The sequence below is a fragment of the Lytechinus variegatus genome, chromosome 17, assembly GCF_018143015.1.
Source record: "Lytechinus variegatus isolate NC3 chromosome 17, Lvar_3.0, whole genome shotgun sequence".
Taxonomy (NCBI): Eukaryota; Metazoa; Echinodermata; class Echinoidea; order Temnopleuroida; family Toxopneustidae; genus Lytechinus; species Lytechinus variegatus.
This window is the reverse complement of record NC_054756.1, coordinates 1,555,030-1,627,118: the sequence shown is the minus strand read 5'-3', so window position 1 is coordinate 1,627,118 and position 72,089 is coordinate 1,555,030. Positions and strand designations below refer to the sequence as shown.

General features: G+C 36.5%; 3 protein-coding genes across 3 annotated transcripts in view; 2 read left to right on the top strand and 1 right to left on the bottom strand.

The window, feature by feature from the left end:
- The window catches only part of LOC121430690 (Krueppel-like factor 10), an 8,609-nt gene extending 6,988 nt beyond the window's left edge, over window positions 1-1,621 (top strand). The window contains exon 4 of the mRNA XM_041628035.1: window positions 1-1,621. This exon is cut by the window's left edge and continues 535 nt beyond it. The gene's annotated coding sequence lies outside the window, so the exon portion shown is untranslated.
- Window positions 1,622-24,686: 23,065 nt separating this feature from the next.
- Window positions 24,687-32,464, top strand: LOC121431106 (ADP-ribosylation factor-related protein 1-like). The gene is made up of 8 exons (XM_041628604.1): window positions 24,687-24,771; window positions 25,725-25,841; window positions 26,656-26,743; window positions 27,143-27,225; window positions 28,076-28,157; window positions 29,186-29,256; window positions 29,907-30,007; window positions 32,125-32,464. The coding sequence occupies exons 2-8, from the start codon at window positions 25,749-25,751 to the stop codon at window positions 32,213-32,215; spliced, it is 609 nt and encodes a 202-aa protein (XP_041484538.1). The 5' UTR covers window positions 24,687-24,771; window positions 25,725-25,748; the 3' UTR covers window positions 32,216-32,464.
- A 6,187-nt stretch (window positions 32,465-38,651) lies between these two features.
- On the bottom strand, window positions 38,652-68,165 carry LOC121430542. The gene is made up of 7 exons (XM_041627845.1): window positions 67,949-68,165; window positions 46,486-46,940; window positions 45,599-45,743; window positions 43,390-43,584; window positions 42,847-42,992; window positions 42,302-42,500; window positions 38,652-41,646 (listed from the first exon to the last, which is right to left on the bottom strand). Exons 2-7 carry the CDS (start codon window positions 46,924-46,926, stop codon window positions 40,130-40,132), a joined length of 2,643 nt encoding a protein of 880 aa, XP_041483779.1. The 5' UTR covers window positions 46,927-46,940; window positions 67,949-68,165; the 3' UTR covers window positions 38,652-40,129.
- Between the last annotated feature and the right edge of the window lie 3,924 nt (window positions 68,166-72,089).

Sequence of the window (72,089 nt, the reverse complement as noted above, 5' to 3'; positions counted from 1 at the left end):
ATAGATGATAAAATTTGGTGTCTTATTCAAGTCATGAACTGTCTTTAGACCTACATAGAATTACCTTGTATTTGTCCTTGTGTGAATTAGATCATATCAAGTCGATCTGTAAACATCAAGTTTGATGGAGAAATATGGTATTTATTATACATATATGTACACTACGGAATGCCTCTTCAGACTTCTTAGGTATTTATATTTTTCGGGGTGCCAATCTTCTTTACCAGATGAGGGTTTGTGTGTAACATTTATCCACTATAGACAGTTGAGCTAACTCAACTTGGTAATTTCATGCTGCTTGTTTGATACCACGACTTTGAAATATTATTAAGTAAACTGTGCTCTTTTCTAATCCTTTTTTTTTCCTATTTCGTGCTGGAATCACGAACAAACACCGTGTTAGTAAATATTTATTTAAATGTATGTGAAAGATATTTGATGTCATAAAACTTACGGGAAACCTGGATTTTTGCCAAATTATCTCAGCGGCGGGTGTGTTATTCTTATTATTGATCAGATTGCATGTACCTACTTAGACGACATAAAAGTTTATTATAATTCATTATTGATTCAATTTGGAAAGAGGTTGGAGACTGAGATATAATTATTTTGATCCCAACAACCAAAGTGATGTGCGCCAAAGCATAAATAAATTTGGATATTTTTGTTCTGCTCTTTCATCCTAGATTTTGGAAAAATAATAACGTTTTTTTTTTATTTGTTTATTTTTACCTCTAAATTGTTGCCAAAATAAGTTGCTTGCTAAAAAAAAATAACGGGTAAAAATTGTGAATCGTGTAAGCTGGACTTGCATGTCAATACCCGTTTTTTTTTCTTGTGTGATCCCTCTGGATTATTGTTGTAGGGTATAATGTCATGACAGTTCAGATGGTAGATTATTTATGATTAATTTATAAATAAAATGTGTGTGTTTGTTACCAAAGACATTTGACCCGTCGTAAAAAGAATTGGGTTTCAATCGCAACTCTAAAAAAAAATAAAAGCGAAAGTCCAAAATGCGCTCCTTTGATTGGTTGACAGTCAAGATGCGTTTGATGTTTTCAGTTACGTTTAATTTCAACTCTTTATGCAACCGGCTTGTATCAGTTTTGATCAGAGTGAAGTCAGAGGCACGGAGAATGATACTAAGACTCAATATCCAAATTAAAGAATTATCCCTAAATTATGCAATCTTACACAAAGATGATACATGTATTGCAAATTTTGTTATTTTTTCGGATGCAAAATGACCCAATTTCCTTTTTTTTCTCTCTTTTTATTTGAAATTCGCCCAAGTTTCTTCAATTTTCTACTTAAATCTGATAATTTTTCTTAAAAAACAACTATGGTCACATTCGTATTACTTACATTTTATCTTCGCATTTCCTTTTTTTCCCCTACTTAGTTTTTTTTAAATTATTATTAGCAGTGTTGTCCTTACGTAATGTAGACCTACTACACAGGTCTTACATGTATATCCTTTTTTCTTTGAGTGTCGTATGTATTATGTTACCCTTTTTTCATCTTATTTATGACGTCATAAATGTTCACTTTCATTTTTAAAGTGAGATTCATGTTGTAGGGATGAATAAAACCATTTCCTTATTTGTCTTGTTTAAAACCAATTCCAAACTTTCCTTTTAATTTTGTCTATATCGTTAATGAGATGGAGGGAGGGAGGGGGTGAAGGATGGGGGGGGTGGGGTGAGAGAGAAGTAGAATATAAGAGACGAAGTGAAGGGAATGATGAGAAATGTTGGTGTTACAGGAGAGAGAGGCGATGAGGGGGGGGGGGGGGGGGATGATGAAGACCTTGCTTGTGAGTCAAAGGATAAGATGATGACGAGAAAAGCGAATGTATACACCTTTGTGAAAGAATTTTCATCATCCCTTAAGTTCAGTTTAATCACAATAGAGTAAACCGCGTTATAATGTAGGTTTCATTGATTCGATAATTCAGTTTCTTTCTATTCATTACCCCCCCCCCCCCCTTTCTTGTTAAGTCAGTGTGCAGAACATGCAGAAAGCCTGTTTCATAATATTTAAAGAAAAAAAAACCCTTATCGTGAAAGAAGAAATACTAAGAAATACCCCCCCCCCCCCGTTACCCTCTTCCTTACCCAACCCATGATCGGTTGCCCCCCCTCCCTCTATTGAATATTGTCTACCGATAAATCTTCCACCCGTGAAATCCATTTCATATCGATCTGATTATGAGTTGGGAACCCACGAACGGGAGGGATCACCCCAAGTTCACCAACGGACTGCCGATTTCCTGGACAATCTGCATGATCTGGAAGTTACAAGCATGTGTGTGTGAGATAATAGATAATAATAATCCCTAAATAAAAGATAACAAATCTAAAGTTCAACGACAACCTAACAAAAGCAATAGGTTGCGCGGATCGGGGGGGGGGGGGGGGCAGTGGCGGACAGTCAATGGCCCGGAGTAGACAATGATTAATTGGAGGGATACTGCATGTATGTGTTTGTTAACAATGCTGTGCCCCTCCAATGCTTTGTCTTCTCGGGTCACATGTCCGCTACGGGGGGGGGGGGGGTGTGTGATCTTCAGACGCCGAATTAAGCTGCAAGAAACGTCTTCTAAAATGACAGTGATGGGTTTTTTGTAAGGTACGTCAGCACCCTTCCGACCCCAACTTTCAATCCGTGGTCCTGTCGCCCGACCGATTGTCTTTATAGAGAACTATTAAAATGTCGTTGGATAGAATAAAAACAATTCCCATACGAGAGGGTGGTTTCCCATATTTTTCTTAAATCTGCCCCAAAAAATATTCTTTGCACCCGCCCCCTCCCCCAAGAATCCAGAGCATTTGAGTATAATCATGGACCTAATTTATACACAAAAGCCAGTCCCTCAAAAGAAAAGAGGACTTCATCGTTCGTTCTTACAAAGTCAATTAAGTTCTAGAATATTTTCATTTTTCTCCATGAATGATTTAGTGGTCCGCACTCAGCACGCATACGTCATTCAGTAAATGTCATTTGGCTGTACTATAAACCTGGGAAGTATTATCTATGAGAAATCGAATAGGTCATGGATACCAAAATGGAGTTTGAAAATAATCAGCTTCCGCAGAACGCTGACTGCCGTTTCCTTCCTTTAGCCATGCTAGCGGTCACCTTCACAATAATGTATACGCCCTTCATCTCTCCTTCTCCTCTCCACTTCTCACTCTCTCACTTCCTGGTATAACAGACCCATATTATATTTTCCCCCTAAAATTGGTTTTTGATGATGACAGTATGGAATGTAACAAAATCAATAAAAAAAGGCTATAATTATGAGGCGATTCCTTCTTCTTTTTCTATTTATTTTTCTTCTTCTTCTTCTCCTTCTCCTCTTCTTTTTTGCTATTTTTGATAGTTTTATCGGAGATCGGGGGCACCATGACAAGCAAGGGGGAAACGGGAATTAACCGTTACATGGCCCATTTTCTATTATTGAAACGCTTCTCGATATCCCCCTTTTCTTACACCGTGTAAGTTATATACTTTCCCCCTTTTCTTCACTCAGCTTGAAAATCATAACTGGCGATCGACCCCCGGGGGGGGGGGCACTCAGTATAATTTATAATGCATAGTGGGTATGTGCCGCGGAGGGGACCCCCATTTTCACACTCAAATTTCCGTTCCAAGGCATAGCATTTTTGCCTTGTTGAGAAAAAGAACAAAGAAAGCAGCTCCAAGGCATAGCATTTTCTTCTTATCGAGAAAAAAGAAGAGGGAAATCCGCTCCAAAGCTTCGCATATTTTTCGTTACGCCGCTCCGATCGCATTGAATGAGTCGAATTTTGGTGAAAAGCGGTCGCAGAGCTCCCCGGCGGGGGCCGCGCTAGCTGCATCATGCACGCATGACCGTTCCATAGGGATGCATACGCACTCACACGCTGGCGATCCGTTCCAAGGACCCCGTTTTCACAAACATTTGTCGTTCCGAAGCCCGTTCCGAGGACCCTCCTTTTTACAATAAGCCCGCTCCAAGGCCCCCGTTTTTTGTCTCGCCCGCGGCACACCCCCACCACATTTTTGGTCGAGTGCCCCCCCCGGGGATCGACCCTGTCCTATCGCAGTGCCCTTCTTTTATCCAACAATTTTTTTTTTCTCATATACACTAGAATGGTTTGATATCATATCCATTCTTTCTTTCACTGCGTCCCTCCGTCTCACAGTCCCCTATATAGCCTAGGTTTACTTGTGTTTTATATATGTATACTGTACTGACCCTTGTACAGAATTTTTAGATGAAATTAATTCTCATTATCATACAATGCTCTCAGCTCCGAATGCCAGTGGCGTAATGAGACAAAAAGATTGAGGGGGCCAGATTTAGCGTATCAGGCAAAATATATAAAAAAATTATTACAAAAATCCATTTTGAAGGTAGATTTGGATTAATATTATCATAAAATGATATCATATTTCATTCTCTATCTTTCCTTTTCTCCCTTTTCTCTTGTTTATTCATGGCCGTGATTGTTGTTGTTGTTTTTTTTTTGGGGGGGGGCGCCCCCATCTGTACGCCCCTGCTGAATGCGTTCTCCGTGTGCTCTCTCGCTTCTCTCGCTCGTATCACTTCCAACCCCCCCCCCTTTCTCTCTCTCTTACTTTCGGCCTGTTAAGGCCTATAATAATCGGCCTAATGAATTCTGGACCGACCTCCTGCATGATTTTCAATCAAAATCATAATACAGTATGTCTCTTTAAGAATCCCAGTCTAAACACCGCGATCACTATAGACTAAAAAAAATCTCTGACTTTGAAATGATCTTGAAGAGAAACGATAGTAAACACAGAATGATCACTTACTGAGCTCGTGGCCATCCCCTGACACACCCCCTCATTTACCTTCACATCTTCCTGTCAGTTTTCAGTCAACCATGATTCACATTGCATATACATTCATGTTTTGGCACATAGCAGTGGTGTAATGAGGCAAAACAAAAATGATAATAAAAAAATAAAATGCAGGGAGTGGGCGCAACATGGGATCGAGTATTGAGTGAGTAACGTTTAACCCTCAAATACAATTAAAAAGCAAATTTTGTGATAGATTTTTATAAAGACAATTTTTACCCCCTTTTCTTTCCTATTTGTTTCTCTTTCTAAGGCCAGTGGAACTATTTTTAGGGGGGGGGGTATGGCCCCCACTCCGGGCCTCTCTCCTTATACGCCAATCCGGGGGGGCCACTTACGTTGACGAGTGGATACCATGCGCGACCAAAAAAACACGTAAAAAGGATGTCTTTTTCACGATAGGGCACGTTACGTACGTAACGTGATAAGGGTGTCAAAAACACAAAAATAATGAAAAAAGGGTATCTATTTCACTAGGAAAATTACGTGTTTAGGGTCGAAATTGCGGGGATGATAAAACAAAATTAAAATGTTTTATAAAGGATGTCCTTTTTGCCCCAACACTTCGTGTTTAGAGTTCGATTTGCGCGAGGTGTAGAAGGTGGGGTCGTACTAAACCAAATAAGGTAAAGCCGACGACCGAAGGACCGGTATAACAATAAAACATTCCTGTACTTGTTTAGGGGTTCATTTCAGGGAATATTTGTTTCCAATACTTGTTAAGGGTAGGGTTTCACACGCCAATACTTGTTCAGGGGTGCATTTTCATAATATGGAAATTACGTGTTTAGGGTGCTTTTCCAGACCCCATGGTCGCGCATGGTATCCACTCGTGAATGGAAGTGGCCCCCCGGGACGCCAATGTACATAGGCCTTTAGTGCATGATGTATCCATGAATTCGAAATAGACTGAATGGACCGTGAGCAGTCGCCCTTGTATTACGCATGATTTTTTGTTTGTTGGCCGGAGGAGGGTATTATGAAAGGATAAAAATATTAATAGTAAAGAATGCGAGCGAATTAAGTGATCGAGTAGATCGCAAGGGGTTCAAATTTGATATCAAACTGAATGATTTCCAATTCATTGGATTTGTGAGTGAACTTTTGAAGGAAAGTAGTTATCATTTTGGACTCTTGTTCATCCCCTCAAATCTCTGTCTCACGCAACTATCACAGCCTATCCCCATATACATTGTACACAATGTCTGTGATCTCACTCAGATTGTAAAAATCTCACGCATAGCTGGTCTTTGAACTTGGCATCTCTGCTTCTTCGTTTTCTACCTCAATTTCGATTTTGAATAGCCCATACCCATCGATTCACCACATCAAGCATGGCTTGCGCGGTTTCCTAGCAATGTTGCAGACGACGTACGCCCCCTTAAAAAAAGAAGTGAGGTCATCAAAACTAATTTTCTTCGAAAGATACAGACATGTTCCTGGTCACGTAGGCCATAGAGTTAGAGAAAAAAAAATCAAATCAGTCGTCAATCATTATATAGACATATAACTAAAATCGTTTATGAGCGATTATTTTATTCCCATAGTAATGAAATAACGCTATTTTGTAAATCCATGTTGTTAATTATTTTGCTGTGGTCTCGTGGTGGCATGATTAAATTTTGTTGAATATCAAGTTGGTTTTGTTGTCTACTTTCATTTCATTTTCTTTGATTCCAATAATCTCAACACCCATGCGCAAAATAAAATGCGGAATAGTCAGATTAGTTATAAAATTACAATATGTGTGTTTTCTCTTGTAAATGACAAAGAAAAAAAAGAATGATCAAGAAAATTATAACGTGAACAAAATAATGATATGATTTAAACAAATATTATTGTAAATAGCAATGTAGCATCTTCAGTGATTATAAAAGCAATGTATTATCTAGTTGGGACTTATTATTATTATTATTATCATTATTCCTCTAAACAGGATCAAAGTCCGAATTTTTTCTTGAATAACTTTGCTCTAACAAAAAGCACCAAGTAATTTCAAGTGCAACTAGGAACTTTACACTACTAATATTATTATTATTATCATTATTATTATTATTATCATTATCGTTATTATCATCATCATTATCATTTTTATAATTATTATCGGGGCGCTGATGAAAGCCGCATTCAAGTGAGCTAGGTGCCAAAACCAGAGCTTTTCTGACTTTGTAACCCCCCCCCCCCCGACCACCTCATGCCTGACAAAATTGATAATCGGAAAGGCTTTGGTTACTTCCAGTGAAAATGAAAGCTTTTTTTAAAACAAAATAACCATACACATTATTGCACCCTTAGGACACTGAGTAAAGTTTTAACCAATATTGGAACGAGAACATGCATTTTTCGGCTGGCAGGTATTTTTTACCTCATCATTATAGCTGTATTTCAACGCAACATTGCGTAAAATTTACAAAATATTGCGTATCGTTTTACCCAAAGACCTTATATACCGTGTTTACACAGGGACACGGCTCGGGGGTTCGACACGCGAGCCGTGTCGAACACGGCAATTTTATGCTGTGTAAACGCGATCACTGTGATCCGCGAGCCGTGTCGAACACGGCTTTTTTGATCCGCCAAAATCGTAGGTTTCAACCCGCGAGCCGAGTCAGACTCGGCAATTTTTTCGTGTGTAAACAGAAAGCCGTGTCGAACCCTCTTGACCTAGGTCACTGCGCGCGCTTTCACTTTTGGCATTGTTGTTCGCACGGACAAGATTCGATTCCGGCGGTGAATTTCCCGCGTTTAATTTGCGACGTCATAATTCTTCTTCCGTTCGAGATCCGCGAGCCGTGTTGAACTCGCCTTTTTGTACGTATAAACGCGATCACAGCATGCCCTCTTCGCAGCGTTCGACCCTGCTTGAGGATTCAACACTCGAGCCGAGTCATATGTAAACACGGTAATAATATATTACTAGACCGAAAGCTGCGCGCGCGTTCAGCACAAAACAAATGAGATTAGACTCCGCCTACCGCGATCATTTGAAGACAAAAAATAAGCCCCATTGACATTCATGAGCGTAAATATATTCATATTCCGGCCTTGTCATTGGCTAAGAGCGTCATTAATACGCGATTTCCCCGATTCTTTGTCATCGATACTAGTGGTATCGTGTTACAGAAGTAATTATTCATTTGACCTCATTACGTCATCTAATTTATTCATTCTGAAACTTTTCTTTCCACACAAAAATGGACTTACGAACACTCCGGTGAGTACGTATAAATTGATATAACCACATGAATTCAGTGGACTATTTACAAATTTCACACTGTATTTTGTGATCTTAGGTTATTTCTCTACCAAATTAGAGAGTTTACTATCATTCTTCTGTTAAAGGAAAGCAGAATTTGGTCTTTGAAATTGAAGTTAGATTGTCATCGTCGCCCAGTGCAGCCTGTATGTTGCTTGCAGTGTTGTGGTTATGCCGCTGTGTTAACCACATGTATTTTGTACGGGCTCGCGCTCCTAGCCGATTGGGCATCGAGAGAATTTCGGGCCGGTTTGGTTCACCTCCAATTAACAAGGACCAACCCACGATTGATTAAAGCAAGAAGAATGAAGCTTCTTTTTGTACACTATAACGTTAGATCTAGAGGGAGATCTGCATCTATCTTCAGTAGATCGAAACCCAGTCAGGAATAAACTGTGAAGTGGAGTGTGGATGAAGATATATTGAAAGGGGTAGAATACCTGAACAAGAACCAGACTTCAGACAGGATAGTTTTAGAGTCACACAACATTAAAAGGCTTTATTCTATAGATAACTCATAACCAAGACCATAGCTTTAGCAGCTTTCCCAAAAGTCGCACTCCCCTCCCTTACATGTATCAAGCAGTCCTCAGTAATATATATGAAAGCTTCTAGTGCAAACAATACTGTGTATGTCTGTAAACCCTTACACTCCCCCCCACTAAAATAACCCTATGGGTTTTTATTAACCACAATGAATCAAATGTAATACATACAATATCATGTCTTGTCATTAGTACATGCAACGATACTCCACTTATAAGTTCAATAAAACATTCATATACGAACTTGACGCTAGCAATTTAACAGACATTTTTACCCTTTGTTTCATCAGCGTAAAATACTCATTTGACTGAATAAACAAAGGACTAAATGCGATACATTAACATTTCTTATCAATAATTCATGTGACAAGATTCCCCCAATAAATCAGATATAACATGCATGGAAATGTACAGTAAGAAACTGCAAATAGCAATTTAACAAGTCTGGAGGTGTCATATCCTTATCCTTTTCACCGTCCAAAAGCTAACAAACATTAATAGGCAATAAAACACCTTAAAACATCCCAGCGCAGCTGAAGGATAAGAACAGCAAAAGCAAAAGAACCAATCAAAATTTATCCAAACTGGAAAATGTTGGCTGATAACAAAATATCAAGAACAAACAGTATCAATATAATTTTGTACATGGTAATATGTAGCTTCGCAGTGACACATTTGCATACTCAATTTTCAAAACTTTAGTATCTAAATTGTAATGAGGCATGCAGTTGGAAATATTTAAAGAGGTTTCAATGAAGTATTTTCGACTTAAAACAAATGATGTTCAGATGCTTACAATCACACTTTAGTTTCAACACATTTCTTTTGGTTGTTTGATGTTTTGATTTGTTGTATACATGTAACTGAGTATTCAAGAACGATATGGTTGGTACATGATGTAATCATACAGTTATATATGCATGCAAGTTTCAGTTAGTAAATTAGATCTAGTTCACATCAGATTTTGTTGGTTTATATACTGCCTTTGTTACATAACTGAGTTCTCAGGAATTACTCGACCAATAGTTTTCACAATGTTCATAGTCCATTGCCGATGAAATCATGGGCAGAGTTTTAGCTGGTCGACATGGACAATGCGAATTTTTTTCTTGTTCTTTTCATTCACAATCTCAAAGTTTACAGGAGTCAGTTGCTTGGTCACTACATACATTTCCGACCAACGGGGAGCAAGCTTTGCAGTGAAGCACTTCTTTGCATCGGATATCGGGTAGGTCTTGACCCGCACATGATCTCCCTCCTTAATATTGTTCTCTCTTCTCCGTTTGTCATAGTGTTGCTTGGCTTTACCCTTCGCTAGTCCACTACGCTGTACAATGTCCTCCACACTGGGTTGGCTAACACCATCAGAAGGGTTAGTTTCAAGCTTGTTGCTGAGGGGAGTGTTTAGCCTTCTCCCAAACATGAGGAGTGCTGGTTCTGTCCCAAGGGTATCATGAGTAGAAGTGTTCAAAGCGAAGCCAAATTCTGCTAGGTGTACATCCCATGAGCGATGATCCCCTGACACATAGGACTGAACCATGGCCTTCAGGTTTCTGTTGACTCTCTCCACCCAGTTAGTCTGTGGGTGGTAAGGGGTAATGAAGACCTGTTCCACTCCCCACTCCTTACACACTGCTGCTAATGCCCTTGCCCGAAACTGTGGACCATTGTCGGACAGTAGTTTCTTGGGGGGTCCATACCGACAGAACACTTGACGGACCAATGTGCACGATACCACCTGGCTGCTTGAAGACTTTAGGGGGATCACTTCCGTGTACTTGCTGTAGTGATCCACTACAACCAGTATATGTTCATGTCCACCATAGCTCTTGGGAAAGGGTCCCATCAAGTCTACTCCAACAATCTCCCAAGGCTTAGATGACGATGTGGAGAGCATCATACCTGCTTTCTTCTGGTAGACAGGTTTGGTCTGCTGACAAACTTTGCAAGCTCGGACGAAACTGCGGACTTTTTGAGACATTCCCCTCCAGCACAAGTTGTTACTTTTTAGTCGAGCGAGAGTTTTCCGCCGTCCCAAGTGCCCGGCGGCAGGTTTCCTGTGGCACTCATTCATCACAGCGCTTTGTAGTTCACTGGGAACTACTAAACGACCGTCCTTCTTCCACAGAAGCCCATTCTTCATTTCATATGAATGGGCAGGTTTGAAGTCAAGGTCACCCCTCTCCAAGTTCAAGATAAGGGGTAGGAGTTGAATGTCGCGCCTCTGGGCCTCGCGGCATAGTGTTGCATCGAGTTCTGGGATCAGAATCGGATTGTCCACATTCTCAGGTCCTGGATCTTCATCTGGTAGGCACGAAGGGCAAATGTAGAGATCCATCATCTCTGCCTCCTCCCGAGTGATACCAACACAGCTTTGGTGGTACCAACGTCTACATTGATCGCAGAACACCCAGTCTAATACATCATCCTCTGGGTAAATGCAGTTAGGATCAGCACATTTCTCGTCATTATCACTTGAAGAGTTAGCATGGATTTCCTCGACTGCTCCAACTACTGCAGATTCTCCACTACATCTTGAAAGAGCATCTGGGACATGGTGTTGGGATCCCGGGCGATACACCACCTGGAAGTTGTAGTCCTGCAAGCGTAGTACCCATCGAGCAAGTCTACCCCCTTGCTTCCTTTTTCTGAAGAGCCAACACAGGGCTTGATGGTCTGTCACAACTTTACATGGTCTGCCTTCTAGGTAAGGCCTCCATTTTTCTAGGGCCCAGATTATTGCCAGACATTCCTTCTCGGTAGTACTGTAATTCCGTTCCGCACTTGACAAGGTCCGGCTTGCATAAGCTATGGTCTTGGTCAGGGAGTCTTGTTTCTGAATTAGAATAGCCCCTAAACCTACATTACTGGCATCCGTGTGAACAACAAACGGCAAAGACTTGTCGGGGTATCCTAACACTGGTTCCGACATGAGCGCCTCTTTCAACCTGTGAAACACTATGGTGCATTCGTCCGTCCACTCCCACATGGCATTCTTTTTCTTCAAGGCATATAGTGGGGCAGCCTTATCTGCAAACCCAGGGACAAATTTCTGATACCATCCAATCATGCCCAGGAATCTCTCTAGTTCCTTGACAGAGGTAGGCACCGGATAATCTCTGATAGCAGACACCTTATCTGGGTCAGGCTTTAGGCCATCAGCTCCAATGAAATGTCCAAGATACCTCATCTCCCTATGTAAGAACTGACATTTCTCAACATTAGCAGTAAGACCAGCAGCTCTTAATCTGGTCAATACCTCCCTCAGGTCTCTGTAATGTTCTTGTGGGCTACCAGAAAAACATACAATATCATCTAGGTAGACATAGCAACACCTCCCAATGAGATCCCCAAGGACCTTATACATCAATCTCTGAAAGCTAGCTGGCCCATTGACAACCCCAAAGGGCAGGACTTTAAACTGGAACAAACCATTTTCACAAATGAAGGCAGTCTTCTCCCGGTCTTCAGGAGCCATTCCCATTTGCCAATAACCACTTTTCAGGTCTAACGAAGAAAACACCTGAGCTCCATGCAAAGACTGGAGGATGTCATCGACTGACGGCATGGGATACGCATCAATCTTTGTAACAGAGTTCAACTTGCGGTAGTCTACACACATGCGATAAGTGCCTCCCTTCTTCGGCACCATGACAACAGGGGAAGCCCAGGGAGATGATGAGGGCTCTATCTTCCCACATTCTAAGAGTTTCGATATTTCTTCATCTAGGGCTCTTTTCCGCTCAGGACCAATCCGATAAGGATGTGAACGAGAAGGTGTAGCGTCACCCACATCAATGTGATGGCAATCAACATCTGTGAAACCTGGAATGTCACAAAGAACATCCTTGAAATCACCCAGGAGTGACTCAAGCTCTGCCTGCTCAGTAGCTGAAACATCTAACTTGGTTCCACAAGATACAGGGATAGTATCCCTGCCCTCGTCGAGTTCATAATCTGGGTACTCTGGCTCTCCAGACTGCATTCCTAGCATAGGAAACTTTACAGGTTTTTCAACCCCGAAACTGGTTCCAAAGCATCCTTCGCCAAAATCCAATACCAATTTTACTGCATGAGCAAAATCCACTCCCAAAAGAACTGGAGCTGGCAACGTCTTCACTACCTGAAATTTAACCTGCAAGGTACTAACTCCGAACTCTACTTCTGCACTTGTTACCCCATGTGGAGTCACGGTCATTTCTCCGAGAATTTTCAGAGTGGTACCCTCACTGCAAGGGGTCACAGGTAAAGACAACTTGTCACAGAGATCTGATGGCAGGAGCGAAACCGTAGACCCAGAGTCTACTAGCCCATATGTCTTAACATGTGCTTCTGTCTCTCCTCTCAGAACAAGTTCCATCATGGGTAGTCCTTTCTTTGGGACATCTGACAAGTTAGGAGTTATTAACTCTTCTGGAGCTACAAAGTTACAGTTGCCTGTTTCTGAACTATGTTGTATTGTGTTTGGTGCAGGTGTTTGTGTGTTGGGTGTGAAGGTGTATTTGGCAGACCTTACTGGGGGTGGCATGGGGCAATCCACAATCCTATGTCCCAGCTGGCCACAGCGGTAACAATTCTGATTAAATGTCCCTCTGCGGTTAGGATTTGAGTTAGTATGACCTTGGGAATAACTAGCAGTGTTTGGACGACTATCAGTCGTTCCACCATGCTTCTTCCTGAAATTTGCCTCATCTCTGCGAGCTACTGAATTAGCTCGCCTATGCAAGAGCAACTCATCTGCTGTGCGGGCTAAGGCAATGAGTGAGCATTCATTGCGCTCTCTAAGTTTCAGCCGTAATGTTTCATCAACCACAGTGCTCAAAAACTGATCAATCATGATCAGATCAAAGCACCGTCTGACTTCAGGGTTGTGAAACGTAGAAGGCGTTACTTCCAGCCACCTGCAGAAGTTGTCCTGGAGACGGTTTGCATATTCCTCAAAGGTTTCTTCACCTTGTTTACTATCGGTTTTGAATTTAACTCTATAGGCTTCTGGGGTTAGCTGATACCTCCGTAGGATAACCTGTACAGCAGCATCATAATTTTCCTTTTCTGAATAGCTCAAGGAGTGAAAAGCCTGTTGGGCCTTCCCTGTCAAGTACGGTTCCAGCAGTTTAGCCCATTCATGTCTAGGCCTCTCTTCCGCTGTTGCCATACGTTCAAAAGTGTTGAGATAACATGATATATCATCATCTCCTGTTAGTCTGTGGAGCCCTGGTAACCTATATTCTACCTTAGCCTGTGGACTTACAGTCATCTTCATCAGAGACTCGCATAGCTGCTTGGTCTCTTGGTAACGAGACACCTCCATCTCCTTCATCAAGCGAGCCAAATCTTCAGCACTCATACCTGTCTGACTGGGCTGAGCACTAGATGGAGTAGTCTCTTCAATCATCTGTGGTAACTGACTTAAGCAATTGATTCTTTCTTCTTTTGTTTTTACTTTAATCACATCAATATGATTCAACTCACACAACCTCCCAATGTATTCTGCAGTAAAGTGATTCAAATATGTACTTCGATCCATGGTAAGAATGTAGCAAAACCCAATATTCAATGTTAAATTGAATAATATTTTTTATTTTTTATTTATTTTTTTTTTATTTTATTTTGTTGTTGGTTATGTCTCAAATAAATCTTTTACTGTTTATACATTACTCCATGTGTTTAAATTTAAGATTATCTATAAGATCCAGAGTGAAGAGTTTGTTGGTGTGTCTTTATTTACCTGTATTTATTTATTATTATTTTATTTTTTTTTTTATTTATTTATTCTTATTTTTTTTTTTATTTGTTTACTTATTCATGTGTTCGATTTGACTGATTAGTCTTATTTATTTAGTTTAATTTATGCGTAAGTCTCAAGTATTAGTAATAAATGTTTATATTTCAAAATCTTTTGTACTAAAAGTCTGTTTCTTTCCTTATTCAATTCTTTTAACCTGTTTATTTTCCCTATCCATTAATTGTGTAATAGATGTTAGATCTGTTACTAGGCCCTATAACCCAGGATTTGCTTGATTTGTATATCCAGAGCAAGTTACACTTGTTATTTACTTTCTTTACTCACTTCAGTTTTCACTCACTGAATTATATTCTAATTAACATAAAACATAACAAATTATTGACCGTCTAACAACAGACCTATCGTTCAGTCACCTAATTTGGCGGCGCAGAAAAACAAAGGGGAAAGAACAAAAGGGAAGAAAGAATAAGAAAAGGTCAAAGGTCTGGAGAACTTTCAACAAGAAGTGAGGAGCTAGAAAAATGAGAGTGAATGATTGAGATCATACTTTGCTAATTTATTTTACTTTATGTAACTAGGTTGGTTGACTTAACTTAAGATCTAGATTCAGATTCTAGAATGACTGGCACAATTTCAAACTTAATTTCACACTCATGAGTCAATTGGAAATAGCACAGCAAAGACTGAATAGAGTAATGATATGATCATTCATAGACAACACTAACCTTGAGTGTGTATGGCTATACACACATGTATGTGCATGAATAGTAGTGATACAGTCACATATATCTGCACACACACTACTGTACTGTGTACTGTCAGTGCAGCACCAGGGACTACACAAATCACAATGCAATGAACCATCAAACAATCAAAAAACAATCCATAAAAATCTTCCTTGTCCAGTAACATCCAATCCTGCTGACAACGCCAAATGAAAGGGGTAGAATACCTGAACAAGAACCAGACTTCAGACAGGATAGTTTTAGAGTCACACAACATTAAAAGGCTTTATTCTATAGATAACTCATAACCAAGACCATAGCTTTAGCAGCTTTCCCAAAAGTCGCACTCCCCTCCCTTACATGTATCAAGCAGTCCTCAGTGATATATATGAAAGCTTCTAGTGCAAACAATACTGTGTATGTCTGTAAACCCTTACAATATTGCCTGTCATTGTGTCAATCCTCACTTTCAGTTTCAGATATCAAATTTATTTTGCATAACTTCAGGCTTCTTCATTTAGCCCCCACCCATTTTAACTTATTGTTATTTCTAAATAGGGTCTATAGTTAGACTCCTAGACCAAAAGCTTCAGTCTCTCTATTTTGGTTGTTCCGCTGAACTGTGTTGGCTCACTCAAAAAAATGTCAGAAATTGTTGAATAAATCCCCAGAAACGACGGTTATTCCTGTACCGTATACGAAATAATATGCTGCTCTGCATGCATGTTTGTCTTATTATCATAGGCTAGATCTAGATAGGCCTAACGTTAGATCTAATTTCTAACTTGGTTAACAGAGGATCTAGGCCTAGTGTTACTGTTGCTTCTTATTATATTATTTTAGACTTAGATCTAGGCCTACGGTACTTCACTTTTATTCATCGATGCTTTCTAATTCTAGGCCAACCTAATTCAAATCGAGTCATCTAAATTATACTTTCCCAACCCGCGACACTTACCCCAGGCCAGGGCTTATGATCTAGGTCTGTAATTTAGGCCTAGATCTAGGTCTGGGCCTAAACGACTCCATTTACATGTACGAGTATGCCTGTCAGTGTCAGTGGACCAAGGACTAGATCTAATCTTGGTCAATAATGGCAATGAAGTTTAAACTTTTAGCCAGGAATAAAAGACATCAAATCCATATAGGCCTAGATCTCAGTTTAGAACCAAAGCTTTACTTTCTAGGTCTAGATAGATCGAGAGTCCATCGTTACTATATAATCTAGATCTAGACCTACGAGTAATTTAGATACGCGAATGCTGTTGCACAGCTCTGAGTCTTGGACTAGATCTATACTTTCTTACAAATAGATCTAGACCTAGTGCATGAGATGAAATTATGTTAAAGTCAAATGAAATAAGATTCGGAAATAAAAAGATGCAGATGTTTCTTTGGGGGGGGGAGGGCAGACATTTGAAAAAATTTAGAGAAACCTAAAATTCAGAAAGCGAGGGCCAGAAGTAACCAATATTACCTATGGCCGTTTTGTGCATTTTCTAAAATAAAATTGAAGGATGTCATGCAATTCTTTTTTTGATGAAGGTTTTTACATTTCATCTCTTACCCAAATCCCTCCCATATACATACGGTCATGAAAAATATCACTTCTTATTATTGTACTCTCTTTTCTTTCACAAACAGGTTGAGTTTGAAGAACAAGAAAAACAGGTTGAGTTTGAAGGACAAGAAAAACAGTATAGAGGTCTACCTATATGGTTCAAGATGATGATCATAAGTGCATGCATCATTTTGCAGATTCTCATCCAGGTATAAAAGTTAAACTAACCCATTCAAAATTACAAATACATTACATGCATTGAATGTTAACCATGTTTACATTAAATAAAAATAACCTGAGCCACAAAGAGGTAGGATCTGTACTGAACATACACTTCTTAAATATATAGGCTCTCGAGTCTAAAGTAGAACCAATGTCAAAAGTTATGTACTTTGGGCAAATTTATAAAATTAAGACATGTCCTTGATCTACTAGTAATTAAATTGCCCTTTTATTTCCTATTTCTTTATAAACAAAGCAATATTTATTTTTCATGAGTTATATTTTATAAAATTCATTTTATTCATTCTTTAGTGTGATATTCATATTTCATATTTGTAGATTTACGATTTTTTTTGGTTTTACATTTTGTCTAATAGGATGATGCAATTTGACAATTTCCATGGAGGTGATTGATGATGATAAATAATTGGTGAAGTAGGCCTAATAGAACAGTGCCTGGACCACAGAGAGAAATACAAACTACAGCAGTTTTATGAGTGAGTGAGTGAGTGAGTTAGTTAGTGATTATTTTTGATAATGGAGGTTGTTCACATTTTTTTGGCAACAAATAGACCTGCCTTTGAAAAACCCATTTCAATTTTGTTTCTAGATTATAGTTAGTGTCGTTTTTAATTACAGATCAAAATATTCTGTGCAACAAAACATATCAACTTTAATTCTGACTATTCATATAATTTACATATGTTTATTTATATATTCATATTTACAAGAAATCTCTGTCATTTTTTCGAAGAGTACATGTAGTTAGAATGGAGAGTGGTATGTAAACTGCAGAGAACATGTTTAAGTGATATGCTTTATAGAAGTACAACTTTATAATTAGAAGTAAGATTTCCAATGGTATGTGTTGAAGAAACATATACCTATGCATAGTCTCACTTTTCTTAAAACATTTGTTTTATAAATCATGACAATTTAATTGATTTTCTTTCTCTATTTTTTCAATCTGCAGGACTGGTGTAACAGATGTTTTCATTCAAGAAATCCAACTATTGAACATTGAAGACTTAGGAACCACGTGATGAAGATGGAAAAGGTTTTTTTTTTCCAAGTCCAATTAAAAAAAAAAATTAATTATCACAACCCAAATTGAAGTTGCTTGGAAGTGGGGGGGGGGGGGGCACAGGGAAAATGCTGTTTTATGTGAAATTTTTAAAAAGTTGCGAGCAAGCAAAATTTTGACATTTTAAAAACAAATATCCAATTTTGTGATAGATTTCGACAAAATATTCAAAATGATATATTTCACCCTTTGCTTTCCTTTTTCTTTTTTTCCCCTTGGTCGTGATTTTTTTTTTTTTTGGGGGGGCAAGAGCATTGGCAGCGGAAGGCAAAAAATTTAGGGGGGTCCACCTGAATTTATCCAACTAAATCTTAGAAGGGACCAAAAAAATTTCCAGCAAAAAAAAAAAGGTTGTCAACCACAATTTTAGGGGGGCACAACAATTTTAAGGGGGGTCTACCTGAATTTAGGGGGGACGCAGGAAAAAAAATTGACGAGCAAAAAAAAAAGATTCCTAACAAAAAATTTAGGAGGGGGGACTGTCCCCCACCTCAAATTTAGGGGGGACGGGTCCCCCTATCCCACCGCTTCCACTGCCTATGGGCAAGAGTCCTTCAAGCCCCCCCCCTCCATCTGTACGAACCTGCTTATATACCCCACTCACATGAATTATTAAACTTAATGCACACAGGATTTCCTTCAGAAGTATATTATAGAAATGAAAATATTGTTTTCTTGTTTCAAAGGGCACTCGTCATGGTGACCATAAAACAGATCCTTCTCAAGTGAAAGGGGCACAGAACAAATTCTTTAGAAGCGCTCTTCTTGGGTAAAAGGGGGCAGTGATTCAAGAAAGGGCACTTTCAAGAAGGCGAGGGGGCACTTTGTATTACATGAAACGGGCTCTCAGATGGAAGGGCACAGAACACGTGGGGGGCATTTTGGGTGAAAAATTGCATATAAGGAAGAGCACTAATTGGTATTACCTAAAACAGGTTCTCATCAGGTGAAAGGGACACAGTACACGTTCGTGAGGGGGCATTTTCTTGCATAAAAAGGCACTTTTCAGTGCTTCAACAAGTAGGGGGAATTGTGCCCCCCCCCCAGCATACAAAAACATATTCATTTTGGTTCAAACTATTAACATACGCTTAAGAAAAGGTAAAGCTTAATCCTCTGATAATGTGATTTTTTTTCTGGATAATTAATAAAATTCACCACTAACCAGAAAATTCCTTCATGTCTTTCATTTGTGTTCATATAGTATTTGTACCGAGCTAAAATGAAAGGGATTTGGAATTGGCAAAATTCAAAGTGAGACGGAGATCGAGAGAGGGAAAGAGTGATGAGAAGTGGGTTGAAAAGAGATGAGAAAGAAATGGAGGGGCACATAATATGAAGAGATAATTTAGAGGGGGTGGTGAGAGAGCTGGTGTTGGAAGTAGGAACAAAAGGGGTGGAAGAGAAATAAGACGAGATTTTTGGAAACCAGGAGACAGATAACAAGTGGGAAAATAAGGAAATATATGAAAAGTTAAGTTGCAAAAGGGGCTAGGGCCACTCCAAGAAAATCTTTTTTTTTATTCTCCCATATTGCAATATTCTTATGCGAAAATGAATTTTCATGATACCCTACCATTAGAAATTCAAAATTGGGTATAAAAGAAATCTACTTATCTTCATATTTTTTTAAGATATTATTTTCCAGAAAAATTATGAATGGACCTAACCCCTTTTGTAAAAAGTGAATTTTCTGTTTTTAGTTCACTTTTTTATGGGAATTTCAACTTTTCTATGGTATCATCTTATAGAGCTACTAAAAATCAATTAAGACATAAAAATCAAATTTGATTAAAAATGGACCTAACCCCTTTTAAAAGTGAGCTCTTCATATGTAGGAGAAGGGCGGCACAAAAGAACATGAGTGGGAAAATGATTAAATGGAAAAAAAAACAGTAAGAAATGCTGGAGAATAAAGGGGACAGGAAACATATTGAGCATGATAAACTGGGGTCCGTTTCATCATGAGTTACAAGTATGGTAACTACGAATACCAATCATAATCAAGGTTCCCACGGTTATCACAATAATAGCGATGTTTAAATAGCTCAGTGTAATTCATTATGAAACGGACGCCAGAAGAAAGCAGGCACGGGGATCCATGAAGATTTTTTTTTTTACTTCTCCAAATTAAATTTGTAACAAGAAATGACTCTTTTAGTGGTGAAAGTTATTTTTTTCAGTATTCATACTCAACCAGTAAAAATGAATACCATCATTGTAATAACCATGATTTGCCCCCACCCCACCTCCACCTTTTTACCTAATCGCGACTTGATCTACTCTTTTCATCTTCCCTTTTAGAATTAGCATAGGCCTATAAGACGCAATACAAACATTGTTTTGTTTTTAAGTGATATCGCTTGTGATATCGATACTTTATAAAGCGCAACGTATCGTCTCAGATTTGCGCTTGCTTGATTCGCTGAATCCTTCGCGTCACGAGCGCGTAACAAAATGAATACATTAATAAATTTGCCAAGCTGACCTTTGTCATTGCGCTGGTGTGCGTATTGTCTAATACACGTACAAAACCACAGTTGACGAGGGAGCATCGTACGAAATTAATATTAATGGGGCTTATTTTAGCTTCTAATGGATTAAACAAAATGGCGGTAGCTTCGGGGGCCTGGTTTTACCCAACCAACATGCATATTCCCATTTGACCCAATATTAGTTAAACCCTTTTTAGAGTGTGCTCATTATACATGTTATAGGCTTTTTCTTAAATACTTAAAATATACATTCTGTAAAAATAGTTATGATAAAATATGCGTTGTATGACAGTATGGTTATAATGCCCGCGACCTGACTGGCAGTGCTCCAGTCTAAACTAATACATTAAGATTAACACACCCAGATTTCATTACTAATGAATACTTCCTCCCACACTCCAAACTAATTAAGCAATTCACATTTCTGGATGACATTCAAAATTGAAATTGAAAATGAGATTGATCTGGAGAGTGTATTGGATTTATTTATAATTCCAGTTCTAAATTGATCATAATTTTGTTTTATCACCATGATCTTATAATCTTTCTTGGAGGGTATTATTTGCAATATGATTTATTTACTATATAATTATTTTTTTTACTATGTACTTAATTGTGCCAACACCAACTTGTAAACATGATTTTTACAGCTCCTGCTATTTTTTTTCAACATAATTATTGTGTGATTGTTAACATGCTGATATTATCAATGAAGACCATTTTTAAAAATTGAATTGAATTGAAAGAAAATGAAATTATTCGGGCACCGTAATGATTTGCATTTTTGTTATTTCACTCTATCCTATACTAATAATATTCTGAACAATAAACAACCTGTATCGGTATCACGGTATTTTGATAGAGGAAGGGGAGGGGTAAATGGCTAGATTGATCTATTTTTTTTTCTTAACTTTTGATCAGTGGGTGCGACCCAGACCTAGTTCCTCCTCCTTTATATTCCTATAAGTTTCTTTATTAATAACTTTTCTTCCCACCACTTTAAAACTCATATGGGGACGGTGCACCCCTGTTCTCGTATCCTCCCCCCTCCCCGAGGCAATTTAGACAATGAAAAATACTTAGCCGAAATGCAATTGGAATTTGCATGATAACCTTAATATAGGCCAAAAACTCATCTCCAAATGATTCTATGTTGTTTTGTATGCATTTTTCATTGAATATGCTGATGGAAATAAAATAATGAATGAATGAACGTTTTGATACACCTATTGCTCAGAACTAATATTCTAGTAAATTTCCTCCCATATTGCCCGTATAGCCAAGGAGGTTTTAGGGGGTAAATCGAACCCCCACCTCTCCAAAATGAAAAGGAAAATAAATTAAAAAGCGAGGAAAAATGTGGGAGGAAAGAGTTTTTTTATGAAATGCAAACTATTTTTACAAATTAGGCCCTACTTTTTCTAAAAACGAAATGGCCATCAATCTTGACGGATTACATTTTTTAAAAATTCTTCCTTATTTTTTTGCTTGTTAAATTTTTCAAGCCAAGGAATAGAAGGGATCGAACCCCCGATATTGAAAATTCAGGCTACATGGCTAAACGTACATCTTTCATTATTTACTTTTGAAAGTGCTGCATAACAACAACGAGTCTATAAATTATGAATACAAGACACACTACGTGAAAATAATGAGAAAATACTGGAATATTGGAAAAATTTATCGGTGTGGATATCTCTCCGAGTTCGTGTGAAGATTACCATTTCACGTCACTAGATGGCGCCAGAGCAGAAAGCAACAAGGTGTCATCAACCTCTTGCTCTTCGTCGGTGTCGTATTAGCGTATCTTGTTGAATGACTGAGAGGAAATTATCGGGTTTTTTTTGGGGGGGGAGGGGGGGGGGGGGGGGGGGGGGACAATCCTCCGCATTTATGTTATTTGATGATTTAAAAAACATCTATTTAATACATTAAACTCGTGATATATAAATCACACTCAATACCAATGCTATGCAATGGACGTAATCAGGCCAAAATGATACTGCAGATAAAAAAAAATCGAATTCATTGCATGAGAAGTCATGTTCATTATTATTTCAGGAGGTTAATAAGACACGCCAGATGCATGCACCAGATCATTGGTGAGTCACGTGATACCAACGGGTTAAGTTGGTTTCATTGGTCCATCCATGTATCGTTTGGTATAATGTTACTGATGCAGTGCTTCTAAAAATGTAGCCCTATATCATGCGCTGTCTGCATGACCATGTCAAGTTTGTTCAAAGTCAATCACATCGAATAAGATAGACTTGATACCATTAACCTCTTTTAATTTTGTCAGTATTGATTAGAATTATTCACGTCAAATTTAAATAAAAGAAACGGGTGCAGTCTATTGATGTCCATAGGTCTTTTATGATTGTGTTTGATTTATGTGACAGTGCCTTACATAATGATAATTATTGTTGATTATCATTTTGAGGATAGTACGTTGGTAACTCCGGTAGAAATGTTTTCCCCCATAAATTACGTGATGTAATTAACTTGCCGATATTAGTAGCAATAACTAAATCCTATATATAATAATAATGGAGGCTATATCCTTAAATAGCGCACAGGTCCACCTTTCGGTGCTCATGACGCTTCAAGGAAAATAAACACAAAACACAACAGCAATAGAAAACAAACAAGAATAGAATTTGAATTCTCCTGAATAAACAGAATATTAAACTGTTATTGGGAGATTAAATAAGTTTCCAACTGGGACTGGAATGTTTCTGTTGATGAAATTTGGCGTAATTCATTTCATTATGGTGTATGCATGAGAATTTATAAAGTGGAAGTTTTCCTCACACATCAGGCTAGCGGGGGGACTCCCTACCCTGTGCTGCCACATCATAATGGACTGAGGGCGAGATTAAACTTGGGGTGTCTCGGGGGCGGGGTCTCAACATCACCCATGAACAAAAGTTTCGGTAAGCCGCTGCGGCGAGGGAGCTTCAGCTTTAGGAGGCTGGGCGAGAAAAATCTGTTATTTTCCAGACGGAAACTTCTCGACTAATTAAAATCGGGTTATCTTGCAGTGTTTGCATCGAAAAAAAGTTTGGAAATCTGAGTTGGGCCATTAATTTCACCAACTCCCAATTTTACATAATGCATATTTGATATCATTCAAAAGATCATTTAATTCTCTTTAAGTGATGCTCATTCCATCACGAAAATATATGCTTTTCACAGTTCACACGTACTCTGCACAAAGTTTCCTTAACCCGGGCCTTATAAAGGGGAATTAAACCTTTGGAACAAATAGGCTTGTGTAGAAACAGAAAAATCAAAAAATAAGAATAAAGAAAGTTTGAGAAAAATCAGACAAATATTGAGAAAGTTATGAGCATTTGAATATTGCAATCACTAATGCTATGGAGATCCTCCCATTGGCAATGCGACAATTGTGTGATGTCACTAATGAACAACTTTCCCTTTGGTGGACTATGAAATACCCTCAAAATGTCTCTTTTTGCTTTTTCTTATGATGATACAAACTCTTTATCCATGATGTATTCTTAAAAAATATGTATTACATGCCCTCATGTAGACAGAACACATGATTTATGGATAGATGTGATAAAAGAGGCAATTCAAGTGAACTAAAGTAATGGGGAGAGTTGTTCACAAGTGACATCACACATCTTTGTCACATTGCCAATTTGCTATCTCCATAGCATTAGTGATCGCAATATTCAAATGCTCATAACTTTCTCATTATTTGTCCGATTTTTCTCAAACTTTTGTTGATCTGTTTCTTTGATTTTTCTGTTTTCACACAAGCTATCTTGTTCCAATGGTTTCATTCTCCTTTAACCCCGGGAAATTTATAAACAGTTAACAGTTATCAGATTTTTTCATTTCAATTAATACCCAGCAATATTCCCACATACCCCTTGATCTACACTTGCCCTAGCATTTTAATAATTATAAAGCAATATAAATTACCCCCCCCCCCCCCGTGTGAGACGTAAGAGATCTATCAACACTAAAAGTAAAAAAATATATATATATTGTGACATGTTAAAAAGTTACCAGATCTAGTACTATTAATAGTAGCATATGAAATAAAATTTCAATGGTGACCCCCCAAAAAAAAGAACAACACCTCTCTGAATCAATATGGGTCACACACACGGCCGATCAACCTATCTCGATCTCGCTAAATGTGATGACGTCATCAGACCGTCATCATCAAGCAAGTGAACAACGTCAACGAAGTCCGAGAACTAAATACAATTTGATCAAGATAGGTAGGTTATGACAAGTAAAATTAAGTTGAGATTTATTCCATAGATAGATTCAGTTTATTCGATCGGTCTGTTAAAATAATGTTTCATTTATCTCGTTTTCCCCCATTTTATTGCGACTTTTGATTATCGGAACAAAGATTCCTACATTTGCCTTCAGTCCGATACATTGAATTCTGTGATGGACAAATTTGGCAGTAAAATTGCACGAGCGAAACGACGATGATGATCAGACTCGTTATCTAAAGTTAGAACTTAGAGGACTAATCCTAATAACATTAATTCTGAAAAATGGCATTCACTGATTGTTTTACCAATCGATGTAGGAAAGATGCTTGCATAATGTGACGTCACAAATCATATAATTTTTTGATGGATTTTCTCAAGTCGAACCAAACCTGGCAGTTCTGCATGTTCTGCGATATTTATTATTTTTTCTGCTATTTTTACAATTATCACTACTGGTAATAATCTTTTGTCAGGGTGAACTTCCAGTTTAAGAGCAGTTGCTTCCTTTGGAGGTTTTGAGATCAGTGACAAAATTTTCTTCTTTTTCTGGAAATAAGAAATTCACCCTCCTTAAAAGTTGACTTTCATGACTCATAACATGAGTCATGTCCAGACAACAAAAAAAAGTACCAAATAAAAAATAATAAATCCTAGATCTGCCACATACATTAAGAGAATGCCGAAGCTCGAAGATCATCACTCATGATGTGAGAGTGAGTAGTGCTAAATGAATCTGGAAGTAATCTTATCTTTGCCGAGTACCAGAGTAGATCTAGATGATCTAGCACTACATCCTGACTTATGGTTCCTGCTGAGTATCGTCGTAGAAGTAGAAGATGAGTTTGAATATCAGGGAGGAGGAGGAAATCAAGAATATCACAATTACTGTAGAATAACTCTTTATTTCTCTCTGTTTCATTGATGCTCTAAATTTGGTCCATTTTCAGGGGTTCCGTACGAGGTGTGTCACCATGTTTTCTCTTCTCTATGGGTTATGGCAGTTCATGTTCAGACGAGATGAGTTCTTTATTCTCATCCTTGGTTTAGACAACGCTGGTAAAACGGTAAGTTCATTCGCCATTTTTATCAATCTGATACATGTACTCAATTTACGTAAAACAGTGCCTATGGGTGTTCAAACTGAAAGCTAACCCTTTTCAGTTCTCGCATTTCATAATTCTTCTGGAGGTTTTTTTTTATTGTCTTGTTATATTTCACACTTACCGGTATTTGGCACAGCTTTGAGCTCTCTGTCAGTATTCAGATTGTGCGTAACAGTTTTTCCTGACTTATGGGGTGTTGCAAGAAACTTGTGATCAATTTCAAGTCTATTTTTGGTCCCTATATCAATCATTAGGTTTTGCAATTGATTGCTATTCTACTTCTTGAAACAAGAAGTGTAATATGATTTGCTACTATGAAAATTGTTTCATCTATTACAGCAGAATATTTGCAATTGATTGCAAATATTTTTTTCAACACACCCTAAGGAATCTTGGCCAAATAGGAGCCAAACAAACGGAATCTAAAAAGAACATGGTCAAATGCTGTCAACCTTCATCCACTTTTAGAAGCACTAAATAATGTCAGTATTGTTTTCCTCTGCAAAATTAAAAAAAAATGAATTTATAATCTGGAAATTAAGAACGAACCCTTGAAATCAACGTAACATAATTCAGCTCAGTGATAAGACTCACTGGTTTATTTGAGATTTTCTCAGGCCAAATACTTGGCTTACAAGCTGTGAAAATGCTAAAAATGCCATTTTGTTGGTTTCTTTTAAATGGGCTAATATTTTCTCTGATATTAAGGATATATTCACATTTTTATTTGACTATTTTTGTCTCATTTCTTCTTTTGTAAATACTTGCTTCTCAGACCTTCTTAGAACAAGCACAGATGCAATTTGTGAGGGGATACAAGGCTAAGGCACTGGACAAAATTACTACCACTGTTGGCCTAAATAGTAAGTAGTTTACTCATGAATATACCTTATTCTGAAAACAAAACTCTTCACTAATAACTTTGATTGTGATAGGCTGAATTCATTCATTCATTCATTCATTTTTCATTGCTGATGTTAAGTTACTAGTGATTATTCTTCATCGATTTTAATTCATGATTTTCCAGTAATAATTGTAAGTCTACCCTTTATTCTTTTTATACAAAGAAGTTGAGTAAAAATCACAAATATGCATGAAGGGTGTCACATTGATAAATACATCCAGGTGCACAACATTAAATAACATGAGCTATAGAACAGAAAAATGGCTTCTAATTCTGGGTAATCAAAGCTTTTGCTTCTATATCAGATAGTGTGAATTAACGACATGAATACTGCATGAATTTATTTATCTCTTGTCAGTTGGAAAGATTGATACCTCATCAATTCGGTTGATGTTCTGGGACCTCGGTGGGCAAGAGGAGCTGCAGGCATTGTGGGATAAGGTAAAGCCAAACCTCCATTTCCTGAAAGCTGTCAGCAAAGTACATGTAGTTATTCTCTGACTGTTGTCATAATAGCAAGTTGAGGCCTTTGCTTCTCAGTCAATCATCAATCTCAAATTTAGTCAGCACTGACAATTGTCGGCGGACAGATGCTGATGAACAACTCCCGGGCAGTGTTTCATCAATATTTGTTGTCCGAGTATGATTATGAGGTTGTCCGTGGTTTTCATTTGCTGAGAATCAACTTTTTTGTCTGTTACTATGGTTAACTATTCGATAATGACAACTTTTCAGTGCTGACAGTTTGTGAAGGTACACTTCCTGAGCTAATCCCTTGCTTGATCCATATGTATCAATAGTTCCATTAACAGTTTAACCAAAGTACACATGGTCCAACTTCCTTTTCCTACTACCTGTAGGTGATTATGATGGTGATGATGATAATGATGATAATGAGGTGATGATGATGCTGATGATGATGACCACGATGATGATGACTACGATGATGATGACGATTATGATGATTGTGATGGTGATGATGATGATTGTGATGGTGATGATGATGATAATGATGGTGATGATAATGAGGTGATGATGACAATGACGATGGTATGATGATGATGATGATGCTGAGGATGATGATGATGACGACGAGGTGATAATGATGAAGAAGATGAAGTGATGTTGGTGAGATGATGATGATGATAATGATGATGATTAGAATGAAAAAGAGGAAGAAAAAGAAGAGAGAAGAGGAGGCGGCAACAAGTAAAAAATGATAATAATGATGTTAATATATTTTACACCAATAAATAGTTGTATTTCTCTCTTTATGTTTTCATCTTCCCAGTATTATGCTGAATCTCATGGATTGATCTATGTAGTAGATTCCTCAGACCCTGGTAGGTTAGAAGAATCAAGAATAGCTTTTGGTAAGTTTTACTTCATTCAGACATGGGCGGAAATCCCAGGGGGACGGGGAACACAATATCAAATGTCCCCCTACTATTTTTGGTGGAAAGAAATACATCATTCAAAATCGAAATAAAACATGTATTTTGGACGGGCTGAAGTTACTTTTTGGGTGATTACTTTTTTGGTTTTTGGCTTGCCAAATTTTCTAGCCCTTGTTACCCCCTACCTTTGGGAAAGATTTCTGCCCTTGCATTCAGATCTAGCGTATTCATTGAGAAAGTATCATCTCTGTCGATATACATGTCTAATTTCAATGCCCCATTCATCTGTCATGCACCAACACAGCAAGTGGCAGGCAGAGTGGTTTATAAACTATTGTGGTCTCGGGGGCAAGCTGATCAACTGACAAACATCAGTCCATAATTGTAATTCACGATATCTTGTTGATGAATTAGATTTATCCATATTTTTGTAATCAGACCTAATTCACTTTCCAGCTTGTTTTTACCATCATTCATCTTGTCTCCTGTTTTTTTTTTGTTTTTAGTGCTACATTATTACGATGATGATAATGATATGATGAATGGAACTATTTTCACTTTCTACTTCACTTTCCATTTTTGTTTTTACCATCATTGTTCATCTTGTCTCTATTATACGTCTCTATATTCTATATTTTTCTTATCGTTCATTGCATCATCATCCTTGGGTGATTTCAAGTTCGGTGTTGGCCTTGGTGTTGGTGTTAGTGTAGAAATTTTGATTGCTTCCCCTAGCTCCAAAACTTGTTCAGAGTTTGCAAAACTGATCCAGATCACATTATTGACATCTCAACAACTAGTGAGTGACTTTCGGGACCATCTTTATTTCATGTTTGGTGTTATAATCGTGTAAATATTTACCTAACACCGACACCAAAAGGTCAACACTGAACTTGAAATCACCGATTGTGATTATAAGTGGTAGTATTGTTACTGTGATGATCATGCAGTGAATGAATGAATGAATCATTAAGTTATTCTGTCTCATTTTCTATCTCATACAGAGCAGATGTTAGAAAGTGAAGCATTGATGGGAGTACCTCTTCTTGTCTTATCAAACAAACAAGATGTCGAGGTGAGTAAGAACAAGGTTGAAAACATAACCGTTCAGTTGGTCTGTTTTTCATAAAGCAGTTATGATGCTACAACTGACTTTATGCAGATACATATTTTTTGTATATTAAGTTAAAAAATTGCAGTCAGGAGATAAGAGGTTCAAATCCTGCTGGTTCCAAGATTTTTTTTATAACTTATCAGATCAATCAATGGGATCTTATTTACTGGATAGAAAGCCATAAGTTGTATTTACAATATAGTGTAAGCCAGTTTTTTATATGTAATATTGTCTTGCACCACTAAAGGTACTTAGAGATACGTATGAATCTAGGCAATTGATGGTATGTATGTTTGATTCCATGTAATAATCGATATAATCAATCATGAAACATTCGCACTACGTACAATAGCTGAACTTTGAGTTATGAGGTTTTACGTTTATTAAGTTTTACGAATCGCTGAATGAAATCAATTTCTCACAACAATGATGCTCAAAGTACATGTATGCCAACAAATTTGAAGTATAATCTTTATGATAGAACATGTTGGAAATTTAAATGTACTTAGGAACCTGAAAGTTATTTCTAATGATTGTTTTGGTTGATTTTATCTAATTCAATTTAAGACAGAAATGCAATTGTTTTTGTTTGATTTAATTTGATTTTTTAGGGTCATCTTCCGGCAGAAGAAGTGAAGAAAGAATTCAACAAGACAGCGAAGCTGATGGGTCACAGAGCGTGTCGGTTACAACCAGTATCTGCATTAACTGGGTAAGAAATGTCACACACAAGCTAATAGAAACTTGTTTAGTGATAATACAGCAAACCACAGCAGTAGGGTCGAAATACAATTTTTTTTCCTTTTATTGGATTTATTATTTTATTTTGGTTATGTTATACCTTGTTTACACAGTGACTCGGCTCGGGGGGTTTGACACGCGAGCCACGCTCAACACTGCAATTATTGCTGTGTAAATGCGATGAAGTGTGATCCACGAGCCGTGTCGAATACAGCTTTTTTGATCTGCCAAAATCGTAGGTTTCAACCCGCGAGCTGAGTCCGACTCGGACTCGTCTATTTTTTCTCCTTTAAACAGAAAGCTGTGTTAAACCCGCATGACCTAGGTCAAACAGGGCATATCCGTTTACGTCTATTCTACTTCCGTTAGTGATCCGCGAGCCGTGTCGAACTTACCTGTTTTGTTTCATGATGAACATGATATGTATGAAGGGAATTGCCTTCGTTCTTGTGGATGTTGCCATTCATGTCTAGTTTGAGATTGGCAACAGTACTTAGCTGTGGGCTGCAGTACTTAAGGACCCCTCACTCTTAACCGAATTGCCTGAAATATGCCTTGCAATGGCTGGCGAAAGGCATTTTAAAAATTGTTTTCAATGGCAGCTGATAGTAAATCATATTTACCCTTCGTGTTTGGGTTCATAAACCTTCTGAAGTAACAGCTGCGATTATTCAAATCCATGTGGAAATTTTTAACATGTTTAGAATTTCCGGACGAATTGAAAAATCGTTGGTCATCTGTTTGAATTCGCATCACTTATTTAGTCTGCGGTAATCATTCGTTTATTGTTCGTGTTTTATTGTCATGCATAGTCCCTCATTGGACTTTTGCCAAAGTGGAACGATCTCGAAAGAACCCTTACGAAGCAACACGATGACACAAACGTACAAGAAACTCAAGAAAGCCTGATCTATTCCCTTGCCTTCGTTTCTAATAGCACGCTATATCAAACCATTGCTCACTGTTTGTCCATCTTACTGGGTTACATCAACCCTTCGCTCGCCTTCGGCTACAGTTTACTCAAAGAGGTGAACCGAAAAATTGATATCCTTCATATGTTATATTTATCCTTCGCTTACCGTTTGTTGATAAAATTTGACAATAGTTACTGATCGCATGATTTGACTGAAATTTGATTTGAATTTGTTGAATTCGCGTTCATTGTGTGCATTTCTCCAATTCATTACCCTTCGTCTGACTACATTCGGTCAGGTGTGAAGGGGCTTTTAGTTTTACCCTTTTCTCTATCGGGGAAGCAAGGACATGTATGGTCAACATCCATTGTTCCAGTTATCTCTCTTGGTTCTATTGTTTCTCCCTCTGTTTGCAAGTTGAAATTCTTCATAAGATGCTTACAATAACAATAAATGATTATGATGGTGCTGACGACAAGGATGTTGATGTTGATAATGATAATGATGTTTACGATGATGATGGTGTTTGTGATGATGATTATGATGATGGTGGAGAGGATAATGATGATTGATGATGACGACAATGACGACGATGGTGATGATGATGATGATGGTGATGATGATTGTGATAATGACAATGATAATGACAATAACAACAATAATGATGATTAGTATAAAAGTTATAGTAGTAGTAAAAATAATAATGATACAATGATAACATAAAGCATGGTGATGATAATGATAATTATGATAGTGACAGTGATCAATAATAATGATGATAATACTGAAAATACCTAAATATTATATTGATAAATATGTTTGACAGTAAAAATAGTAATAATGATACCAAAAGTATGTTTTATATTCTGATAATACCTGTATTACTAATTTGAAAGTGTAGGCTCATATTTTGTTTATGATTGAGTTGGATTGATTGATGTAATGTTTTTGTTTATGTTTCTCTGATTTGTATGTTGAAAAGAAACTGAATGTAGAAATGAAATAAACGTGATAAATTCAATTCAGATGCTGATAATGATAGCAGTCATGATGATATTAAGATTATTTATTTCATACTTGTATTTTCATGCATAAAATTTCCTAATTGAATGAAGATCTTACTTCCAATCTTCTGCTCTTTGTTTTTTTTTTCTATTTACCTTGGTATGTATAGAGAAGGAGTTCATGAAGGTATTGCATGGCTTGTAGATAGTGTCAAACACAACGCACCATGGAGACCGCCTAGGGAAGCAGAAATTCATTGAATACCTGGGAACCATCCAAATACCAAGGATTTAATGTCAACAGCGCCCCCTTCTGGCATATCACAGCCAATCATTCATCTCCCCATCTACATGTTTATAAAGGAGGCTTCACATAAATAAATCGATTTGGGCTTTTGAAAGAAATTTGCTAGTAATCGCATTTCACTTTTATATCCTCAAATGATGCAATTATTGCAAGTTATTGCAAAGCCATCATACAACTCCAGACCAGGCACAAGCCTAGCATTTATTTATTTATTTATTATTTTTTTTTTTTGGGGGGGGCAAACTTGCAAGTTTTCTTTCTCTTCTATTCCAAACAAGAGTAGAAATTGATATGCTATGAATAAAATTTATCCATCAATAGAAATTGGAATTTGCAATCAATCACATATGAACTTCTTGCAAAGTTTGTTTGTTTCACGATCATGGTTAGTTAGTTGATTAAACCAATAATACAAAGGTTTTATGAAATATGTTACATATTTTTATTATAATTATATATCGCCAATAATGATAATCGGCTTGGGTTTACTTCTGTATGTAATGGAGGTAAGAGTTTAACATTTCTTGTGAATTTGTTAGTTGCTATGATTTATTAAGAAATTGTGCTGGTTTTTGGTTTCATAGGACTTTATTTTCTCATCATATTATATCCTTTAAGCATGAAGGGCTGTACATGTTAAAATTGTCAAAAAAAGAGGATCATATTCATTTTGTAGGCAAAGAACATTTCTTGAGAAGATTCTAGTTATTTGGATTCAAGTTTGTTTATTCATAGAAATATTGCTAAAGTGAAGTTTTTTTAAAAGTTCAGAAGCTGTATACATACAGCAAATCTGTGCAACAAGATGAATAAAATAATAATAAAGTCTTGAACCTTTTGTTACCTAAAAATTAAATATTTTTACAACAGGTTTGAATTTTTTTTTTTAATATTCTGAAATAAGATGCAACATTCTTTTGACTTTAAACAGTTATTTTCATAATTAAGGAGACTGTTTTCAGGTCATATGAGGTTGTCAATAATTGTCACATTTCAAAATACCGATATTCCTAGGTACTGTCTTACAAAGAGTTATGATTAATCCAATCACCCTCAATACTTTGGAAATCCATAATTCTAATATTTTCTACTTGAAATTTTAACTATGTCCTTTGTAAACAAAGAGAAGGAAAATGAATTTCTTAAGAAAACGATTATGAAAATATTTTGAACAATCATGAATAATAGAAGTTGACCCTACTGGCTTTCCATAGTTGTGGTTGATTGGATCAATCGCATCTTTGTAAGACGGGGGCCCTGAACTCGGTGAGCTGTCACCATTTGAAAAAATGTTTAGAGGCAAAGTTTTTCAGAACCCATGTATAAGAGTGAATAAACAACAATCATATCAGTTATAAGGATTAACCAGTGAGAAGTATCTTAGGTCAAAGGTGAACTAGTCGGATCTTGCCTTGTAAAATTTCAGATCAAATCCTTCGTATTGAAAGATTTGCCATATTTCCACTTCTACTCGTCAGCAGATAACTACCATTGTTAAAGATGATGATATCACACGTTATATAATGGTGATATGGATTATTATTAATTGATTGGCTGAAAGCTGTCTTGTGACCAGTCATTTATTTCAGCTGATGACTGATACTATTGACGTGTTCTATTGACCGGTCACAGTTTTGAGATGAGAGGGTGGTTTATCAAATAACAAGGATCCAAATCACTATCTTATAAAACAAATAATACACATAATTTTGCTGGTTTATTTCCAATTAGTTTAATGCCAATTCTTTTGCTATCATTTGGTCTGTCATCAATTGTCACTATCTACTTAGTCTAATTGTTTTTTCGTCTACTCACCATTTAGTCTAATAATCAGTTTGTCCAATAACCATTTGGTCGAATTGGGGGAAAGGAATGGAAAAAATTGGTATTAGACCATCTGGTTATTAGACGAATTGGTCATAGACGAACTGGTGATGAGACAAAGTGATGATTGGACCAAATGGCTGTTAGATGAAATGTTGATAGAAAGAATGGCATTAGACTAAATGAAAGTAGACCATGTGGTGAGTGGACAAGTTGGCAGTAGACGAGTCTGGAGTTTACCATTTTGCTTGGACATTTTAGAATAATTACACTTCATTTTTAATTTTTAAGCAGTCCCATTGGACTATCGATCAATATAAATTATCATATAAAATAATAATAATAATTACTATTATTATAAAATAAGAACAATAAAAATGTTGTTAGGGCATACACAGTCCTCAATCGTGAATTGAACAGTGGAGTTCACTTATTGGGGTTTACCAAAATAGGCTTTAACAATACTTTAAATCAGAATGTATGTTATTTATTGTAAAGTTGTTTTTTATAAAATGGTATATATGTATATAAATGGAATTGATTGATGTACATTTATGCTGTTTTGTAGTGTAGAGAGAGGGAGAGCGAGAGATAGTGTGTGTGTGTGTGTGTGTGAGTGATGAGAGGGAGGGGGATAAATATAGAGAGACAAAGAGATGAAGAGGGGGCATGGGGGTGAGGGCAGGGGCAGATCAAGGGTTTTTTCCTGGAAAATTTGACCCCCCCCAAAAAAAAAAGGTTACCACCCCAAATCTAAGGTCGTTTCGTCCAAAATGATGTATTTAATTATGTATATTTTCCATCATAAAATACCATAAATAGTAGGGGGACATTGGTCCCCCCCCTCAAATGGTAGGGGGGCACGTCCCCAGGCCTGCCTCCCGTAATTTCCGCTCATGGGTGAGGGAGGGAAAGGGATGGGGGGGGGTCGGAGAGGAAGTGGTAGTGATCAAAATAAATAGTGTATATGGAATAGTCACAGGTAAAGAGAAGTCTAGAGGGGAACGGGATGAGAGAGGGGGCGAGGAGGAAGAGAGAAGGCGTAAGAGGAGGTAATATAATGAGGGATAGGAGAGAGATGCGTGTTTTACGTCATTTCCCTCTGTCTTCTTCCCTCTTCATCCCCCTTCCCCGCATTTTCTCCATTTCTCTCTGTTTTCTTTTCATGCACAACCTTTCTCTATCACCGCATCATAGGAAACTTCAGAAAGAATCTCTCCGTTGTTTCTCCTTCTGTTCAAATCTTGGTCACCATCTCTCATTAATTATGCGAACTAGAAATGAATTTTCCTTTTCTTGTTAAATGGTATAATTTTTTGCTAATATTTCCTCTCCCACGAATGAAGCAGCTGCTGTACACCAGCCTACATTAAATCAGGCGTCGTGGTGATAGTAATCTTGGTTTCTATCTCCACCCGTGCATTTAAACAATGTTCAAAATAATGTAATGTAAGACATTATAACTTCAATCTTACAAATTGTAGCTTTTTTATTTTTGATTTATTTGAATTTGACTTGCGCCCCGGTCCTTTTTAATGTTAAAACGTATCCCTGCTTAAGAAATGGATTTATTGCAAGAAAAAATTGTTTCTATTTGGTTTTGACACTGATGGTAAATCAAACGCATAAACACATGTACTAGTATTTCACATAACATCGAAGTTCAATAGTACATTAATACATGGTAAATAGATCCGTTTGCATTAAAGGCGAATATTTTTTTTTTGTAAAAATACCTGAAAAATTAAAGGCATTAAGGAAGGCTTGAGGAAAGTCCATTAGAAAATAAAGTAATAGAATTTCATTCATTTATTATTCGTGATGTCATATACGAGCAGCTGCCCCATATATTATGTAATGTATTTTTAATGGTTCATGATGTCAAAACAAATAAAAAACAATCTTTCAGGAGCGGATGTGAAATAATTTGACTGTTGGTATACCAAGGGTACATTGAAAACCATTTTCATTCATTTTTTTGTTAGATAATGAAATTTCATAGATTATTTTAATTCACGATACATCATGATATGGGAAGATGCTCACATTTGACGTTACAAATCGAAAATTATAATATTCTAATAAGCTTTACAAATCTTTAATGGATACCCTCAACCCTGTTCTTACAATAATCTTTGTCAGGATGAACTTCCCTTTATATACTCATCGTATAATACAGAATGTGATGATATATGGATTTCATTTTAGCAGGTTTTCGAATATTATGTAAATATTTCTTGAATCAAGACTCGTAAACTTTTAGTATTTCACATTTTGCATTGCAGTTGCCATATTTTGAGTAGGAATAATAAATTCGATGCCATTTCCAAATGATTAATTCTAATTAGGATTTCTGATTCTGATTTCGGGGTCCCATATTATTCATTCAATCTACCCTAGAGCCCGTCTTACAAAGAACCTACGATTTATTCGATAAACCTCAACTACTATTGAAATCCATCAATGTCATTTTTTTTCTACAGGAAATTTGCACCATATTATCTGTAAACAAGGAGAACCTGAGCTTCTAAGAAAACGATGGATGTAGGAATATAGGCCTGCATCAGAATTATTTATAAAATATTGTAAACAAACAGTTTTTTTAGATGTTGACATTGCTGGTTTTTCATAGTTATGAGAGATTGGATCAATCCTAACAATTTTTAAGATGGGGGCCTAGGTTACCCTATTTTAACACCCTGACTGGATGGATTTGATTTAGCCAAGTTGGGGGAGGGAAGCGAGGAAAATTGTGAGTCAATCCCTCTACGTTAGCTTTGGGAAAGGAGGCTTCCTTCTCTCGCCGTCACTGTATTTCCAGTTCAATGTTCAACATCCAATATGGACTAACTTTAATTAGGAAGGGCTTACTATTTCAACATGTACATGCAGCGAAATTTAACTTGGAAATGAATGATCTCTAGATTTACCACAAGCTGGGCAGGTTTCCAACCTTGTGGGGGAAAGTCTATCAGAATTGAGGTATTTTCACTGATTAAAGTGATTTTATCTGAGGAGGAAATAATTGTGTATTCGACACCAGTTGTTCTCTGTGCAAATAACTATTTTGCCAAATCATTTTCCATGAAAATATACTGCAAAAGTCATAATGCGATATTGTATACTTTGTCAATACTAGTATTTGTAATAAGATTTTATGGTGTTTTCTTTAATATTTCCACCTATTTTCTTCGAATTTATATTTTTAACTCCGCTTTTGTTTTGACAAATCTTTTTACAATAACAAGGCTCCTCATCAACAGCATAGTGATAGTCCTGCATAGTCATGAGAGTGTTCTTTAAATATAAAGGCTGTATAGGAACCAGCCGAAACAAACAATAACAAATAAAGAAAAAGAAGAACAAGAAAAAAGAAGAAGAATAGGAAGAAGAAGAAGAGGGAGATGAATAATAATAATAATGATAAGAAGAAGAATATGAGGAGGAAAAAGAAGAAAAAAAGAAGAAGAGGAGGAAGAGGAGGTGGAAAAAGAAGAAAAAAAAAACAGGAGGAAGAAGGAGGAAAAAAGAAAAAAAAATGAAAAAAAAGAAGAGGAAAAAGAAGAAAGAGGAGGAGGAGGGAAAGAAAAAGAAGGAGACGATAAAAAATATGAGGATGTCATATTATAGGGAGACTTCGGTAAAGGAAGAAGGGGGTTAAGAAAAATGTAAAGAATGAAAATGTGAAAACGAAAGAGAAAAGGAAGAGGATAAGGGAAATGAACTATAAGAATACAGAGGAAGAACACACAAAAAGAAGAAAAACGAAGAGAAGAAGGAAAAAAGGAGAATATTTAAGAAAAATATGCAGATAAATAGAGAAATATGAAGAAGTGAAGTGTGATGATGAAAATGAAAAAAAAAGAGGTGAAAAAATAACGGAGAAAAGGGGAAAAAAGAAAGAAGAAGAAAAGAAAGAAGTAAGGAGACTGAAATGGAAAGTAAACATTTTACACTTCATGCATTTTTTTTTCGGCAGCACTTTTCATGCAAAATAATATTTTGAAATAATTAAATCTTTTAGATTTCGGTTTTAGTTCCCTTTTAAAATTGTCTTCCCCTTCTCCCCGTCTTTCCCCCTTCCTCTCTTTTTCTTCTGTTGCTCAATCTCACCCTCTCTTTTCCTCTCCCCCCTCTACACCTACACTGTAAAAACTGTGGTGTAAAAACTGACACCAATTGGTGTTAATAGAGGACCACACCCCGAGGTGTTAAAATAACACCCTAGAGATTGAACATAACACCAAAGAGTGTAAATGTAACAACCATAGGTGTTGTAATAACACCTATAGGTGTAAAATTAACACCACCAATTTAACACCGGTGTAAAATAACTGGTGTGGTCCTCTCTATGTATGCCGGTTAACACCACAGTTTTTGCTGTGTATACCATGCCTACATGTAACTCGCACATCTCCCTTTATACCTCTCTCTCCCCATTCTCATTATCACTTTTATCCAACTCCTCATCTATCCCATCTTCATTTCGCTTTGCAACTCACTTTGTATAAAACAAGACAGCCCACTCTCTTTCTACAATAATAGCAATTAACTACAGTCAAAATGTAAGGCATATTTTGGTTTTTATTGCACAATGACAACTATTTTCTATATACATCACAACCAAAACAACAAATAACTATTTTAAGGCACAAAGAATGCTCTGGGTCTGGAAATGACAATGGATATTCCATTCAGCATTGAAGCTATCACATCTTAAATTTAGAAGTACGGAATTTGAGATCCGTAAATGATTTCAAAATGAATTCATCACTGGAAAAAAGCGTATTAGGTATTTGACAGCATGAGTTGCAACGGATTATGACCAAATCGTCATTGGTTTTAAATCTAACTATTATATACATATTTCCAGTAGGTTTTAAGAAGCTTTCATAGAAAAGGAAAAGTATATACTCTTTCAAGACTCATAATTTCCAGTATTTAGAACGTTGTTAGCCACAAAGAAATACAATATCTTAGGAAAATATCGAAAAGGAAGAACAAAAGACGGCGAAGAATACTTTATAAATAAAGCCGATTTGTAGAATTAAGGACAACGCTACGCGAAATATCAATGTTTGAATAATATAACCAGTCTATATTGCCTTTCAAATTAGGTCTAGAAAAAAGTAACTAAAACACTTAAATGGAATGAATAGAAATATTACACGTTTCCCGGCCAACATGGCAAACAAAACTAACATTCATATCTATAAAAATATGCACTGCATGGAAGCAGTCTTATTGCTTGCAATTAAAGTATAAAAAAGAGCACCGTATATGGGAAGACTGCCTGGTCAATATATTTGCACTATGAAATATGTAATTCAGCCTCGTGTCTACTCGTTTGACCCTTGACCTTGGTAAATTAGCGGAGCAGATACCCGGATGTAATTGGCCGAGAACAAGAAGACGGGACAATATGCTCCAACGAAGACTTCCACCCTTAGGCGAGTAATAGCGGAGTCCTCGCAATAAAACAACTATGATGTCATTAAGCGTTGCAAGGAGATATTAATAAAAATTGATGATACTGTTGCTATAATACTGCTAAGAGAATTAATGTTTTATTGTTTTGCTGTACACTTATATTGCTTGCCCATATTGCCAATTCATAAATTTAATTATAGCCATACGCTCTTCGCAAATGAGTGTTCATGTATATCTTGTAATTCCTTTTTTTAAATGATTAACTTAAAGGGGATGTGAACACTTAAAGAAAATATATGATCTTCATGACAGCGATTGAAAAGAGGAAACTACAAAATGACCGGGGAAGGAAAAGAAAGAGGAAGAGAGAAAGAGACAGAGGGGGGGGGGGGTTAAGAAGATTTTGAACCGTAATGGGCAGGTAGAATACAAAGGATGAAAATAGGGCAATCGCATTTTCTTTGATCTAAAAACTGTCATTTCAGTACCATTTGAGGCCCTGAATGAAATACAAAAATATATTGATATTTAAACTCAGCATAAAATCTGATATCATTTCATTGTTTGTCTCGAGTACTGTCTTTTCACTCGTTGTGTGGGCAAACGAGGAGCAATTAGAACATGTATCTTGAACTATGACTGAATGTACCGGATGCGGCGGAAGACGTCGTTTGCGATTGGCTTGTGGATGGAAAAGTTGACAACGTCGATTCCGTGGAAGCGGCGGCGGCGGCAGCAGCAGCAGCTGCTTGCTGACTATTATAGTAGTCAGTGATGGATGTGGTATAGTCAAAGTGACCCGCCATAAGAGGGCTAATCAGGCCTTCTGTGACTGGTATGTGTCCATTTGATGAGTTGTAGGATTGGGTGCGGTCGTACCAGGAGTAGCCTTCGTGATGACCACCATGTCCAGGGGTTCTGAAATGGTCAAGAGCAGGACCGTGATGGGCCTGGTCGTTGGTCCGGTAGGTCAAGGTACGCTGGCCAGATTGTGGGTCGGTGTAAACCTGGAGCTCATTCTTAAGCGTTGAGATGGGCTTCTCGTCTTTACCGAGGTACATCGAGACGAGTTGGTCCAGGAAGTTGCCATCCTGTTCGTTGGTCCCAGGGGGAGCTGTAGTGATAGGTCCACTGATTTGAACACTGTGTGGAGCATGAGTGTTGAGAGTGGTTAAAACGGGAGGATGTGGTGGAGGTGATGCATGTGATCCGTGGCTGTCAACACTACTTGCAGGACTAGCAACAGCTGAATTCCCATCAACGCTTGTATGTTGTTGAGAAATATCTGGAGAAGCACTGGAACAAAGACGCTCCTCTTTCATAGAACTGTCTTCTGTTCTCCTGGAGGTTCCTGCAGCATCGCTATCATGTACTGGAACCGCGGGGGAGAGGGACTGGTAGACAGGTGTCTTTGGACGTCCTGCGAGTCCTTCGTCACCAAGAGCAGTTGGGATATCAAATATGTCGGAGAAGTTTGAGAGATCAATATTAATAGAGGGCGTGTGCTCAGCAAGCTTGATGGTTGAGGTCTCACCGACTGTCGTAGGTGGCTCTAGACGAGGATGCTTGGAGTCCTGTAGAGAGTGGAGATCAGGAGGTGCAGGTCTCTTCAACGGGGATACAACCGGCTGCTTCACCGGTGTCAGGATGGTATGACCCTGCTGAGGACTGATCAACTCGGTGGTGCCGTAGACTGCAGGATTCATCTCCATCGGAGCTTGCTGGTTGCTCATCAAGATCTGTCCAAGGGCGTCCATATGGTGGTTGTGGTACGTTGGCATTGCCGATCTCGCCAAGTCAGAATGAACTCCAGAGCTGTCCACCCCGTTGTGACCCTTCGGCACACCCGAGGACGTAGCGGCCGCCGCAATGACCGCACTGCCATCGTACCCGTAATCGTATGTCGTACCGTCAGCGGAATGGAGTGGAGGGTTGTAAGGATAGGCCCCAGTCTGGTGCTGGTAACCGGATGTGGTTGAGGGGTGCTGTCCATCTTGTCTGTAGCTTTGGAAGCCCAAGTTGTAGTCGTCTTGTGAGGCTGTGAAGTGAGTCCAGCCGTCCATCTGAGGCTGGGATGGAGGGTAATAGTTGCCGTAAGACTGGCGGTTGCTGTACGCATTTTGAAAAGTACCTGTCGTCAAAAAATTAAACGAAATTATATCTTGTTAACACGTGAAACGTTACTTAATGCAGACTTAAATCTACTGAAGACATGAATGCAGAAATATAATATCTAACTTATAGACAACTTAAAATCAATATTACCATGAGCATAGTTTTACAATTTATGTAACTTTATCAATTACCAACCTACCACCTGCCATTAAAAATAACAACTTTCAGACAAACTTGATGTACACTTTACGCTGAGGTTTCAAAATTATCACATTGAATTGGATTCGAACCCGGGATAAAATTGGAGTAACAAGGTCCCATGCAGCTCTAACAATAAGCTATCGATTCGGGATCTTGAATAGAGGTTGCATTTTGAGGTTAACTAAGATAAAACGATTAAGGCACGTATAATAATTTTGCTCCATTTGCACAAATGGGAGTGGGAGGGGGGGGGGCAGGGGGCAATCATGACAACTGTCTTAAATCAAGTTACTCAAATCCTAGTTTCTGGTTGGCCGAGAGCAATATTAATACTGAAAATCACTGGAAATATGCTCCGCGACACAATCCCGGTGGCTTCGGTAATTAGGATTGCCTTTCAACACCCAAATTAAAACGACTACTAATCTTTATACTACATCAATATATCACACTCGCCAAAATTTTCTTACCTTGTCCGGCAACAAAAGGATTGTTATCCGTATCAGTCTGTCTCTGGCCATTACTGTACAATGATCGGATGTGAGAGCGGAGAGAGTAGTGTTCCTTGGGGAGTTCCGAGCCAGGTTCAGGAATATCCGAATTCTGGACCTCACGAAGTTGTCGAGCCACCCGGTCAACACGATTGAAAGATTTGTGAATATGCGTACCCTGTTGACAAAAAAAGATGAAAAAGAAACAAATGATAAATTGAATAAATCAAACGGATTTTTTTTTCAAATTTCTAAAAATGGCAGTTAAAAGAACATTATCGTGCAATGTTCGTGATCATATCACACAGAAGTAAAACCCAAAAGGCATTGATGTTCATTGATTCTAATAACATTTGACACAATGAATTGAGTCTGATATTATTATGGTTAAACAACAATCACTTATATGTATAAAAACATTTCCCCTTAATCTTAATGCATTTTCCTCCTTTCTTTAACCCTAAGTGATACAGCCACTGTATCCAAGCTAACATATAAATAATTGCAATAAAAGCAATACATACCACTTTCTTGCAGATCTCCTTCGGTCTCTCGTGCCTGTGGGTTCGATGGTATTCTAGTAGGGCCATCTTGGCCTGTGATGTAGTCTTGACCACGTCTGGGCGAGGGTGATCATGGACACCCTTTGACTGGAACAGAATGACAGTATCTAAGGAAAGAAACGAAAGAGAAAGAGAGACATATGAATGGGTTATCGACGACGTAGATGATTGTGACGTTTACATGGATACAATGATTATTATGAATTTCGATATATTTGAATCAGACATTATCATAAAATAATCATTAAGACATAAAAGGTCGAGTTCACCCCCAATAAGATGAGCTGAATAAATAGAACTAAATAAAGCATAGTCAACAATCTTAAATCGGATGTAAAATAAGAAAGCTAATGACATTTGACCATTTCATCTGTTTCAGGGAACAGGGAAGTTTTTTTTTTCGAATTATTTGATGTCCTGCAAATGAGGGTGCCAATGATGGCAATAAAAAAGTATCTATCCTCAAAAATTCATATATGAAATTTGGAGAGGGTTTTCACTTACCAGTTACTCGCCAGAAATGCGTAACGGGGTAACCCAATTTTCCCGCGCAGATCATGTGAAAGAGTTTCCCATCGCACCCATTCCTCGGGCACTTCTTATCGGCTTGCTTCTTACGAGCCCGGTCCGAAGTGGCCGGTCGAACAGTCACGACGTCCCCCGTACTTGTTCGGCATCCTTTCGAACACAGAAATACGCCTGCAAGAATGATAGCAAATATAAATATTATTCGATGGTAAATAGAGTTATATAGTCAAAGTTGAATAAGTCTATAGAATGAAAGAAAGTAAGTGAATAAATGTATTGATTATAAATTATGAAGTCAGATATTGACCGCCAGTCAGCCAACATGTTCATGTACTTAAGTAGGAAAGCAAGCAAGTAAGTAAGTAAACAAGCAAGCAAGTGAGTAAGCAAGAAAGTAAGCAAGCAAGTAAGTAAGCAAGTAAGGAAAGAGTATAAGTAAGTATATGAAGGCCTGACATAATGAGTGTAAGTAAGAAGCAAGAAGCAAACAGCTAAGTAAATAGTCGAGTTAATAAGTGTGTAAGTGTAATGACTACGAAGTCTTAGACCCACAGACTTAACTGGTAAGGACTAAGTGAGAAAGTAATTCAACAGGACATTATAATTTTGAGCTCATGCATCCATTGAATCCCTTACAAAAAAAAATCGAACAGTAAGTGATAGCAATATACATTGTTTCATATCCTGAACGTTGAGGTCCAAGAATGGTTAAAATAAAAGCACCTGTAACAAATCGGCCCCCTTTCATCTTTTCGGTTCCCCAAGTGGAATGTGCTAACGAGGGGCACTAATAAACTGTTCAAAGAAGGCCGCATCCTGCTTTCTTCATTGAGTACTCAAAGACAATCCAATATCAAGGAGGAAACAAAACGTAGTAACAGAAATAGGTGGCATCAAAAGACCGGGAGGTGTTCCCACGGCCAGGTATATAGGCTCGTCATTGTAACGGGCGCACCCATTGTCCCGTACACAGCCCCATTGTTGGCTATTCAGGTTCAGACCCAATATTATTAATAGGCAATATGGCCTTTGATTTTTAGCGCATCTATTGTTGGTTTCGGCAATGTCGGCCTTCATTGAAAATGTTTATTCTTTAGAATATGCTCTTAAGGAGGATACACCTTAACCTAGGTCTTCGTGGGAATGTTCGCAAGAAACCATTATTTTAGGTCTATCTGCATTCATGGCATTGACAATGAATTTGACCACATTTGACCACATTTGAAGAAAATGACCACATTATGTTTATGGAGTTCCCACACAACCATGAGCAGAGGTTAAAACGTATGAGTTCCAACTTTCACAATTATGAAGGACAATTTTTCAATGAATATAAGTTCAAAATAATGTTTATCTGTTTCTGGCATCATTATGGCATTAGTTTTGCATATTGTTAGATGGTCAAACATAAACATTTTGAAAATTAAACTCATCAAAAACATATTTCAAAATATTGATAATCCGATTCAAGATAACACACCGGTTCGGACATTCATATTCTTCAGCCTACCACTTTATTTTGTAAAGACAGAAAAGGGTAAACTTCAAAGCACCTATTTCAGAGAAACGTCATCTTAAACTTGATGTACTATTTCCTCCTTGAACTATCAAAGATGCCCTGTAAATCGTAATGCAAGCAGTAGCATTGTGACGAGTCGTTTACACATGGTCTTATAACTTGATACCCTTCCCGGTAAGCATGCAAGAGAGTCATTACAGAGACATCATTTCCGCATATTCCTAGAAAACAAGTCTTTTATTATCCAGTTCAACTTGAAGAAATATTCTGCAACCAAAGAATCACATTGGCTCGTTTAATGCGATATTAGTGAATTACTTTCAGAAACATCATAATGTTTATTTTTGGTTCTGTATCCTCTGCGTGCGACTTACATAACTGGGAATAATTATCAATTTAATTGATTTCAGTCTAAGTCAGGTCAAAACGAATCAATTAGTCATACTAATCAAAATCAAGCCAGATCAAATCAAATCAAATCAGATCAAATCAAATCAAACCAATCAAAATCTAATCAAATCAGCCAAATTACAAAAAAAACTCAACTAAATCGAATCGAATCCAATGGCATTCAAATGAAATAAAATCGAATCATATTGATTCTAATGGAATCAAATCAAACCGAATTAAATCCCATGCAATCAAATACAATCTTATAAGACTTACCTAGACAAGACTTTTTGAGTACTTTCTTGTTGTGGTTGTTGGTGTTTCTCATTGCCCATCCACTCAGGTGCTTGCGTGCATCAATGTCCTTTGGCAAATATCTCATTGTGACGTCACCATCTATCCATTCGTTGAACTCGTCATACTGTAAAAGATAAAGACATTGAAACTAATAAAGCTAAAAATTCAAGTTAAAATGCATTATTTTTACAAGTAGAAGTGGAATCATTGGTGACGCCATTTAATATTTTTGTTGCATAATGGTAGAAAAAAAGATCATCAACATGATTGTCAAGTTTTAAGCTATTTTCTAGCTTTGTTAAAGCAGTTATCTAAAAATCACATAGTTGAAGTGAATTTCTCAACTGCAGTCTTGTATGTACTTGTAGATTTTAAACAATTTTCAGAAATAAAACAATTGCTTTTCTTAACAGAGTTGGAAATTCAATATTAAAAAATATACTAAACAAACCCCATAAAGTCTGCATAATTTATTATGTAAAATTACCAGATTACTATTTTCAGTTTAATAGTGTTTAGGAATAAAACGTCAAGTGGAAGATGTAGACTTTCTTCGAGTGGAATACCATTCAAGAAATATATTGAAACTATATTCTGCATAATTGTTCAAATACAAATATCTATAAAAAATAAGATTGCATTTACCTATAAACAAAAGTATAATTAATTAAACAAAAATTTAACGAAAGAAACTAAAAAAACCCAACATATTCAACATGTTAAATTTCTGAAGAAAAAAAGTTTTCACCGATACGATTGGAACTTAACTTAAAAAGTAGAACGAAATAACAAATTATAAATGTAATTAATCTGTAAGAAGAAAAACGCAAAGTAACATTTTTAATGGATGATGAGGCTTTTTTTACCTTATCAACTTTGATTATTTTCTTCTGCTTCTTCCAGTCGTCTCTGTCAGCTTTTGTGCTCCGTGCCCTAGTCGTTTTCCCCTCCCATCTTGAGGCTGATGCTTTGGGTACTGACCCGGTAGCTCCGGCGGCACAGGCAGTGGCAGCCGCCCCTGAACACTCGGCCTCGTGCTTTGGGCTTTTCTTTTGCACCATGTTGCTGTGTCGAGCCGAGGTGCGCGTCGGCGATGGTCTGACGATGTCGGTCGATCCCGAGGTTGATATCCCCGACGATGAGGGTGGTGGTTGTGGTAAAAGTGGAAATGGAACCGCAGGTTTGAGGAGCGGCGGTGAGGAAGGCGGCGATGAAACCTCCAAATTAACAGGTTTGGATAAAGTTGCAATCGCAGGTGGCCGAGAGAGGTTATCAGACACCAGACCCGCTTCTAAATGATCCCCCATCTCGAGATCCGCCCCTATTTATACCAGGGGGTGAGAAAAGAGGATTAACAATTGTAATAGTCATCTAAACATGCAAAGCCCCGGTCATGCATTGGGGCGTTTTATCGCCTGGGTGAGCTTTGGCGAATCAGACACGGCACGCGTATCCCACGCATGCGCATATTGAGTTGGCGGTGTCCATTGATTGGTTGGTAGTACGGCAGGGTCGGAAACTAATGAACCAATGGCCTTGGGCGTGTGGGATATTGGACGGCCTAACACCGATTTTAGTGTAATCGTCACAATTCAGGCTGTTTTTGGATATACTCACGGAAACTCGCCCTTTCACCAGAGAGGTTCAGAAGCAATACCAACAATAACAATAATTGCTGCTCAATGTGAGATCGTCCCAAAACATCAGAGTGAAGTTGGTATTGTCCCCATAAATGAATAAATGTTAAAAGTACCAAACATTTTTAGCGACATTTAGTCTTGAAATTTATTAGCATTTCCACTGTACATTCTGCGTTCATCGGTTGTCTAAAAAAAAAAAAATCGACGGAATTAAGGGGCTTCTCAACGAAAAGGGCCTATATTGCAGTACAAAGTCATGTCAAGACTGTCCATATATTTTCTAACCATCACTTAACATTAATATTTGTCTAATATTGGCACCATAATTCGCCTGGTTTAACATCGTTTCTTTTATGATTTTACCCTCGAAAAATAAGGAAAGCTCATGTATTATTTACGTCACTCAAAATATAGCCGTAGCTCGCCTTGTGGGAGGGAGCTGTCGTGATTGATGGAAATTGTTTTGCAAAAAATATTTCGAAAAAGTAGATAAAGTCAGTCCCGAGTATAGTTATTCAACAGTACAGATATATGTTTTCTCTCAAATATACCAGATTATTAAATGAATAAATGATTTTTGCTGTCATATGAAATGACGCCCTATTATATAATAGAGCAGTACTTTATCCACATTCTACAAAACAAACCTTTCATTCCATTTCCATTTCATCCTCTTTTCAACGAACAAAATCCAGCGTTTTGTATTTTATTACATTATGAGATACCACTAGCGTACCTACAAGGGGGGGGGGGTAGTCTGCCCCCCTGACGAGTCACAACCCATGCAAGGGACGTATCCCTCCCCCTTGACGAGTCACAAGTGATCACTGACGAGCTTGAAGACCTCATTTTTATGCTTGTCAGTTTTAAGATATCCTTTATTTGTGGTTGAAGACCTTTTTTTTTTGCTTGTCAAATTTTTGGGCGGACGAATTTGCCCCCCCTGTGGAAGTTCCTAGGTACGCCATTATGCGATACCATATTGAAAAATGCATGAAACCTGCTGATATATTAATAATCATTAAAAAACAAACAAGACCTGCAATTTGCAAAACACAACATTCTCTATCCTTAAGTTATGTCTCTAAAATAACAAACTATAAAGTAAAACAAAAACAAAAATGTTAAAACATTATACATGACTTTATATTCTATCATGATATTACTATTTTTTACTAAAATTCCATTTCAGTAATGCGATCGTTATGCACCATATCCAGACATCCCTAGATTATTGTATTACTTCTTTCGAATCTTCACTTTTTCATCAAGATCTTTTGCATGATGAACAAAAATAGATAATAATAATGATAATATAGGGTATTTATATTGCGCACATAATAATAATTATCCACATTGTTAGGGGCTCAAGGCGCTCCTATATTACCCGGGTAAGCTAGGCGTTCACAGCGCACACAGCTTCTTAAGGAATTACTTCCTACCGGTACCCATTTACCTCACCTGGGTTGAGTGCAGCACATGTGGATCAGTTTCTTGCTGAAGGAAATTACGCCATGGCTGGCTAGGATTCGAACCCACGACCCTATGTTTCAAAGTCCGGAGACCAATCCACTGGACCACAACACTCCACTACAAAAATCAATATTATTGTTTGAGTATACAATAGAAACTGGAGAGCGAGGACCTTTCAAACTATAAGCAACAAGTGGTTGTATACGAACGAACTCGTGGAAAATAAAACATTTTTTTTTCAACTAGCCCCGCCCCTCAAAAGTACACCAATGCTACTTTCTTTTATTTTCCACTCTTCCCAAATACACAAATGTATTTCTCCATGCCATACATCAGCACCCATGTGCAAGATGTTAGGGACTATAAAAAATCTTATCTTTGTGATCAGTGCGAAGCGTGCATGTGTATAGCAAACAACGCTCACAGTTTCCAGCAACGAAATAAAATCATTTTATGCAATAAAAATGATCACCGCCCATGACGGTTCATCAAAACTTGATGAGATAAAGACTTACAGCACTGATCTGTTAGCATCTGTGAATACTAACGTGGCTTGTATATCGTATTATAACAGAATTAGGAAGGGCGAGGATTTGGTCCCATGAAAAGTGTTCAGTCCATAAGTTTAATCACGTGCATGTTTTAATTTTTGGGATGTATACCGTCTAAGATATAAGGAACGGCCATAGTAAAACTGATAATTTTTCTCATCTTAAAATGTAAAATATAATAACACTCTTCACGGATTTAGCAAGAGCACCATTACTGTTACTTTGTAACCACTGGCGGATCCAGAGGGGGGGGGGGGCACATCCGATCCGTGCCCCCCTTTGAGAGGCATAATCAACATTTTTAATGTAAATGCCGTTTTTAGACAAGTGTGCCCCCTGAAAGCGAGGAAATTTTTTTTGCTTGCCAAGTTTTCCGAGGGAAAATGTGACCCCTTTTTGAAAATCCTGGATCCGCCCCTGTTCGTGATTACAATATAGAACTATTTTCGTGATGACACAATCATGCTAATGAAAAACATCTACAACGGGGTGTCATGTCAACACAATCGAACAAGTCGGTGTAAAAAAAAGAATTCATAATCGAATTTAATTCTAGAGTGATATCAATGAGAACAGATTAATTTAGCGTAAATGTATATATCAAAAATCAGAATAATTTCGACTCGCGATAGAGTTAATTCGATTCAACTTTGACCCCATGCACTGAACACTCTTCGCGCATGGATTCAACATAAATCCAGATCGACTATTGGGTAATGACCATTCGGACACGAATGTGTGTGTTGGTTCGGACACCGGTGTGTTGGCTCAGTTGGTATAGAGCGTCCGTCTCACAACCGGGAGGTCGGGGGTTCAAACCCCAGCCGCGTCATACCAATAGACGTTAAAAGATGGGAATTCCTGCTACCCTGTTTGGCGTTCAACAATTAAAGGGATAGAGCCTCGTCGATCTGGCGCTGCACGGTGGCTGCCGGGCCCACGATCAATTGGGCAAAGCAAATTTTCGGAGTATTTCATTTTATGTCTATTTCGAACAATAAATTATGGATTTTCATATTTTCATTTTCATTTTTCATGTTAATTTTTTTATCAAAGCTTTAGTGATTTAATTCAAATTTGTGGACATTTATAAATAGATATTTACGATAGAAATTAATCCAGGTTTTGACTGGTCACTAACTACAGCCTTTACAACCGACAATCATCCTTATACGATGAGATTTGTTCAGTAAGGTATATTCAAATGTATCTCCGTTGAATGTAGAAAAAAAATAGAGGGAGAAAAAATGTTAGACCTTTAATTAATTAACCATAATAATGATAACTGGAATTAGAAAAACAAAACATTGTGGGAATCATCAATTTGTATAGAAAGCGGCTGCTCAAAATAATATAACCGAATGCATTTCTAAATCCATCTCCAGTTCGAACATATGTGATTTAAGATTGGATTCACATGATAATACATCAACAAAGGCGTCATAAAAATTTAAAGTTCACAGTTTAACGCACTTGTAAACTAATGTTAAAGTCATGGGGTAAACTATGTAGAGGACATACGCATGTTCCCCCTAAATACTTTGTCCGGAGGGGTTGTAATAATTATACTCATGCATGCTTGCTCTGTGTGGTAGACCAAATCTGTATTGTTACAAACATTCGTGCCTATTCAATTCATCAGTAGAATAAAAAGATACATGACCTCATGAGGTAGACTGCGAAGTTTTAATTTCGCGATTTGTATCAATCTAAAGCAAATAACAATCTCTATGATTCTGTCGTGATTATAGTGAGTGAGTGCATACTGCATGCCTTGTATACTCTCGTGCGAACCAAACCACGTGAAATGAACTCATCCAAATCCACAAATGTTTTTAGATCGTTTAACCCTCTCGCCCCTCCCCGATCCCAGTCAATTCACCATTTTGAAACCCCTTCATTATTTTGTTAAAGCAGCACAATCTCATTTTCTCATTTATTTCGTGTTGATTATATTATACGCTGCAAAAACTGCGGTGTTGATTTAACACCAGCCCGGAATCTATATGTCCACACCAGAGAAGTATTGAAACAACACCAGTTTGGAATCAAACCGATGCTGTTTTAATACTAATTGGTGTTAAACTCCTATCTGGTGTTAGACCGAAACCAAACTGGTGCAGTTAACACTTCTCTGGTGTGGACATAATAGATTCCGGGCTGGTGTTAAATCAACACCGGTGCTTTTGCAGTCTATTGCCCCTATTTCGTTACAGATCTTATGCATTCAATTACAGATTATAAAATATTTTTAGGCTCCAATCGTCAAGTTCTCGACTGAAAAAAGAATGGAAACAATTCAATGAAAAACTAAAGCTTCGTCGTCATCCAACAGAACGATTATCATAAGTATATACACAGCAAAAACATGAAAAACTGTGGTGTTAACCGGTGTACATAGAGGACCACACCAGTTAATTTACACCGGTGTTATATTGCTGGTGTTAGTTTTACACCTATCATGCCTATAGGTGTTATTACAACACCTATACATTTACACTCTTTGGTGTTATGTTCAATCTCTAGGGTTTTATTTTAACACCTCAGGATGTGGTCCTCTATTAACACCAATTGGTGTCAGTTTTAACACCACATTTTTTTCAGTGTAAGTTCATCCGTGTGATCTCAAGGAAATACAACTTCTTACGTTAGAGGTGATATCTCCTTGGTGAGCTTACACACAGTAATTAAAAAAATTACAGAAAAATACAGAATCGTTAATGATTATGAATACTCTGCATAATTATATGCATTTAAACAGAACCCACACCTGTATGTTAAGAAGGAAAAGAAACCTTTGTTACGGGAAATTCGTAAGTTCTGTAATTTTGCAAACTTTAATATTTTTTTCAGTGTACCGTATGGGTTAAAGTTATGCAGTTTTTTGCAGGATTATTAAGAGAAAAATGCAAGCATTAGACATGTTAGACGGGGGGTCGCAGTTTGAACTTTTTCACTCAGTAAAATGTTTTCATCAGTAAATGTATTATGCGTTTATACGCAAGACAGTGATGAAATGAATACATTAACGTCTTTGTTATTAACCCTGCTCAATTCAATGAACGTATATATAATTATGTAAGCATATAAGGGAACACTTTCGTGCACATGCGCAGATTAAGAGAACATTGGGCAATCCTTAAAAACAACACAGAAATGATCCAACTTAATCTAAACAAAGGCCGGTAATATTCTTATTTGAATACTAATACCAAGCCATGAAAATTATATTTTATTATCACTTTCCATCCTTGGTCATATATACAGTTCCGGATTAATGGCTATAGCTGACTGTAAAATAATAGGACAAATATTAAATGCTGGAGAGGGCATACCCTCAGTTTTTACAGGTACCCCTTTATTTTCAACCATCTCCTTTCCAAAACGCGATTGCAGAAAGGCTGACCAAAATATAAATGCAACCTTACTACGTATTGTTTTTCGTAGGGAATAAATTTCCCCGTATGAAATTTAAGAACGACATGCCCGCATGTTATTCGGCGCCAATGAAACTATTCACTTTCATTGGTCCGTAGCGTGAAGACCACAGTTTCGTTGTTGTAATTGTAATTTTCTAAAGTTTCAATGTTTCGTTTGATTTAATTGTATGTGTATTTATATTTCAACAAACACATGGTTCTTACGATTATGATATTTGAGACATTGTGTTTATTATTATTGTATTAAAAGTACTTCATTGTTTATTCAAATTTCTTTTTAAGATTTAAGAACACTATCATGCAAGACAGCATAATACAGTGCTTTATAGTAAACGAATGTATTAAATTGCATAATGTATTTCAGATAACGAAACGAAATCAAATGCAAATGGAATTTCTGGGTCAATACGAAGGCCCATATTTTCATTAATACAATATCCATTAAACTAGTACCTATGAACATAACAGGCTAAAGATAATTTATAACTTCTTGAAATGTTGAATTCTTACTTCTTTAACTTAAACTTAATAAAAGACATTTAAAATGATATACATGCTGAGAATATTGCTCTCTGATTGGTGAAAATTGAGTCACGTGATTAAATATGGCTACATCAAAATCGTATCTGAAATGAGAATTTGTCTGAATATTTTCACCAAAGGTAACTATTTATAGGGAATGCGCAAGAAAGAATTTGTAATTATCGATAATATTGAAATTATATTTTTACTTGGTGCAAGAGAGAAAGGTCTTAAAATCGAACACATTGGACGCTGTTGATAAAGCAGAAGCTCGAACTAAAGCTTTGACTATAATAAAAAGTGCGCTTTTATTGTTAATAATGATAATAACAAAATTAGATATTTTTTATTTAAGGTTAAAAGTGATGAAAAGTAGGGCCTACAAGCGCGATAAATACAAAAATAAAACATCTCAAAATGATTGTATCCTAGTGTTTGCAACTCTGACCCAGCAGAAAAGAATATTAATTTTTGTTTTAATAGAAAAAAAAACTAAAGTTCTCATAATCTAGTTACCGGCTGAGATAATATTAACGGCCCTGTGTATATACCAGTAACATTCAAAGTACCATTGGTTATGTAATGACATGACGCAAAAGCTTGTAGGAGAAGGGGTATGTGCTTGAGGGAAAGGATGTGAAAGTATCCCTCAACCCAGGTGCACAGACACACTATATATCGCCTATATTGTTATTGAATCCGGGATAGTATTTTCGTAGTATGATCAGTTCTTTTATATTTCATTACTTTGATCTCTCCGGGGTATAGTGTGAGGGGAAATTTTCTTTGTGTTTTTTTTTCTCATCATGTTTTCATTTTATTTTGTTTGTAAAGGATTTTGAATCGTATTATCTTCAAATATCAGTCTATACCAAGATAGATGAATTGCAAGATAACAAATATCATTTTACTTTTTGTCTTAATGAATTTTAGTTGGAATGATTTTTGTTAACCCATTACACAACTTGATGCTGTATATTTGGGATTTCATCGCCGAAATTAAATGGATTCTAACTGGGCAGAGCAATGCCTTATATATATTTTAACAGCGCATCCTACATTGTAACTAATCCATTTCAAGTTTTTTTTATATATAATAATGGGCATTTATTTTCATATATTTTACTTAGGAACTAAACAGATCCCAGAGGAAGACCAGCTTTTTTTAAATATCACATTATTTTGTTTTTAAATTTTCTATTCTTATCCTGATTTATTTTTGGCTTTTATGTTATATGTTATGCTATTCGATTTTTGTTTATAATGTCAGGCTTAATAATAATGATGTGTTTGATCTGATTGCATTCATATTATGAGGAGCCCACAATATACAAGCCTAGCTTTTTAGTAGGATCCTCCATTTTCACAAATTATAAATCACAATTTCTTTACACATGATTATTTTATATGGAACTCTTTTATAACATGTCTTTCTCAAGTTGATTTTATGACATTGATATATTTTTTATGATATTTATTTGATTTATATTTTGTTGAGAATGAAATAAATGAAATGAAAAATGAAATATTATGATTGATTTTTTTATGCTGATCAGGCCACTCTGCAAAGGCCTATATATTCAAGAATAATATAAACAGATCAATAAATCACCCTGTCATTGCAAAAATTCGTTATATTTTCTTACTGTATATGTAATTTCATCCATTCTCTTTAGCGTGCCTCGACCTCCCTTATGTTAAATCTTACTTTGTAGTTTATTTTAATGATATTGTCCTGACTTGATAAACGGACAACGCCAATCGGGTAAAGCGACCATATGGCCAACCAGTCATCGCCAACATGATTATGCACTTAAACTTTACGTATCGTTCAATGTAGTCAAAGTTTTCTCATGTAATAGTTATGATAAGTGGATATTCATGCACGAAGGCGCTGTATACCATATTGCATGGCCAAACGGCTACCGCGTATCATACTTTATTCGCCATTAACAATACTTCAAAAGTTTATTGTCATAGATCCGCATGCTAATCGCAAATGCGAAGAAGGTGCGGTGGGAGAAATTGAAGACAAAAGATGAATTATTGAATGAAAAAAAAATCAAAGTGGCGGTCCGTTTTATACTTTGGAAGAGATTCAATACAATGTTTTTGGGATAAAGCGCGGCAACATGAAACGCGAACGAGAAGGATCCTTTTTCGGGTAGGAGTGTACGGGGTCTGTGGGGGTAAGATTGTCCTGTTTCGGAGATCATCTAACTAGAAACTTAAATTGATAATATCGAAATAAGTGAAATAAACTGCCCGATTTTGAAAGTTATCATTAATATTTCAGTAAATTATCCCCTGCCTTTTTTTGTTTTTGTAGATATCTAACTTTTTACGCGAAATTAGTAATGGTTCTCTTGCCCTCAAAATGGAATATGAAATATAGTTACTTTGAAGATTGTTATCCTTTTCTGCAAAGCTAAATAAAACAATGGGCCAAAGAAAAGAAATATATGTGAAAATGTAGAATAATGGCACCAAACGAATAATGGATGATTAATGGGAAGTTTATTTTAATGATAAGCTGGTGATAAAAGAAAAAAAATCGAGAAGGGTGGCTTGGTTTGACGAAATTTATATGAAGAAATTAATTATTAATTGTAATATTTATACGTCATAATACACTGTAAAAACTGTGGTGTTAAAACTGACACCAATTAGTGTTAATAGAGGACCACACCCTGAGGTGTTAAAATAACACCCTAGAGATTAAACATAACACCAAAGAGTGTAAATGTAACAACCATAGGTGTTGTAATAACACCTATATAGGTGTAAAACTAACACCATCATTTTAACACCGGTGTAAAATAACTGGTGTGGTCCTGTACACCGGTTAACACCACAGTTTTTGCTGCGTAATTGTCCAATCTCCTGTGATAAGAATTCAAATTCCTATTTTTCTAACGGTTCGTGATGATGTGAGTTCGAAACAGCGGTGTCATGACCCAAAATAATTGAGGGGCCAGATATTAATTATCAATATTGATAAAAAATTGCGAGCGAGCGAAACAACCTTACAAAAACCTAACTTTTTTGATAGATTTTACATAATATTCATAAATATTATACTCCTTCTCTCTTTCCTATTATTCTCTTGTTTCTTTGTTCTTTTTTACGTGGTCGTTAACTTCATTATTATTGTTATTATTATTATTATTTTGGTGGGGGCTCCACCCCAAGCCCTCTCTCCAATGGTTCAAAGTAATGTGTCTGATACTGAATTCACCTTTAAATTCTTGTTCAATCTATCGAGAAAAAAAAGAGTTTCATGGGATTCATATCTTGCCTTATTGGGCTAATAACGTTACAAATTAACAATTGGAATATCCATAACCGTCAATTATTCTTTGAAAAGTTTTCATAAATCTTTCAATAATTATCTTTATCGTTATCTTTTAAGTTTTACTAAAACTATGTTTGCGTCAGCGTGAACTTAGCCTTCAGATTTCAAAAAGCACGAAAATGGTGTATAAAGTGTTAAACATTATTCACGCCAAACTAGAGAAAACCTGATGATAAAAACAATAATAATACCATTAATAATCATAATAAACAAAGTTATTGATGACGATCGCGAATATGCCCATGATATATTCAAGCAAAATATGGCTTACATCATAGTTTGCCGCTGCATCCCCCTTTAAGTTTTCCTTGACACCATGTATTTATGTATAACTCTGATTACAAAATCGTGACTTTGTTACGTACTTGCCATGTTATTGTTATGTTCATGAATTGTAAATTTATTTTGCATATCCAATCCGATAAATGCAGACAGAAAAACCTGCCCCCCCCCAAAAAAAAATGATCTAAAACACCAGAACCAACTGTAATTTTAATTTCACCGTAAATTCTGAAATCTAAATACTTAAAACGTGGGAAAAGAATTGTTACACCCTACGAACCGATTAACGGACTAACACCATGCATAATAACATTCCCTTTTAAACGTGTGAGAACATGATGGTGATAAACTTCTCGTGTAGGTCCTTAATCAATCGTTTTAAAAACCTGATTACAATAATCTTTTATATTCCATTGTCAGAATCATGCATTTAGTCGCACCAACGAAACAAACCCGAAGGTCAAGTTTAAAACATGGACTATCTCATTCATGTACCGTTATACACGCATTTAGCGCGATGTATACGCCGAGGCGTGAGAAAACGTATTGTCTGCATTATGTTTGCGTTGAGCTCAGTATAATAGTGTCTGGAAAAAAAATGAACTCCGAAACGGGAGTTTATTGTAGACTGATGAGCTAATGAAGAAAGGGTGTGACGGCTTAAGTGGCTGTTTGTCAACAAAATTCAATGGCCTAAGTAAGACATGTAAGTCTATTATACTTATTGGTAATGTTATCGTGGGAAGACTAATGAACCGACTCTCTCACCTTGGACGTAGGAAGTGTACACAAAACATGAGAGAGAGAGAAAAAGAAAAAAAAATCAGTTGAAACTATTTTTTTCTTCTTCCTATGTCATAGAAAGCGTCCGTTGAAAATCAGAAAGCTTTGCAGATTTCGCAGCCGAGTCCGTGCTCCGGAATCTTCTCTCCCCCCAACATTGCGCCCTTGCACAGTAAAAGTAATCTATTTCCCCCCAAATCAGGAAAGTCTGCACCAAGAAACAGATGGATGGGATGTAGCAAGAGAGACTAATGACAATTTACCATGTTTAACAAGTCCATGTGCTTTGTTCGGGGTGTCTGTAGGGGAGGTGATAGCCCGATTCGAACCCTAGAATTAAATCGTGACTCAATGATTATTAGGTATAAACAAATAAAATAATTATATGAAATAAAAGAAGTATCTATTTCTGTTTATACTGCTCGATATCTACATTAGAATTACAGAGCAGAAAGATCATTGCGTCGATTCGCGATTCGATTCCCCCTTGTCGCCCAACTTCATCAATAATGCCATGAATGTTAAATTGAATAATGAAAATTTCAGAATGATATAACCTAATAATCCTTCCTTGAGTGACTATCATGTAGAACTCTTTATAAAGTATTGATTAGTTTTCTTCATTCGATTTATCTCGCTTCATTGCGTTAGGAGTTTTTAATACTTGATCATTTTGGGGGGAACCTACATCTACAAGCTATGCTTTTTAATAAGTTCCTCATATTCAAGATATTGTATTTCTTTGTAAAACACAATTATATATATTTTTATCATCTTCTCATATGTTCAAAATGTAAGTTTTTATGAAATGTGAAACAATAAATCAAATCAAATCTTACCCGTCCTTTACCTTTTAATAATCATTGCGTATTTTCATGATTTTCATCTACCATGTCTACAGTGGCCGATCTACAAAATGAATTTCATAGTATTTTAGCTTTTAAGGCAACATTACACTGTAAAAACTGTGGTGTTAAAACTGACAGTTGGTGTTAATAGAGGACCACAGAACCAAGAGATTGAACATAACACCAAAGAGTGTAAATGTAACAACCATAGGTGTTGTAATAACACCTATAGGTGTAAAACTAACACCACCAATTTAACACCGGTGTAAAATAACTGGTGTGGTCCTCTATGTACACCGGTTAACACCACAGTTTTTGCTGTGTATGATAGTCATGATAGTGTTGCCATATCATTTTACTCTCAGAGAGAGAGAGAGAGGGGGGGGGGGGGGGTTGAAATATTTAACGTCAGAGTGGGTAATAGCCTATTTCCTGCATCATCGTTAATATTTATAGTAAAATGAAAAAATGTGCTGAAAGAGCATTAAAGATATTGAACATGAACATTTAAAGACAAAGCTCGTTAATTTTGAGGAGAATTTCAGTTCGATGTGTTCATGATGTTCAATGAGTATAGAACAGAACGATTCTAACACGTTAAAATCATTGCAAACAAAAAAGGGGAAAATACCCGTTTATAGGGGGCAAAACTAAGGCAAGGAGCGATCGCCCTCATTTTCTCAAATAATGATAAAAAACACCGAAAGAGGACAAAGGGGAGGAAAATGAGAAGGAAAAGGAAATAAAATGACGTCACAAATATCTTATGCTAATCCAAAGCTGAAAAACTCATTGGAAATTCTTCAGTTTATTCACTTGCCAAAAAACCCCCCGAACAAGAACAACTAAGGAATTTTACATCTGTGAATATTGAAATAGCGGATTCTACGGGCATGACGGGTGGATACCAATCTTACCATACTACTCCCCCGACCCGATCGGCAGAGCCAACTACTCAAGAACCCGCAGAAAATATCCAGCTCCAGCAAAAAAGTCGGCTGGCGGATCGGTTTTCATAATGAAAATCTTGAGCAATATGTAACATATAGGTTTCGGTATACGAACTGAATTAAAAGGGCAAATTATTGTGCCAAGGGGGTATATACACTAAAAAGAAAAAAAAATAATCAACAGAAAAAAATACAAAAGTACTTGATATTGCCTATAATATCATAAGAAGATAATATTTGAAATAAGTTGAAAATGAAAATAACCTCCTGCCAGTGCATGATAATGTTATGATAATTGCTAATCGTTACATTTTCTTATAATGAATGCAATAAATTAACATTTTGGTAGCCTATATGGAATATATGAATAATTACAATTTTGTCGAATTATTGACTAACAGTTGATCAAAACACCACCAACCATTATTGGTTGCAATAAAGCCCAAACCTTGTTGGTTAAAGGACAAGTCCACCCGAACAAACATTTGATTTGAATAAAAAGAGAAAAAATCCATCAAGCAATTTCATTTAAACCGGATGTGAAATAAGAAAGCTATGACATTTTAAAGTTTCACATTAATTTCACAAAACAGTTAAATGCACATCCTGTTCGGTATGCAGTTGAGGACATCATCTACTCACTATTTCTTTTTTTATTCTATTATGAAATATGAAATATTCTAATTTTCTCCGCATTGTCAAGTAAAACAATGAGTAATACCTCTCTGAACATGTAGAACTATAACATTGTTTGATACTATATGGTTCTGTGAAGTTGGTCCTTATTGTCAAATATGTAAAAACTGAAATATTTTGTAATTCAAACAATAAAAACAAAAGGAATAGTGAGTGAGGGATCGACTGTATATCATTTGCACATCACTGAGTTTTACATCACTGTTATGTGAAAAATAAGCGAAACTTTAAAATGTCATAACTTTCTTATTTTACAACCGATTTTGATGAAATTTTCAGCGTGATGCTAGTTCGATTTTTCTCTATTTATTCAAATCAACAGTATTCTGGGGTGGACTTGACCTTTAAAGCTCTACCAACCATTTTTTATTATACGTGAATACAGTTTCACATTTAAAAATAATTATTTGCTGATGGGCTATAATTATTTTTGGTTAAAGTACAAATTACAAACTTTAGGTTAAAACAAAACAACATGTACAATGTATAGATGGGATCGTTTTAATCAATAGTAGGTCCAAGGTTGGAATATATTTTAACCAGCTTTTGGGTTGGCTAAACCATACCTGAGAGTTCACTTAGGTAAAGACCAATGAAACCAGTAAGTTATAAACATCATTCATCGTTATTAACTTGAAATGTTTATTACGCATTATAAGATGATTGATACAATAAGTTAACTTTAACAGCGATGTGCTAACTCTATCAGTATTGTCTGTTGGCGGTCTTCATCTAGTTTTTAATAAATAAATTTTTTATCCATAAGACCGATAAATTACATATCTGTTCCGTCACATGATGCAGCCCGTCGCGTGTGGGAGGACACCTGGCCGGCCAGCACCCGTGCCTCTTCACTCTGAAATCATCATTAAACCCGTCAATCATGTCAATCATAATGCATAGCTATTCGGGTCTCATCTACATTTCTTGATGGAACAATACTTGACAATCATTATGTCCCCTTGAATCAATAACAACAGTTCCAGTCTTTGCATTTTGCAACAAGTTATTAAAAGCGCCATCAAAATTTTGGTTTCTGGGTGCGATTGATGTGTCCCCACGCGTGCACATGCGCGAGTGAGCAACCTTGTTGCATTTTGTGCATTGTGGGATCTCGACCTTGATATTGAAAACTTTTAAACGACTTTGTTTGCAGATTTATACGCATTTTAATCAACTACAATCACTGTTTTCCTTATTCCTACACGGTTAATATGCTGTAGATATCGAAGCCTATATGTGACAAATGAAAACCCGCAAAGGTAGAAACAATCCGATGTCATTTTACAATAGAATAGGACAATGCCACAATAACCGCACGAGCATCTCATCCGAACTCGGAGATGATTATACGCGAGGTTGGTGTTAAACAAACGGCCAAAAATGTGGCGAGGATTGAGAATGAAGATTTAATGATTCGAATCTATTTTTCTACCACACAACATAATCTTTTAATCTAGGTGGATCTCCGATTCTCAAGCTGGCATAACGAATTGCTTGTCTGTCGAGACTCACTTCATTAATGAGTCAAGTCTGGCCCTACAAGTTTATTTGAACAAATTAAAACAGGTTTTAAAAAGATCGATCAGATATAAAAGAAAAAAAAATAAGCCATTCATCATTTTGCCTGTTTTCACAAAAAGCTTGCACAATTGAAATATACCAATCGAGAAATGAAACAGCTTATATATATTCTAACACTCACGATTTCTTCAATAATTCATCATGAATTGTAATGTAACATCATTTTTATATAATTATATTTGACAGTAAATGCTGCTCTTTGGTTAAAAAGTGACAATTCCACATTTTCAGTGATCATAATTAGGATATGAATATTTCAAATTTTGTCATTTGGTCCCTCATTTACAGCATGCGCATACCGATCAGAATGTGCATACTATTTATTCTTATTAAATGAAACTTTAAAATATATAAATTTTCTTTAAGTTTTTTTCTATTAATTTTCAGATTGATTCTTTTTGAATTTGTCTCTAAAATATAAGAATTTTTAGGTGCTGGCCTATATACTTGGCCTTGGTTTATTTTCATTTGGTCCAGTCCCAATTCGTCCAACTGCCAACTCGTCTGCTATCATTTGGTCTACCATTCAGTTCGTTCACTATCCACATGGTCTAACTGCCATTTCTCCCACTCACCATTTCGTCTTAGTGGGTCTTATATATAGCCATTTAGTCCACATTCCATTTGGTCTAATTGGACTAAGTGTTAATTGGGCGAAATGAATTAAAATTAAATGGATATTAGACCAACTGTCTATTAGACGAAAGGTCATAGACGAACTTGTGATTAGACGAAGTGAAGATTGGACCAAATAGTCGTTTGACTAACTGTTGATGGACAGAATGGCATTAGACTAAATGAAGGTAGACTATGTTGGGACTGGACGAGTTGAAAGCAAACGAATTGGCAATTTACATAATTATATAGCCTTGGACTTTCACATACACTGCAAAAACTTCGGTGTTGATTTAACACCAGCCAGGAATGTCCACATCAGACAGGGGCGGATCCAGCTTTCGCCAATAGGGGGGGCCGAAAAATATTTTCAGCAACATTTTTCTCGATTGGCCGCCATAATTCTATTTTTTGTTGGTTTTTCAGGGGGTAGTCATAACTGAAGACTGAAGTTTTGAGTAAATGTTAGTTTCTATTGTTATAAACAAGATAAGGTATCTCATGTGGTCATAATATATAATGCGAGCGCGAAGCGCGTGCAAAAAAATTCTTTGATATTTTATGTCCTTATAGAACTGAAGATTCTGAGCAGTTTTTATAATCATGAACAAAGATAAGTATCCAACTAAACAATGCGAGCGCGAAGCGCGATCCGAAACGTGAAAATTAAGGGACTCAATTAGGACTGTTTTTAGTGATTAATGAAGAGGATCCAAGTATCATCAATTAAATAATGAGAGTGATATTCCGACCTGAAAACTGGACGGTCTATAAGCGCGTTTTTATTTAAAATTAAAGAACAAGCTTGTGTGTCTCAAACAATTAAATGCAAGCGCGAAGCACGAGCTTAATTTTTTGATATACTGACATGATACAGGAGCATTTTGACAAATTTTGGAAAGAATTTCCAAAGAGGATAGGTATCTTACAAATAAAACAATGCGAGCGCGCAGCGCGAGCTGAAAATTTTGATATAACAATTTGTGTAAATCAATCAAAATAATGAAAGCCTGATGTGTGAGCTAAAATATTGTGTGCAAATTGATTTCAGAACTGGATATATAAAGTGCCATTTAATCCTCTTGAATGGGATTCATTACACAGGCAATGCGAGCGCAATGCGCGAGCGAAATTTTTTTATATAAAGTCTATTTTCCAATTCTTCCCCTCATCTTTTTCTTGTTTCCTTTCGGGGTCGGGCCGGCCGTTACGAGGCTGTAAATTACACATCATGGCTATAATAGCTCTTTCTTACTGTTCTTCCTGCTTTTCGTAGTTTCTATCAAGATAAAGAGTACATTTTTTTCTGCAGGTTGTCAAAAAATAGGGGGGGGGGCCGGGGCCGGCTAGGCCCCCTCCTGGATCATCGCGCCTGTCAGAGAAGTATTGAAACAACATCGGTTTGGAATCAAACCGATGCCTTTTTAATATCAATTAGTGTTGTATGAACACCTTTCTGATGTTAAACCAAAACGAAATTTAATTAGTATTCAAACTTGATACTCGATCACAAAAATAAATGCATTTCATTTACATCGAACTATTGCGTCTATCATTTCATTTTAATGTTTTATGCATGCCTGCACTTATGAATGTGAAGAGCCTCTTGACAAAATTTTCAATTATTTGAACCTCTATACCACCAAGCAATTGCTCGTGCTCTTATTTCATTATTCACCGTCAGACCGTGTGTCTATAAGTTACGTTATCATCTTGCTTGGAAATATGATAAATATTTAGATAAATATTTTTTAGACATTTTAAATGACATCACTTTCGCTTTTTTTACTACCATGTTATTATGCTCAATTTTCTCCTCCTATAGCCCTACATCTTGTATAAAGAAACTGTTTGAAAAAAAAAATAGAGACCGTATTCATGCATTCTGTCCATTCTGTGGTAAGTCCAACGACCACCAGTCCGATTCTAGTTAAAATCTAAATATCTCATACAAAATTAAACTTGTAAAAAATACACCAAACTGGCCGAATTGGAGCCCCAAACACTCACTCCAATAGTGACACAGTTTTATCGTATTCGTCGGAAAGTCCTCGGCGGCTAGACTCGGCTTGATAGCCAAAGCAACATACCCTGCGAACAGTCTACCATAATATTTCACGACATATGCGGCGCAAAGGAGTAGTTTTTTTAAAAATACTTTCACAATTATTGCAGATTATATTTCAAACGAACGAACTCGTGCATGAACTACGTACTCTTGTAGTACATTCGAATTATCAGATTATGAAATAAATACAACCTAAAGAGGAGACACAATTTGGATCTCAAAACAGATGTTTAACCTTGCGTTCAGAACACTGCAAAAATACGGGTGTTAATTTAACACCAGCTCTATAGATAGGAAAACACGAGGTGTTAAACAGTCCCACTTCGGATTTAGGCTAACACCAGATAGGCATTTAAACAACACTAATCAGTGTTAAACCAATATCGCTTTGATGTTTAACTGGTGTTGTTTCAACGCTTCACTGGTGTTTTGCCGAGATACCGGACCGGTGTTAAATCAACACCGGTTGTTTAGCAATGAAGAATCCCCAAATTTCCCGGGTCAAAACATTCTACTATATTATATTTCCGGGAGAAAATATATAGTCCTACAATTTGATATTTATGTTGGCAACGTATTCCTGTATTATTTTGTTTGTTTTCTATTTCTAACAAGAGCTCTATATACTGTTTATTATTCATCTTTTAATTTTGACATTTTTCACTTGTGGTTATAATAATGTTAACATTGTTTCTATGTAATGTACACTCTTTATGGATCAACCAATCGATTTAAGATTGATTACAAATTTAACATTTTTTTTTGGGGGGGGGGTAACGGTTCTCCAAGCTGGGTATACATTTCCCCCTTATTGTGCAATATTTACGTTTTGGGGGTAAATTTCAATGCAACAAAATTTACACAGTATTATAGGTATAAATAATATTGGGCAAACTTTTTTTATGCATTTTTTTTTCATTTTACCCGCAGTTTGTTGTGGTTATAAAGCCTCACGGTAAAGATAATTGTCAATGTCAATAATGTTCATACAATATTCATTGCATCATGAAAGTTATGACGCGCATTTTGTGTCTTATAAGTCCAAAATAAAGCGATTCTGAGAAAAACAGAACAAGTAAAAACGTAATTAATCTCAGCAGTTATAGGAAACCAGGCTAAATCAATCAAAGAGGGCATAAATCAAATACGTGCAATGAAAAAATACAATGCTATAACTATTAACTATTGTTTTAACACAATGGCCACGCGAAGATTGCAATTATAGACATAGGAACATCGCGCCATTTAACAAAATCGCGCGCGCTCAATAATCGGCTTAATTCCGAATGCGACTCCGATGCTGGGCGCTGGAACTGATATTTTGCTTTTTCTAATGTTTGTAAATGTGCACATTTATTTATTAAAACAACGAATTATCTTCATCTTATTCACGCTGTATTCGTTCATGCGGCTGTATTTGAGACCCGCGTTTCGAGAAAATGAAGATTTTAATATATGCGCAGCTGTCATCGCCTTTTGTTTTGCGATATTATACCTAAAGATAAGATGCCTTTATGTTGTAACGCCAACACCGATGTAGGATTTTGGACTTTATCACATCAAAAATATAATTACGACTGAAATAACTTTGATCTCATTTCTGAACACAAATCAATTCGGCAATTACGTAATCCGGTACACATTTAAGACAAAACTACGCTCTACGAAAGAATTGGTATATAAGATTAACCAATGCGTTGGTGATTTTTTTCCGACCGACAAAACAGTCAAAATAGATTAAACTAATCGTTTAGAGTCTATCAGATTTTTTTATATTGAACATTGAGGGGTTACTTTGTCCAGCCATTTTCAAGAATGCACTCAAATTTAACGGAATAATTAGCGGCACAATTGATATTCTATTGAAAAAATTAGATGTTTCATAGTTAGGGGAACCATCTAGTCAGTTAAACCAAGTAGGATCCATGGTTAAAGGACAAGTCCGACCCAACAAAAACTTCATTTGAATAAAAAGAGAAAAATTCAAAAAGCATAACACTGAAAATTTCATCAAAATCGGATGTAAAATAAGAAAGTTATGACATTTTAAAGTTTCGCTTCATTTCACAAAACACATATGCACATCTCGGTCGGTATGCAAATGAGGGAAGTGATGACATCACTCACTCACTATTTCTTTTGTATTTTATTATATGAAATATTAAATATTTTGATTTTCTCGTCATTGTCTTGTGAAATAAAGTTTCATTCCTCCCTGATTATGGAATTCCATTATTTTAGCATTTTGTGTTTCAGGCAAGGAGGTCTTAATCATCAAATTCGTAAAAAATGAAATATTGTATAATTCAAACAATAAAAAACAAAAGAAACAGTGAGTGAGTGACATCACCGACTCTCTCATTTAGATGTAACTGGCTCGTTCATATAACTATTTTGTTAAAAACAAGCGAAACTTTGAAATGTCATCACTTTCTTACTTTATCTGATTTGATGAAATTTTCAGCATTGTGCTTGTCTGATTTTTCTCTATTGATTCAAATCAATATTTTTTGAGGTGGACTTGACCTTTAAACAATATTCATATTGACAAGAATCTAAATTTTTGTATATTCTGCCTCTCCGATTAGATATCTTTTCAAATTTGAATAGATTTTTTAAGAGAGGCACGGGAGATGGATGAAGTCGTTTGGAATACTGTGCTTAAATGAATGAATGAATATTTATGGAATAAGAAAATATAGCATATATTTTGATTTGTCTCTGTAATTTGCATTATTTAAATCATGATTTCATGTTGCCTACACATTCCGGTTTATTTCCAATTCGTCTAAAGCCAATTCGTCCAATTGCCAACTCGTATACTATCATACCAATGGTTCGTCCACTATCCGCATGGTCTAATTGCCAATTTCGTCTAATCATGTTTGTCCAATAGTCATTTAGTCCATGTACCATTTGGTCTAATTGGACTAAGTGTTAATTATGCAAAATGAATGAAAACGAAATGGATAATAGACCAACTGGTTATGAGACGAAGAGATGATTGGACCAAAATGGTTATTGGACCTAATGGTTTTTAGACGAAATGTTGATGGACGTAATGGCATTAGACTAAATGAAAGTTGACCATGTGGTGAGTGGACGTGTCGGCAGTGGACGAATTGACAATTTACCTGCATTATGGGAAACATAATTATATTAAGCAAATAATGTCTTTGGAAACAAAATGCTTACAAAGGTAAAAGTGGATTATCATAATTTGATCATAGTTCCTCATGGAAAGACAGAAACCATGAATGATTGTTTCGGTGCTTTGCAATTGGCATTATCAACAACACTATTTGATTACAGACTCCTTAATGATTATCATCGGTGATAGACAAGTTTATAGATTCATTAAAAATATAGTTTACTTCTTGTTGTTTATTCCTACCGACAATTCGTGAATAATTACGTAGAAGAGTTTGAGATGACTTAAAGACATATGCCTAGCTGTTGCATTACCCTCACAGGCCCAAATACTTAATTTATCAAACATAGAGAAATACATAATTTACGTACCTTTTTGCGTTTCGGACTTGATGAAAACCAGACAGACCCCTGAAACGTATCAGAAACAAATACACCAACAATCAATTTTCTCGTATATTCCATAATCGTACCAAGAGTTCACCGAAATACACACGATGGTAAACTGTTCGCTCGCAAAAACCGAATGAATATTGTAAACGTGTAAAACAAATTGTTAAATAGTACTGGTTTGCCATAAAAATACATGGTACCTTTGTTTTTTATAAAAAAAAATAGTAGTGTAGTACCAGGACTAGAGAAATAGATTACATGCCAGTAAAATATATATATACGCCATGGATACATGAGGGTCTAAAAAACAACGTTCCAATTTAGTGATGCTTTATTTCTCCTTGTTATTAAGTGCGCGAAAATATGGCGGTATCGCTCTTCACAGGGAGTATGAATAATGTTGCCAGCAGAAAACGAAAAAGAAAGAAATCATATCGCTTGAAAAATGTATTTCATACCAGTATAATCATAATTTTTGCCTACCAGAGTATTTAACTCATACCAGCGTACTTTAGTAAATAGGTGAAATAATTATTGGTTTATTTTCAGAATTCAACTTGTCATCAATAATTAAAGAAACATTTAAAAAGTAAAATTATGATGTATTAAAAAGCTGAGTCAGGCAGGATTTAATATAGATATTACTGAGAATGAAATGATAGACCCAAATTTGATGGAAGATAAGATCAGAAACTATAAAAACCTATAAACCATGTTTCAGCTTAAAAAACCCCGTTATCTTACCTTCCAACACTTAAACAGCAAAGCAAGATCAGTGTTAGCTATTTTGCGGCAGAGAATCTACTGGATACAAATATAAAGGAAAACGATTGATGAAAAATTATATACCTTCTTCCCCCGCAGAATGCTATTTTGCATATTCAAATAACCTTTGGGGGAGAATCGGTATAAAGTGCATAAATTACATTTTACGTTGGAAGAACCACCAGCTTATTTTTCATATCGTGTGACGTGATACTTTTTCAGGCTGATATATAAAACTTAACGAGGCTGAAGCCATGGATCATGCCTATCACTTTTTCTCGACAATAACAATTTTCCATTTTGAATTCTCCTTTCTAATCTATATTTTGGTAGCTTTCTTTCCCTATATCCCGCCTGTATTATTTGCTTCTTGAAACCTCTTGAAACATGAACTTTATTCAACACTAACTTTCTACATTACCCCCTTCTTCCCCCCACCTCCCCCTTTCCACACTCTAAAAACAAATCAGTCAAAAACGACTAGTTAATAGGGTCAGCTGGGTGCAACTGTTATTCTAGTCATATTTGACTATTTTCTAGTCATATTTTAATTTATTTCTGACTAGAATAGGCTATAATTATGTAAGAAATGTGAATATCAGTGATTGCCATATCAGTTGCTCCCAGCTGACTATGTACTGGTCTAGTCAATTAAACTGATTTGTTTTAAGAGTGCACTCTCCCTCCTCTCTTCTTTCCTTCGTTCCCCTCATCCTTCCTCTCCCTCTTTTCCTCCCTCCTCCCATATTCTCTCTCTCCTCCTACCTCGGCCTCCAATTCCTCCCTCCTTTCCTCTTCCCTCACCTCCCATCTCTCCCTCCCTTCAGCTCCCCCTCTCTCCGCACCCCACCCCCTCCTCACTATACCCTTCCCTTTTTATCTTCCTTACCCACCCCTCAATCTCCCAGCCGACTAGATCAGCACGTTGTTATTGCCAAGACCATCAACACAACAACTTGCATTTAATGAAATTCAGAAAATCAAACAAGCAGAGCACTGAAAATTTCATTAAAATCGGATGAGAAACTAGAAAGTGATCTGGTGAAAATATTATGCTTTAGTAAATTTCTTCAATTTCATAAATTTTCTATGCAAGTGAGCGAGCATACAACATTACACATTAGTTACCTCTATTCTTAAAATATTCCAAATGTTCATTAAATAATCACGATAATAGTAAGACTTTTCTTGACTTCAGCTGAGAGTAAATATGATTTTTTTTCGAAATCTATTCCAAACAACTTATTTTAGGTTTCTTAGCCATTGAGGTATTGTTCTTTTCCATGCTGCATATGCAGTGGCGAATATCAATCAATCAATCAATCAATCAATCAATCAATCAATCAATCAATCAATCAATCAATCAATCAATCAATCAATCAATCAATCAATCAATCAATCAATCAATCAATCAATCAATCAATCAATCAATCAATCAATCAATCAATCAATCAATCAATCAATCAATCAATCAATCAATCAATCAATCAATCAATCAATGAATCAATCAATGAATCAATGAATCAATCAATCAATCAATCAATCAATCAATCAACCAACCAACCAACCAATCGATCAATCAATCAACCAACCAACCAACCAATCAATCAATCAATCAATCAATCAGCCTCTATTCTTTTCTCACTTGGACTCACTCATTTTACAATACTCTCCTCTTTCTTTTCTTTTCTTTACACTCTAAAACCGATTGACCCAATATTGGATAAAATGTGAACATGCATGTTGGTTGGGTAAAACTTGTAAATTTCACGCAATGTTGCGTTGAAATATGCATGGGGTAACAAATACCCAGCTTGCCTTTCTACCCAATATTGAGTAAAATCATACTCAGTGTGTTTAGAGTGAAAACTCTTTCCTAAATTACATGATGAATTTTAGCTTTGATTTGGTTTGATTTCTTGAATTGAAAAATGAAAAAAAAATCATATATTGAGGAGGGAAAAAAGTTATCCAAATGTCAGCATATTCGTGATTAAACCAAATTACCCGGGGACTAGTACAACATGGAAAGACCCAACATATTATTAAGTTCAAGCTTCAAGGATGAATCAAAGGTATAGGAAGAGTTCAAGACTGAATGATAAACATGCGATTCAGTAATTCAATATAAGCATACCGGAATTGCTGGTTTTTATGTACATAAACTGTGCATACACATAAAAGTTCGTAGATTCGTGTTTATTAATTTCCAACAGAAAAGTGTGATACAAAATCATTGTGACTGCATTCGATGGTATAGCTGAGGGTTAAGATTTAAGTACACAAGCAAAATGTGTATTTGTGTTGGGGGAAACAATGATGTCTGTAGTGATTTCATTAATAATAAAAGATAGTGACTATTTATTTTCATCCGCCCCTATTTCTTTTTAATAATTACCATGACTTCAAAGATGTCGCAAAGCTGAAAATATTAACATGTTTAGCATTGAATTTTTAAAGAAAATATCACATGACATTTCGTTTGGAAGCCAACAACTTCACATAGTCAATGAATTGTGTTTTCTTTCAAGATCTTAATATTCAGCCTTCCATCGTTGAGTGATTCAGTACGCATCGTTTTATATTGTATTGTATTGTATTTATTTTCCGTCAATTAAAAATTACAACAACGATAGATATATTTACAGTTACAAAGAAACGATCATTAAAAAGACGGAGGGATTGCCCTACTCAGCGTTGATAACATATCAACGCTGTTTACACAGGGGTCCCTTACATAGATATACATGTAAATATAACACAGGAAAAGACAAACTAATCGACTTACGATAAAGACGTTTACAAAATGTGAAAAGGTAAAAAAAAAAAAAAAACGTATTTACAACATATATATATACACACGATAACAAAGTAAGAAAGAGGGGTCTGAATCAAATTTACAAGAAGTCTGGAAAAATGTTTTTAAGGCCTTTCTTGAAGGCATCGATATTTTCTAATGATTTAATGTAATGGGGAAGAGTATTATATTGATATGCACCTCTGTATTGGATAGTGCGACGAAAGTATTCTGTTTTGGGTTTGGGTAAAGTAAAGTTATGACAATTACGTAGTGAATATTGATGGGAAGATGGCTGAAACATATCGGACATGATTGGAGACAACATGTTATGGGCTGATTTATAAACAAATATATTGATACTTTCAATCTGGATTAGTTAGTAAAAATGAATAAACTTGATCAGTAATGAACACATAAACTTAACCATAGACTCAGCGAGTTATAGGTTAAAAAACAACAACAAATATAAAGTAAAATAATGAACTAGACCAGTTAGTTAGAGGCAAATTAATTCGACCGGTAATAAACGAATAAACTTAACTAGTAACTAGTTTA

Coding starts and splice junctions, on each gene's coding strand:
- LOC121431106 (XM_041628604.1), top strand. CDS start 25,749: ATGTTTTCTCTTCTCTATGGGTTATGGCAGTTCATGTTCAGACGAGAT. Junction 25,842..26,655: donor TAGACAACGCTGGTAAAACG/GTAAGTTCATTC, acceptor CTTGCTTCTCAG/ACCTTCTTAGAACAAGCACA. Junction 28,158..29,185: donor AGAATCAAGAATAGCTTTTG/GTAAGTTTTACT, acceptor TATCTCATACAG/AGCAGATGTTAGAAAGTGAA.
- LOC121430542 (XM_041627845.1), bottom strand. CDS start 46,926: ATGGGGGATCATTTAGAAGCGGGTCTGGTGTCTGATAACCTCTCTCGG. Junction 42,993..43,389: donor GCATTTCTGGCGAGTAACTG/GTAAGTGAAAAC, acceptor TTCTTTCCTTAG/ATACTGTCATTCTGTTCCAG. Junction 41,647..42,301: donor TCCTTTTGTTGCCGGACAAG/GTAAGAAAATTT, acceptor TTTTGACGACAG/GTACTTTTCAAAATGCGTAC.